Source organism: Pieris brassicae, chromosome 1 (genome assembly GCF_905147105.1).
Source record: "Pieris brassicae chromosome 1, ilPieBrab1.1, whole genome shotgun sequence".
NCBI lineage: Eukaryota > Metazoa > Arthropoda > Insecta > Lepidoptera > Pieridae > Pieris > Pieris brassicae.
In genome coordinates this window covers 5,917,320-5,989,408 of record NC_059665.1, presented here as the reverse complement: position 1 = coordinate 5,989,408, position 72,089 = coordinate 5,917,320, and the positions used below count along the sequence as shown (strand labels likewise).

Below are 72,089 nucleotides of genomic sequence, written 5' to 3'. Positions count from 1 at the left end.
ATTTACTCCGTCATCTGAACTTATTGTTTGCATATTAAAAATTTGCTGTCCAGCCAGTCATAATTCATTTAAAAATCGTTTAAGAAGATTTTAACGATCAGTAAAATATGTTTGAACGTGTTTGTTCCACCGTAACATCATCACCGTTACCAATATTACGACAATATTCATCTAGATACCTAACGCTGTTTTTTCATTTATATAAATTTTAAAATATTGTGAAATGTTTATCTATATAAAATCTATTCCACATATTAAAACAATCGCATTTAACTTCTTTAAAGCCACAAAAACTGCTAACGCCATCTTTGGATCTAACTCCTAAACCAATGCACACTGGCGCCCCCTAACACACACTGAAACAGTTTTTACGCCATACATTTTGTTATACTTTCGATTGCGGAAAAGTTGCCCACGTTCATAGTGCATATAGAAAGCTGTTTTTCCCAACAACGGTACCGGAATAATGAACTTTATTACAACGAGTTAAAGTATGAAATACCGTATTGAAACTATGTTTTATAACGTTCTAAAGTTGTATACAATCCGGTTTAGGGTAGAAAGTCTAAAGGAATAATGTTGTAAGTGCAGAGTTTATTTATATTTTGACAGACCTTTTGGAACTGGAGAAGGCTTCGCTGAGAATACGGTAATACACAGATGTAAGATATTTGAACATTAATCTAAAATTGCTTTTAATGTCATGAGCAAAAGGTAGCTTTTCCTGAAGCTTATTTATAAATTTCTTTAGTGTGCGTAAAACGGGTGTGAAGGAAACTTTCTTAGTAATTTCTTAAGAACGCGAAGAAAGCGAAAAGGGGCCTTCTTGTAGGACTTTTGTTAAAAATAGTCGAAGTGGTTCGTTGTTATATCACAAGAGGGCGTATATAATATTTTTCATGTTAATTTTGTCTTACTTACGTATATTATGCCTAGGAACCAAATACAGAATTATATTACTATCTGAGTTTAAATTTTTTTTTTGAAATATACATATTTTATAATATATCGAGGTTCGATATATTATCTATAAAGTCGTAGACAAAATAAAAATACTTAAAATAATATTTTGTTATTTCAGTTCATCATACTGCGTTCGTAAAATTTGTAAACGATCTAATTAAATAGGCGTAGTTATATAAATCGCGGGAGGTTTTAACCACAACCAATAGTGTAATTTCATTTAGCGTCCACCAAACAAACCGATGACAAATCCTTCGAATAGCAACCCCATTATTATCTTAACGAATAGCGTATCGCGGTTAACCACAAAATTACCAGTCCGCCAATCGGACATCATATTTTCCGCTATATATTTTTCTGTGGGGTGGAAAATCTTAGAAACCACAGAACTAACCGCAAAGGTCAGGTGATCGGCCAATCAGCGGTCGTAAATATAACCACAAGCCACGCCCTCAAAACCACAAACCAACCACAACACGAGACGATCATTTCTACGTATCGATTTAAGTCGGTGACGTTCTTTTTTTGAAAAACGACTTGTGGTTGGCTTGTACCTTGCCGCTACTGTATACTTAGGTATTCTACGTAGCCGGGGATAGTTGTACGAGGTTAGCGATCGTTACGCATAAGCGTGGTTTCATAAAAATACAATTCAGGTCTAAACTGGTCATCGTCCTTCACAAAGATGAAATATTGATTCACCGCGTCGTTGAGAAGGTTACGCACACATATAGACCACGTTCAGACGCACAGACACAGCCGCAACCGCATTATATTCATAATGAATACATCTATCCCACTCGACGGTCGTCTTTGACTTTGTATAAATATATTTCGTCTCTTTCCAACAGCACTTGAGCGGACGATTCCCCCTCGAGGGAGAAGGATGGGTGAGAGTTAGGAGTTTGTCTTCGAGAGGTCGCCAATTTCTATTTCATTAAGTGGCGCGGCTGGAACCGCAGTGGATCGATGAAAGTGGCCACCTGCAAAAAGTTAAGCTACTGTTAGCCTACACCTAAACAGGTTCAGGTGGTTCAGCTACAAATAACAGCTGCTTATAACAGCTTTGCAGAAAATTCTTATACGGTTTAAACACCTTAATAATAAACATTTTCCTTCCTATATGTCATAGGATTACAAACCCATATCTGAGAAGACGTATGGTTTATTTAAATGTATCGTTAACTTCGGTAAACATATATTAACGATTAAGATTACTGACCTAGATATCAATACAATCCTTGCACTTTTTACCAATTCACAAAAGGCCGGCAACGCACTTGCGAGGCTCTGGCATTGAGTGTCCATGGGCGGCGGTATCACTTGACATCAGGTGAGCCTACTGCCCATTTGCCCCCTGTTCTATGAAAAATAAACCAATCAGCTACGCCTTGGATTCCAAGTGATAAATATAGCAAAGTACAACTTGCGTGATAAGAAGCCCACCATAAAAGGCATACATACATACATGCATGTAATTCGTTTTTTTTTATCAGTTTTCTTTTTTATCTGTGTGTGAAACAGTGAAGCTTATTTCTGTGTACTTATTTCAATCAGACGTGTGTAACATTAAATAATAAGATTACAATCCAATATTCCAATCTTAAAGTATCTTATTACCGTCTATCTTCAGAACTCTTGATAGCAAAGCACCCCATAATGAATCCTTAATGTGCACTCAAATCACAATAAGTCTGTGAATACTATTGTATTAAATTTGGGTACCTAGTTATAATACCATATGAAGGAATTTTATATGCCGTAGATAAAGATAAACATATTTTATTACTAATATACTTTATTTTAAATTAATCTAGAAACTCCTAGTTTCTTAATTTAACTGTAATAAATTGCATATCTGAATACAGGTTTTATTTTCAAAAAATTTTTTTTAGATAATTCATGCACGACTAGGTAGTTATGACTTATCATATTCACTTCTACAAAGACTTCAATAATATTAAAATGTATACTATTAATTTATTATTATAATAATGTTGAGACGTCTACTAATTTAGGTTCATACTCAAAAAGCTTTTAACAAATGAATATAAATGTTTTTTATTAACTGATTACAGTAAAGAACGAAAACACTGTACTAAACAAAATAGGCCTTATAGCAGAGTCCGCCGGCGGTGAGAAAAAATTACCACTCCTAAAGCCATATTTTCAACTCATATAATTTATCCTTTATTGTTTTATATCATATGTTAAACACACATTGCTTAGTAGAATACATACTATTTCTTTACATAGATACATTAAATGCAGCCGTCCCTCTTGAATAATGAATGTGGAGGTCACCTGGGACTACTTCAAACGTATGTAAATCGTATTCTCCTGACCAAATGTACGGATTGTCTTGTATTATGTTACAATACACATAAGTGGATAAAAGGAATAACGAATGAGGTCTTTGTATAAATAGTTCTATACGTAATGGAAAAGTCTGACTCATACATAAAACATACAAAAAAGAAAATGAATAACAATTTGTCGAACGTATACCTGTGATATATCGTAATACTTAAGAACACAATAATATAGATTTTTTACTATATAAATATTTACAAGTTAAAAGTACCAATAACCGACGAGCATGCATGGTGAATGTCACGGAGGTGGATAGAGTCTTTAGGACCGCAGCAAGTGTTGAACAGTGGTATCTATATAGGGAAAAATGCGCGAAAATTTAAATAATAATGGAATATTTACAGATTGACGAAATTTTATTACATTTGCCTTTGCAAATAAACGATTTTTTATTATTGACGACGTAGCTTTAAAATTATATAGTTTAAAACTGTGAGCCTTAGTTCTTATAATTATTTTTGTCTGTAAGGAAAACACAATTTGATGGGCGAGAATCAGTTATATGTTACCAGAAATATTGTTCCCCGAAATTCAAACCGTCAAATTCTAAACATAAAATTAATCTGAAAACACACACTCTGAGGTTGTTTCTCAATTGTATTGCGTATTTTATGTGAACTCTTTGAAATGTATTAAAAACCTGAAGTGTATTAAGAGTTTTAAAAAAATCCGTAAGACGTGACAATTTCATAATTTATCATTCATAATATAGGAGTATATGCCAGTCTCCTGTATTATAAAAGAATGTTCCTTTAACAATGTATTAATCCACCGTTTGAATACATTTTGACCTATTTATAGCGAAAGCTTGTTCACTTATTGTAATTTTTAACCGATAAAATTCATATGGAATATGAATTATATTCGTATTCGAGTCTCTCAGAACAGTATCAATCATATAGAAAATCTTTAAAAGTTCGTAAAAGCCGTTATAGTATTGACATTTCGAGAGTTTGAACTAGTACCTACTTGTTATCTTAATATATATAAATTACGCGTCACTTTTTTTTGTCCGTTGTGGACGTTTATGAGTCCAGTACTTAACCCATTTCAATCAAATTTGCACACCGTGGGCAGTTTGGTCTAACTTAAAAGATAGGATAGCTTACATATGTATATATAATATAATTCTACTGTACGTGTGTCACTGAACTCCTCTTAAACGGCTGGACCGATTTGAATGTTTTTTTTTTTTGTTTGCGATTGGATGGAGCCTTGGATGGTTTAGAGTCACAAATCAGCCCGTAAGATGGTGCTGCTTCCATACTTTGTTTAATATCCTAATCATGCAGGACAACCTCTGTCGGGTCTGCTAGTAAAACAATAAATTTCTAAACAACAAAAAATTTCATAGGTCGTTAACGTAATATTAAAAATAAGCCTTTACGGTGTTAACAGAACGCCGTAAATTCCAAAAAGCCCAAACCAGCAAGCCCTTATATTAATTAGCGAGAAAATTTTGGGGGATATTATTTGCGTAATAAAGCCTTATTTAGTGCTCCTCAAATGAAATATGAGCAATTGAGGAAAGTGAGTGTTTAGCACGGGTATTTGTTATAGAAGGGATCTTTGGTTATTGTTTCTCTTCAGAGGGCTAAGTTTAAGGGATAAACATGGTAGTCGTGTTCGCCTAGTGACCCGTATGATTCTTAATCCCAGAATTATGCAACCAGTACCAACATGCATTAATTTGTGTCTGTGTGTAACACTTGGTCAGTGAAGGAAATCGTTGTGGGAAACAGACATGTCTTCAACTCTCGCCTATTACACGGAATCACAGCATGCGATATTTAGGTATATATTCTGGCAATGTGAGTGTCCATGGGCGGTGGTATCACTTAACATCAGCTGAGCCTCCTGCTATATAAAAATTATATATATTTTTAAAATTTGAATTGAGCGAAAAATAATAATTGCATTATTAAATTTGATTAACGTAAGACTTAATCACTTATTATAGTTTATTTTATATGTGATAGAAATTTGGTGTTCTATAAAAAATAGTTTTTATACTACTGGCACTTACCGTATTTACCAATACACGTAACTAAAACGTTCTTAATGGTTTAAAAGATATTCAAATAAAACTCTTAATAAAACAGATTACAAATTTGTATGACATGCTAGAATCTTTCTAGTTAACAAGCTGGTAAATGTTCAATCAAATCGTATTCTATTCAGATACAAAAAGTCGACACATTATTTAAATACAATGGTTGTTCGTTAGGTTGGCGGCAGGCCTCAGGAGTTCGATGCAAGATTTAATTAAATTGCTCCCCCCACCCCCCCACGGCGACCCGCGTCGTCGGCAATTTCCTAGCCTGATTTATTATAGACGCCGCGAGGTAAAGGATTCAGGCCAGTTCTTTTGAGTTTCTTTAGTATATGGTTTATTAGTGGTACCTAGAAAAAAAATCTTAATAAATACCCGCTTGGAGAATGGATTTCTAGAAATTTCGACTATTTTTACAGCTTTCATATTTACATAGAAAAAACACATCCAAAAAGGCATTTCTGTTAGTAACATCTTTTTTTTTAATTCGCAAAAAAAAAGGTTGCGTCGTAGCGTTTGCTACGCATATGCATATATACATTTAATAATCGGTTCAAATTCTATTAATATTAGATTTTTGTCGTATTCATCGAGATCGTTTGATAGAGATAAGCCCGTTGGACCATTTAATTAGTTTCTCAGTTTTTTGTTCAAATCTAATAAAGCTAGTACGCTGAAGACTTCTGTATCTGTTTCATGATCATTTGTTAATCGAATAGGCAAGTAGGTGATCAGCTTTCTGTGCCTGACGCACGCCGTCGACTTTTTGGATTTAAGGCAAGCCGGTTTCCTCACGAAGTTTTCCTTCACCGTTCGAGCTACTGTTCAATACGCACTTAGAAAGAAAATCCATTGGTGATCGAACCTACGACCTCAGGGATGAGAGTCGCACGCTGAAGCCACTAGGCCAACACTGCTGCTAAGATTAATATTATGGATGGATCTTTTCAACATTTTGAGAGTTTCATACAAAATGGTGACAGTTGAAGATATCTATACAAAAACGATTTAAGTTTAAACTTACCCCTTTAAGCATAGAAGAAAAAACCTGTGCTGTTAAAGTGGAAATCCTTGTCCGGGTTACTTTTTGTGAACTATATTAAGATGGGATAAGTTCGTCCCTCGTGGCCGGTCTGGGGCGACTATGATTTATGTTCGCTTCTGAAATACTCATAAATTATTCTTTTTGCAATTCGCCATGTGACTATTGAATGCGATGATAGTATCAATATTATAATATCTACCTATACGTTATCCTAAACATCGTATGTGCTAAACATTAAACAATCCAGTGGCGCTACAACATTTTAGGCCTGTGTAGATTTTTGAATCTGGTTTGATGTTACCTACACCGGTCGAGCGATTGTTAAATACGCACATAGGCATTTTTACATCTGAGCTAGGATCCGAACCTTCGACCTCAGGGATGAGAGTTTCACGCTGAAGCCAGTTGCCAAAACTGCTAAACATAGAGGTAGATATGTACGTATTTATTAGAAGGAAATAACAATGAATGCTACGTACTGTATTTACTATTATTCCTATACTATAATATTATTTATATAGTATACTGTTAGTCCTTTTCGTCTAAATTACTGTAACTTTAAACGTATATATCACGTTATCAAACAGCAAACACACAAAATAAACACATATAGTACGAGTAAAATGAAATTATGTTAGTTATTAATTATTATTACTATAGAAATAAACGTCATGTAATAGTTATTTCGGTATTTTAGATTATGTGTGTTATTAAATCATTATTAGCTAACTATATTTATTATTTCTTAAAAAGACTTGCAGGAAAAACAATAGAAAACCTTTAAAACAACGCCACTTATAAGTAGTGTAAAGAAACTTAACAAAAAACAATTTGTACGTATAAGCGTTTGGCGCATTGTATGACTTAGTGGTAAAAGTAACATTACTAAAAATATGTCCATTTTAACATTTCGTCACTTGTATATAATAAATCAAGCGCTCATCAGACTTTCCAATTTAAATGAACGCGAAGTAAGAGTTGTTTACTAAGAAAATACATTGAAGACTTTTCTAATCCCGGCCCTTCAAAGCCGATTTTCACTCAAAAGACGTAAACTTCTCTTATTAGACAACAAACTCGGGGAAGCTACTTTTCATATCCTACTAATTAATCAGTGAAGAATCGAATAACAAAGTATTAAATTACTTGATGCTATTATAGCTTTAATTAATACGCTGCTCTAAGTATTTTGGCTAAGTGCGTAGATTTAGATTCTAATAAAGTATGCCTTTATAATATGTATAGTAGAGAATGGGGCTTATACGTTCCTATACTTATTTACATACATCGCTAAAACTTTATACTACTACTTGCTTTTGGTGATTCCGATCCTAAGATGCGTTAGGACCTCCGCTGTCTATGAATGGATTAATTCATGAACAACTCTTTCATACGTTGAAGAAGTATTCTATTAATAACCATAATTTTAATAATAATGAAGTCAATGTTGTTGTAGTAAGTTGAAATACAATTTCTGAAATAAAAAAGCAATACTTGTCCAGTGGACAAGCGATGCTTATCTGTTTATGAGTAACAATAAATAAATGTTGAATTATTGTCTCCAAGGACCGGGGTCGTCTCGTCTAAGCCATAAATCTTTGAGTTGGACAAAGAAATGATAAATACTAGAGGGAGTTACATGATTTACTGTGTGGTCACTACACTGTTTGTCATAAGTTCATTAAGTAGAAAATTCTAATGGGATTACGTCCCATGAAGTTTTACCCTCATACATATATTTTTAAATTAAAATCCTATATATTTCCATAGTTATTTTCAGCAACGCTTAGCATTTCAAAATAGTCGTCAACCATCGCTCATAACAAAATATCGTAATGATCTTTGGTCTGTTTAGTGCAACTAGACTTTAAGACTTCAAATATTTTCAAATTGTCTGGGCATTCATTCTCCAACTCCATACAAGTCCACAAACTTGTAGACAACTTAAAAATGAAAATTGGTAGTTTCTCAAGCTTGTTTCTTATTTACGTATAGAGGACACGTAGAATAAGTCTATATGAATGTTCTATTAGCTACCCGATTGCTATTAAAGGATTATGTCGGCACAAAGCGGCGGCATTTTGTTCCTTGCCCCTCGTCCATCCCTTCCCGCCTCCCCCAGACCCTTCCGTCTGGCCCTCAAGACCTTTGTATTTGCATAGCTTGAAAGCTTAGGTTTTTACAGTTCATTCTTAAAGGATAATGGAGGGATTTAGACAGCCTTAGCACTTTTTGCACTTCCGTTTTATCTACGTCTCTATCGGACAGTTGGATTAACGTAGAAATATATATATATATAGAAATTCTTAATCAAATTATCCTTTACCATGGTATTACGAAGAACATTTGATCTTTAGCATGAATTAATTAAATGTCAAAATACTTATTGAAAGAAAACAATTTTTTAAGAATTTCATTTTTGGTCACCGTGACCACGCACGCTGTAAAGCACGCGAAACGTCGGACGAAATTTAAAATTATGTAAAATAATTATAAGTTTATAATAATACAAATAGCTTTAATCCGGTACAAAAATTTCTTTCAATCTGTAAATGCTATGTTAACCAAGGACAATACTAAAGTACTTATTTCCATCACTCAAATATACATTATTCATATCCTACATAGTAATAACAATAATTATAAATGGATAAATAGACAACTAAAACAAATTTTAAGTTTGTTAATTAATTATATTTCTTTCTATATTTGTCCTTATATGATTTTTATAGATGTAAACAATTATAATTTGTGGTTGCATTCATTAGAAACACTATTCGGACTTCACATAGTATATAGAGAAATATTATTTGAAACTAGAAGACTCTAGACGTTGTTTTAAACATACATATTATATACAGAAAAATACACCTCACTGTAAATTTAAACCATATTCGAATCCACTTGATCACCGCAAATCGGAATCGGTCCAATAAAATTCAAACGAAATACCTTGACTTCTATAGTATATACAATATACATATTGGTTATATAATGTAACGTCAAATTCCTAATGGCTGTCAGTAGCTGCATGTCTTAAATAGCCGGCCATCTATCACGTCAGCGGCATGCTCGGAACTCGTCTCTCTGTCAACAATTCATCGGTTCAATATATAATGTATAATGCCTCAATCGCCTGTAAAGTTGCCATGAAAACATAGGCGTCAATTATTTATTTAAATTCCGCGTAAGGTTGATGTTGTTTATAATTGTATGAAAAAACAATAGAAAAAAAGCTTTATTTTGTACCAGACTAACCTATGGATCTTGAGACGTCGTTAAGTAGGACTCCCGTTGTTTATACAGAACTGTACAAACGTTTAGCCGCAATCTCTTCTCTCCTGCCCTGAATATGTCTTAATAACAGCGGTTTAAAATTACCCATGTTTTACTCTTTAGGAAAGATGGTAGGAGGCAAGGAGTTGCTTCGCTGTTTCAAGAATAAAAACGTATTGGATTTGACTTACGGAATTCCATCTAAATCTAGTCTATCCAATCTCTCTTAATATGCGAATTATAAATTGGAATAAAATTTCTTACTATGGCGGCGCATTGGTTGTAAAAGTCCTTTTAAAATTAAAAATATAAACAAATCGGTAGATAATTATTATGTTCAGTAATATTAACGAAATATAACTTGTACAAGGATAGAAAAGAAGTAAATTTTGATACATAATTTAAATTTAGAACGTATAATTAGCAAGTGTATTGACAGGGTGTGTTGTATAAGGGTAAGTTCGACAGTCAATACACGCGGGGGAGCGTTGAATGTGACGCGAACACCGTGACATATTTGCCTAACACCTGTCTGCCGGAGATTGCCGATTGGGGTGCTCATGCCTGTACAATTTATTTACAGTGTCTATATTGCATAAAATATTTAATCCTTGTGAAGCACTCAGTTTTTATCGCTGACCACGACTAAAGGCCACCCACGAAACAAAGAAGATTTAGTTGAATGATAGTTCTCTTAATCATTCCCCATAACAAAATAAGACATGATTTTAATTTAAGTCCCATAGCTAATTATTTATAGAGCAGGTGATTGGCATTGTACGCGTCCGTGCCTACCAATATGAAACAACAACTGTTTCGTGGAGATTCGAACTCACGCTATACATACATATTAACTATTCATAAGCCACTGATTACTATTAAACGGATTATTATAAAAAATCTATTGAATATGAAAGAATGATTATTATCATGTGGTGCTCAATACTGATAAAAACAAAGAAATGTATATAAAGGTTTACATTACGAAACACTTAAAAAATATGATTTTTATTGCAAAACGTGTCGTTATAAGTAGTTCAATTAAGAAACTTAGAATATGTTAAAACAAGTATAAATGAATTCCACAAATTCGATATTCAAATAGGAAGCGTATAGAATGTAACAAGAGGCAAGTTTGAAATCCTGTCTTCTGTTGCAGACGTCCAAGTCCGCCGCTCCACGTGTCAACCCCGTGATCACGCCAATAACGGACCAAACAGCTATCTAATTCCCTGCTCTAGAAATATAAACCTTAATACAAAGACATCAGAAACTATAGGCTGTCATAAGGTTGGTAGTTGCCGAAAAACGTGTCGCTTTTCACAAAATGGTCAAGACATTTCGGCAATTATGATAAAGGTTCCATACGGAATTGATCTTAGAACCGTGTACGAGGTTTTTCGTTAATTATAGATGATAAGAACATTTATTGCCAGTTCTTCTCTTCCGTTCTACGCCCTTGATCGGAGAACTGGCAGTAAATGTAAAATTAGAAGCATTTTATATAAATTTCTGTTTTTGTCGTTAAAACTCACGTACACTAACTACATTGTGTAACCTAAATGAATAAATGATTTTGATTTTTTGAATTAGAGATCTTCATATATATCTCAATAGCTCCGGTAGTCCAAAAGGATTCAACTACTACTACTAAAAAAAATATTCGAGTAGCTTAGTTGTCCTTGGAAACCAAGTTTTGCTTTCACCTTAATATTATACTAAAATAATGTTTAAAGAATATTATTCTTGTTTAAAACTTTTTATATGAGAATTACACGCCGCCATCGGTTATTCTCTTTAGTCTACAAGCCCAAAATGCGTATCTTAATTCCCACTTAGCGTTATCAAATGCGGTAATATTGCGATTTGTTGTCTGTAAAACATTAACAAATATTTACATTATATTATTAATATGTTTGAGAATATCTGCTACGATTGATAAAATATTTTATTATTGATTATGCATCACATATATACATATGTATACATAGCTATCTGTTACGTTAAAGTACTTAAACTAATCACAAAAACAATTCACACAACACAAAGCGCTAGTCGCTTCCCTCTGGTTATAACAAAACTTAGCCCTCTTCGTTACTAGTGATTTGAGAATCTATTCTTGAATTATGGATATGCCAATATAATTCTCCTATATAAAAAAACTACCTGTGACAATTTTATTAGTCTTAACCTCAAATTTTGCGGCACTTTTAATTCCTTCTTCGTCAGGAAATTAAGACCAACAGATTAAAGAGCCATGTGCATCAACCACTAAAGCCACAAAGGTATCTTTCACTCTTTGGTGCAAACAAAATATCCAAGCTTAGTGTACAAGTTAAAAATATTCAACTGAATCTTAGCTGACCGTCATTAAATAACATAGAAAAAAATATTAAATCATCGAGATATATTCTCTCATTTTTAATTGATACACATTTAATATACACATATAATATATAGAAAGTAGATTATTAAACAATTGTATAAAAATATCAACTTAAATTGGAACTGGGAACATCCATTTAGTTTCGCATGTTACTTATTGAATTAAGCGCTTGTCTGGGCAAAGAAGAACAAAGATGAAAGACACAAATTAATATCAGTCAATACAATATGCAGTCACGCAAAATGTGATTCTATTAGTACAAACATGTTTATTGAAAACACTGTTCTTTTCAGTATTACTACGTGTAACCATGAATTTACATAAATGTGTTTTTATTTGGTTATGAGTTGCGTTTTATAATTTAAAAAAAGTAATCATATATTTTCTACATTTCTGACTCTATATATATTTCTCGTAATAAGTAGATTTTGTTTATCCTTAATATGGGAAAACTTTACATCGGTTCATTCTTTAAACTGGAGCAGTTGGTTTAATAGATACATTGAATACTTTATTACATTACATAACTCACAAAAATCCGTTAAGTACACTCTCACTAACATAAAAACATAAGTTTATATAAGCTTTCTTTTTTCGTCCTTTCCAGCCTTCACCACGAGGCATACTGGGTGTATGGTGAAGGATTATGAGTGACTCGCTGCTTTGCATACTTACTAAAACCCCACGGTAGGTACCACAGCGTAGCCTTGTCGGCATCCCGCCAAGCTATCAGCGGATAAAATCGCGGCATCTATGGCCATGAATTATGTGAAACGGACCTTGACACAACAAGGGCCATACTCACATCGGCCACTTCGCCCTGATTTGTAAAGCTGGGGGAAGTTGGGTACAGGGCACGGATGCGTGAGCATCCCTTCTTTTGGACGCATGAACCCTTGTTCCCCTGCTGTAGTGTCTGCGTGCCCAGGATTACGACGCATTCCACGGTGGAACAGCGACATATGAGCCTTATTAATGGCATCAAAATTATTGTTGTTGTCAATTATATGTATATGTGTGATATTTCGAAATTCCATAATATTTCAGCATTAGTAGAATAGTAAATTTAGTAAGTGTGTTATTCCACAAATATCTCAAACCAAAGGTCATATCGAGATAAACCTACCTATTCGTATATCGTCCTACAAATTAAAATCCGTTTATTAGATTTTGAATGATAGGTGAACATTTATTTCCGCAGTCGATATTTATATTGACACGTATTTGAAACCAAAGTTATAGTTATTAATAGTTTTAAGTGAGTTATAATATTAAAAAATGAACTTAAAAACAGGATTTAACACATGAAAATGATTTTATATGTCACAGACCGGCTAGAGGCTCACTTAATTTTAAGTTAGGCGTTGCCGACATTATTGTTAAAAATGAGAAACGTTCATATTTTTAATATTAAATTTTTTATATTCTAATATAAACTTTCTTTTGAGACACCTGCTATTTAGTTTTAGAACTAAAGTTTACCGGTTTAATATTTATAATAGTTAAGTTTCCTATAAGCAATTCAAAGCACGGCGAACTTTGAACTCCTGCCTATGTTCCCATGGGGACCATGTCATTTGTATACAGGAGCGGACTCAAAAATGCAAGGCACTGAACACTGACCCAAATGAAATTTCAAAATATTTTTTAAGTAGGGATAGTAGTAGTATAACTCGTCTTCTTCTGATTAATATAGATAACATAATTATATTATGACAGTTAAATATAAAATATCAAATCTAATTTATTGATATAAATTTAAACTTTAAACCTTACATAATATAAGCTAGACATATAAGTTAATTTAAATACGACTCAAAAAATTATCATTCACCCTAATAAGCACAATAAATTTGTATAAATATAATATTTTCCAAAATAGTGCGTAGTAATTCTTAAAAGGCCGGCAACAAGCTAGGCTTCTGGTTTGCAAGTGCGTCGAGGTTCTATAAAAAAATAGGACACACTAGAATTACAATAGCTATATAATGTTACAAAAGGGAATACTTACATTATCTGCACCAAAGATTTCGATTATAACTCAAAATAGATGTTTCCTGACAAGTACAGCACGTAAGGGTCCACATCTTAAGTGGCTGAGAAAGGGCTAGGGGCGAATAGGATATTTATATTCCCAATATATCCGATGTTAGCAACTTGTCAAGTTACAACTTACTTGAAGGGTGCTAGAATATTAAGTGCTATCTTGATCTCAGGGCATTGCATAACCTGTAAATCTACATTTTGTTGTGGTTTCAATTATATATATAACACTATTCGTGTTCTGTGTTTAATTTGCAATTAAAATCTAATCTTTTACCACAAAAATAATTAAACTAAACAATATCTTTACGTATTCTCGTAAGAAGAGAAAACAATTTAAATATATATCTGGAGATATACACTTACTATCAGGGCGATAGTTAAAAACTCAAAGACGACAAACTTTTTGGTAAATAGACAAAAACTGACGCAGTAAGTGAAATGGGCTGTTATGCTATATCCGATTCTTGACCATTCAATGAGCCGAAAATCGTAAAGCGTTGGGTGCGGACATAAAAATATCTATAAATTTAAACGCTTCCTTTATTGAAAATGTTTTGTACTCAGGATATATGCATTTTAAATATCTAATTTATTAATTACTTTAAATTTTTTGACAAGATTTATAGCAACATACTTTGTTCCCAAAACTGACCCAATTTCGGGAATTCCTCGGTAAAAGTTTTTATGTTTATCACGTTGACAAGGATAATAAAAATATATTATTATTAATGCTGTATTGACAGTGGAGTTTTTCATTAAAAAGCTTACTCAAATGCACACGAAATGTTAAGTGAGTTCTAAATTGAAAACGATGATTATTAATCTAGAATTAGAGATAATGTAATAGACTCTATACTATTGGGTTCGTATATAAATAATAGAATGCTTCATCGATATAATAAGGACAAAATTCAATATCTATTTGAAAAGTTTACGGATGAGAGTAACTAACATGATAACAATCAAGGCACAATAAATCATGATCAATCTTTATCAAAATAACCTAGTCACCGGGAGCTGGTTATGTCAACAATACTTTTAATTTCTTTGCTGACGGGCCAGGGTTGATAGACGGTGATCGAGGTCTCTCTAGGGAATTCTATACACGTATTACAGGAAATGTATAGAAGATGTAGAAATTCATTGAAATTATTGACCCTATTATTATGGCATTTAAGAAAATCATACATCTTTAACATTTTCTTATATCCCCTAGGAGGGACAAAGGGTGTCCACAATGCTTCGCCATCGCGTTTCATTTGAGCCAAGCACTTATCTAAAAATAAACTTAATTAAAGAAAACTGAAGGAAGAATCCAAGGAATCATTGGAAAGCGTTTTGGCGATTTATCTACAAATAATCCATTTTATACGCCATCTTTTTTTTACGATATTATTGCTCCTAATATAAAGTCCTCCAACAGTTAATGTTATTTTTTAATCACTATATATATAGAGCAGTGTTGGCCTAGTGGCTTCAGCGTGCGATTCTCATCCCTGAGGTAGTGGGTTCGATGCCCGGCTGTGCACCAATGGATTTTCTTTCTATGTGCGCATTTAACATTAGCTCGAACGGTGAAGGAAAACATCGTGAGGAAACCGGCTTGCCTTAGACCCAAAAAGTTGACGGTGTGCGTCAGGCACAGAAGGCTGATCACCTACTTGCCTATTAGATTAACAAATGATCATGAAACAGATACATAAATCTGAGGCCAAGACCTGAAAAGGTTATAGCGTCATTGATTTATTTTATTTTTTTAAATATATAAGAGACTATTAAAGCTTTGTAACCCTTTGAATTATTTTCGTTTCTCAAATATTCGTAACCGGCCACTCAAGTAGCCGAGATCCAATGTTTGACCAGGACCCTCTATTTATTCTGTACCTCTCATTACAAAGTAACAAGCTAACAAAGCCACGTCTCATTTGGTTAATACAACGCAAATAGATTTTCAAGAGATCCTTTTTACTATGAATTTTGAATATTCTATATAAGGACTAATTACAACGTATTTATAAAAGCTGGGACATTATTTATAGATAGAATTAAAATTCTTAACTGACGGGAGATTTTTTTTCTTCTGAAATTGCTCAAATGCATTACAAAAATTTCGTCAGGAAACAAGACGCCGTACTTCAAGCTGACGTTGACTAGCAACAGTTAGTAGTATTTATTTCTATTACATATATCGCTACAGAAAACCTGAAAAAGTTTCTTTAATAAACCTACTCAGTGAAAGCTCTTTTAAAAAACAATCAAGTGTTATTGCAATTACAGTGTGTAGATGATACCATTTTCAAAATTGCTTTATTTATAATGCAACCGTTACACCAAATTGGTACCAATCTATATTTTGATTGTATGACGCAGCGCGTCTGTGACAATAAAATTTCACGCTACATAAAGCAAAAACACACCGCCGAACATTACTAGTTACCCCCGACCACACTAAAAGGACCCGCGGATTCATTTCTAATACCCTTATAAGCATTCAGTCACACGTACGGGCAAGTATCAAACTAATCTGGTGAATAAAACACAGTTTGTTAGGCGGAAATCGGCAAAGTTCCACACATTTAAGATAACAGTGAAAACTATCAAAAGTGTCGTTTTAGGTTTGATGCTCCGTGGTAATAACTATGTTTTTGGAATAATATTAATGTAGGGTAATGTGATTGGCCTTTTAAAACGTGAAGTAAAGACCGTATTTGTTACCGTAATTACAATAGTTTTCCTTATAAAAAATTTAAACGTTTGTGTTTTATTCCCGAAAGGTACACATAACATTCGCTACGTATGCTACGAAGTCTACGTCAAAAAGTGCCAGTGATTTGTTACTATGTTTAACCGCGCTAATCTAAGAAACTGTCTAAAATGGTTCGCATAAAAAACATATTTGTATTCCATTTATCGAGCAAGATCTCAAGAGAAAATACTATAGGGCACAGCTAGCGTCTCATAACATTCTTAATATTGCCTTACTATATTATATATATTCCAATATTCAACATAGCGCTGGACATTCTCATTAGACAAGCCAATCACTGTTAGAATTTGTGTCGTCTCCGTTGACCGCTAGAAGCATTACATAACTAGCTAAATACATTCCTAGGTACACAGTGGTTATATAAGTTAGTCAATTGTTATTTACTGTTTAGTGACTGGAATAGATCTAATTGTAAGACTGATTGATACCTACTATTTATCTTATGAATGTTAATATTTGCTGGCGTGTTTGATTATATATATGTTATATGATTTTTTTTATCCCTACACCATTGTATTTATTACAATTTGTATACATTTTTATAAGCTTTATAAGAAACTAAAAACTATTAGACAATGGATATAGAGTTTTCAGTTTCTTTGTCTTAATGAAGTTTAATTCTTAGTTTCTATTTAGTTTGACTTATTATTACTTCTTTAGTTATATTTTTGTGGTTGCTTGTTTATTTTTTTTAATTTTCTTATTTTCTAATATAATTGATGTGTATGTGTGTAAAATTTGTGATGTCATAGTTTCTTGTATAATTTTATGCATACGTGTTGTTTTAGAATTTATAAATAAATCATGCATCTAAGTTTTTTATAACAAACATATACATATCTTTTAAATAATTAAAAAAATAAAACCTCTCAAATTCAGATTTCTGTGTCTGTTTCTAATAGGCAAGTAATCAGTCTTCTGTGTTTGACATACGCTTATTTTGGGTCTAACACATGTCCTGAGTGTTAAATGCGCACATAGACAGTCCATAAGTGCACGGCTAGGCATCGAACCTTCGACCTTAGATATGAGAGGCGCACGCTAAAGTTTCAAATAAAAGATATGTATAATTAAAATATAATTGACAGCGACTACTAAAACCTGCCTTGTTCGTTTTCCATTTCAAAAATCAGCTTCTTTGGTTATACGTAATCTGTGCCCTTGGTTGATGAATCAAGACTTTTATATACGATAAAAATAACATCAGATTTCAAGCTGCCAATTGTAAACTCAACGGCTAAACTATCCAAAATCCATCTTACGAACAAGAAAACAATACTAAAATATATTATCTTTCTTCCTCGTAATTTGAACAAATGAGCGACGCCGGCACCAAATTAGATTCTAGCGTCCGGTCTCACTCAACAGATTACAGTGCTCCACCATGGTGCCTACTGCAATTTGTTATGTCTCTAGGTATGTGTTTGTTGAATTATTTATATGCTATATAACACTACGAACAAGGGCTTTATGTTAGGAATGGATTTTTGAACTATCGAACAATGGATCTTTTTTGTCTGTATATTAGGGTAAATTGTTTGTGGACTAAGCACTGAATATGACAAAAATTATTGCTAACACCTAAGTAAGGGAGTTATGAAGTTTCAAAAGAAATTTTAAGCCCTGTATTCTAGGAGATCAATCAAATTTAAATGTAGTTGAAGAGCTGTTAAACCATTCTGAATGATGTTTGATATATTTTATAGCGCAAGACAAGATACTATATGAAATACCTTAGATTATATATAAGCATAAAACCGTAAGTGTAAACACAGAAAATACATGACTTTTATGTGTCTTAAACACGCAATATACCAATCATAGAAATGCAGATTTTTTAAACAACACAAAAATCCGAAGAAGGAAGTTCTCAGGATAGGTATTTTTTTGTATATAATATAGCTCCACAGCACGTGAAGCGTTTATTTATACTTTTTAGTACATTGATGATGTTGTATTTTTTTGTTAAAAAAGAATTTACTACTATACTTAGAAGCATACATTTAAGAACAAGGGAAAGGATTTTAGGTTTTTTAACAAAATAAGCTACAATTACAGATTACGCCAGTGCGGCTGAAACTGAAATGAAAAATCAAAAAAAGCAATATCACATACAAAACAATACATACACATAGAAAAATACAACACAACATGAAACAGGCAAACAATTTCTTACAACTGTCATGAAGTAGGTCTTTTGTCAGTTCACTCAAAGGACTGCTGTTTTTAATGTCGATGACGCTTCTTAACGTACTAATCAAGCACCCTAAGGCACCCTAGGCACTGGAGCTTTGGCGGATTGTTTACTTTTCCTAGTAAACTTTATAGGATACATCGGTTAGTAAGCGCAAAATTCTCGGGTCACTCTGAGTTCGTAGATAGATTATTCTCCGATGAAAGACAGAATTAAAATTTACCTCCATGCGAATTATTATATAATTAAATTTGTGTTTAATGAAAAATAGAATCACCCAACACAAGAAAAAAAAATCTTTTCATCGTGTAATCATTATTGACCGTATGCAAATATCTGTTATCCGGTGTTTGAACACGGGCGGGTCCCTAATCAAAAAATTGAACTTTCAATAAAGAGAATCATTAATTTTGCTTAGGGAGAGCTCCCGTATAACGAACTCCGCAAAAATCCAAGGATGTTTTCCTCGGATAATTATGTGAAAGACGCTGGGGTCAAACTTTTAAGACTGTTTCGGCTTTTTAATTGTTTAGGCGCACGATAAAAATGTTTATATATATACAACGGTTTTATGATAAAAACATCTTACGATCATTTTTTTTTCACATTTTAATAAATACTATATTGTATATTAGATTCGATTTAAGTACGACTTATGAGTACGCCTCGCATTAACTACCTAATTAGGAAAAGAGCCCCAGAAGGAAGGATAAAAATAGCAAATGAATATATAAGATGATTAAGCCAATCAAGGCAGATAAATATCCGCGACAAAGTAGCATTCTACCGGATATCGATCGGTTATTTTTCTCAGAAGCTATTAGAGTAATGCAGGCAATCCCCCGACATCGCCCGACCGGCGAGAATTAATGATGTCCCTTATTGGAAGCACAATTTTTTGATTCTACCCATCTCCCTTCGCATAGCTCAAAGATTAAACAGATACACTTTCATATAACTAATTTGTTGCGTCTTGAAATGTTCCGGTGTTTGAGAACTTTTTTTATATATATTAATACAGCCGTTTTATGATTTATGATTATATGATTATATGAGCCTTTTTACCCTGTAAATACCATATCTAGACTTAGAATGAGAGCAAGACAAATATTTTATTGAAATGTAGACACACGAAAAGTGTTCTTTAACAATAAAACATTGTCCTCAGTCTGTTCTGGTTTTAAGTTGTAATATTAAAAGAAATCCTCGTAAAATAAGCTTTACAGTTTAAATAGAGAATTTAATATATTTATAACCCTTTTAATAAATAAATAATTTGTATGATAGAGGGCTTATACATTTTTAAACACCCAAAAGCGTTATATATATAGTTATGACAATATTGCCAAATCTTCTTTATATTGTCTTTGTGTAGAGCATCTTAAAAATTTTATTCTTTGGCATCCCGCGGGCGATGGAAACCAACAAAAGCCTTGTTTACACGATCCAAGGTTTACATTTAAAAATGCCCCAATCACCTAAAGGCAATTCTAATTTCTATCGAGGAGATTACATCCCCTTGACAGTTTTAAACGATTATTAAAAACATGAGTGAGGAAATCGAATTTAAACGACATTTAAAAACGGGGTCGACCACGGAATAGGTATTGAAAGGAAGGTCGAATATTGTATTGGAAAAGCTTAAAAATGATTGCTTAAACCAACTTTACTAGCTTAATTGAATTAACGGGTAACTTTTAGAGACGTCTTTCACTGATGAATAATCCAATCACACTGATTGACTTTTCATGTGTTCACTTCATATGTTTCAAATGTCATGTGATTTAGGCATAGATAGGGTATAGGGTATAGGATGGTGGACGCATTTTCCGCACTAAGACTCTTAAGACAGATTTTATTTTTTATATTGTGCGTAAGGACTTTAGCGTTCAAATGCGTGGCCATCCTATATTATGTATACGAACTCTGGGACACTTCCGTCTTTCTTTAGTGAGTAGAAGCAAGTAGAAGTTTCTCCAGATTAACACTATAATATTTCCATTGTTACGATGTTTCTCCTATTCTATACAATCAACTAAGTTAATAAATAAATCTCATTAAAATCTTTGAACACAGTTGTTAAGTATAATATTGTAATATACGGACGCCCCACATCTCAATTAGGGAGGGTGCCGACATTGCACTATCTTCCAAGTAATCGTGTTAATTATACGCGTCGGTAATCGAACTCCGATCCTTCGCCTTCCAAACTAGATTAGCAACTCTCATACATTTTGTTTACGTTGAATTGAGGGTTGGCTCTTTAGCAAACTGATTTTGTATTATACATATTAACTGTAAGTTTATTAAATTCATATTTTTATAATACTATCTTCTATTGTTTATTATGTATGTACAAACATGTTCAATAGTTACCGGTTCTATTATAAAATTTTGAATATTAAGTATATGTCTGACTAATTTTTTTTTCCGTGTGTCTTTACTAGGACATCATGGAATATTACGATCTAGCCTAACTTAAGACAAATAAGTAATTTAAGTCTAGCCTAATTTTTTGAAAAAGATTTTTAACATAAGGAAGTGTCCAATAACACTACTTCCAGTTTCTATTAAAGGGAAGACATCCTGTGTTCTATTTTTTCAGTCACTGTTAGCACTTAATACTAAGGTGCAATATCACTAAATAAAAAAATCTTACTTTTTCTCTAATCTTTTTAACAATGATATAATAATTATCAACATCTTAAATCTACTATGTCATAGTAATAACTGTGATGTCAAAGCCATACAAAGAGCTTATATTCCTTAAAATGTATTTACAGTTCGTCACAAGTGTTCTCGAAAACTTCTTAAAAGAAAAAAAATAAGTTGACGCAGCTCTGGTTTAAATATGATTTGAATTTTTAGAATACCCTAAATGTAACTAACCCGATAACGGTATTGGCGCCAAATCCACAGGTAAAAGAAAAAAAATTAAAATAAACTACAGAATTTTTTTTATAGAGCAGTAATACCGACGAACATGGTCCCTCTTAATTCTTTTTTAAAAGCACAATGAGGAAACACATACAGACATTTACACAGAACATTTAAAGGCAAACACTAAAATGATAAAAAATAAATGACAATAAACTCGATAAAGAAATACAATTGCAATTGTTATTGGTGACGGAACAATGTAAATTTAGGAACCTTTAACTATAGAAAAGATAATTTAAGCGACCAATTATGTATAAAACTGATTGTTTAGTTCAGTAACTTATAGTTATACAAGTTAGGAATCGCATGTCCGTTTCAATCAATCCCGTTTGTCTACAATTAGCGTCACTGCGTCCGACTGTTCAAAGTTGAACATAAAAGTTTTACGGCACTATTCTCAGCAAAATAGAAATAGTTATTTTGGCTTTAAATATAAGTGAAACCTTTTTTTAGGAACCCTTATATCAGGTAGGACTGGATCACTAGGTGCACTGTGTACTATCCACGGCTACATAAATTACAGAGATACACAGAACATTACAATCGAGTCCACTAGACTACTACTAGTAGACTAGATTGTAATGTTCAGGCTAGTAATTTAAAACTAACCTTATTATTAAAAACTTATCATTATTTACATAATTTTAAATTTTTCCGACGTTTCGCGTGCTTTTCAGCGTGCGTGGTCAAGGTGACTGAAGACAAAAGGTGTTGAATGTCAAAAGTATCACAGCTGCAGAGAAAGTTGTGTTATCTATATTTATTGCACCGAAGTTGATATGAACTAAAAGAGTGTCCTCTATTTTCGCGGATTGTTTGCCTTCGGGTTTTAATTTGGATATTAGTGGATCCCAGGTGCTGATAATTTTAGGCCATCTTCTCTATTGAAATTCGGGTGTTTTTTTTTTGTTTCAATGGCTTCGCGTAGCAATCTTGGGAAGAATCTTTTTTCTTTCGCAAGTACTTTCGGTTGGTCAAAGCGTATGTAGTGATTAGGCCTATCGTGTGTGTTCACTCTAGTGTTGTTTTTATGCATATATATACTTTATGATAGTGTGGGTAAGACATATACATCTGTATGTTTCCAGAATAATCCAGTCATTTTCAAACGAATCGCGACGCGTAGTTGAATGTTGATGACCAGTTTTCTGCCCGCGGTTTTCTAATCCCGGACCGAAATTTGTTCACATTTCCACTTGTACAATTTCCGTCAATTCTAGTCTAACAGCAAAAGTTCACTTGTCAATTTATTTAAAAGCCTTTTTTCAACTATAATTTTATGAACCGACATGTTTAAACGCATTCCATTTTTGAAATTTGACGCACCATAGAGCATAATCCCCAAAGCAAAACGAGTAAAATAACTAAATAATGTTTAATATAATAAATAGATATTGTAGCAATATTAAGTTAAAAATAATTTTATAATTACGTCTTGAATCTATATCTAGAAATCAAATAGTTCTAATGGGCATATTTTTTAATACCTGAACAGATTACGGTTGTCATCGGACAACGACAAACATTTATTAGTCTATAGTCATGACATTTGTCAGAGCATAGTAGATTTGTAATCAGTTTGTACATATTTTCGTAACCCAAATTTTATGTAGTTTTTATTAATTTTCTTATGAAATCAATTTTGATTAGGTACCCCTATTATTAATGAATTTTAAGTAGCAGTTGTAGATGGTTTTAAATTAGCTTAATTATGGAGTTATATTCGGGAGATGCGTATTTATCAATCAAAAGTGATCTGCTTAGTTCCGACGAAGAAGAAAAATATAAATCGGAGTCAGGAACGCAAACACAAAAATGTTTAAGTAATAAAGGTACATAATTATTTATTTGCCACCTCTGTAGTTCTGTTGTTTAATGTTTTATTTTTGTGACATTTGAATACACAAACTGAATCAAATTCTATTAGAATTGGTATTTTAAACTTCCGATTGCGTCACCGTCCTTTCAATATCCGTTAGTGATGTAGCCTTGTCGCGCGGTACGAAACTTAACACTGAATTCCGGAGCACAGTCGCTATCGATGTTGGGAATTACAGAGTACCAGTGCAGATCTTGGACTTCCACAATCGTGGTATTGGTTCTAGTACAGACAGACTATGTGCGGTCGTACGGAAATATAGATTGTATCGCGGTTCTGTTAACGATGCAATCAGATGACCAGTTGGAAATGTGCGTCATTTGTTTAACACGATGACCCCGGCTTTTGAAGACGTGGTCTGACTGTGGTCGTGGTGGTGAAAAGCAAAATGCGAAGTTCAGTAGAGGCTCAGAATCACGTGTTGTAGCAGTGGTCCCTTTTGGAAATATCTTGTAACCATGTAAACAAATATGGGTCAACAAAAAATTATAATATATTATTTAGGTAAAAAATACCTTGACAGCATGTTCCACAACTAAACAATACATATTTTTTTATATATTATGTAGCTTTTTAATCATATACAACATTTTTACAGGAAAACTATCTTCCAATAGTATAATGAAAGCGTCTATCAGCAGCGGTATGAAACAAATAATACCTACTAATAAACCGAAAAGAAGACGAGGTATATATGATCTATATATAATCTAAATATGTTATGTTTTGAGCTAGCATACTCGTGAATCGTAGTGTCTGACTGACAATTAACGTACTAGAAACTTTTACGTTTAACGTTTGTTTACGTGTTTACAAGCATTCTACGTCATATGAACTTGTGTGACGCCATCTTACTTTGAGAAAAGTTTTGGCAAAAATTATGAATGTTTAATATGATTTTTCAAGCCAATACTTTAATGAATTATAAATTAAAATTAATCAAGATTATATAGTTATAAATTTTTTTTTCAAAAATGCTGTCAAATAGCGTATTTATTTAAGGGATGAGTTATGATTGCCGGCTGTGTGTGTGCTTTAAATAACGTACATACTAAAGCATTTTTAATTAACTTTCGATTCGTATAAAGCCGCGAAAATCATTACAAAACCAAAACAATTCTAAAACATACAAATTTTGCATGTGAAATTTTAATTACAATTTTGATTATTAATCATATTAATTTTCAGTTAAATTAATGAACTGGAAAAGATATCATAAGTTAAATGTTATTTATTCTTTTTTGGACGAGCTTGAGAGGGACTATCCGGCCATATGTACAGTGTCTGTAATTGGGAAATCGGTTGAAGGAAGAGATATTAAGGTTTATATAAGGTTTAACTTTGTCCAAGAGTAGCGTATTTTTAGTTACCAGACGAATTAAATACACTCACTTTCTATATTCAAAACTTCATAAGTGTTTAATAGGCACAGTCTGTTAAACTTGTAATAACAACTTGGGCGTAGTTTTCGTTGCTCCAACAGACCCAAAAATGTGACCAACAGCGTATGGACACAATGCGAGCTGCAAAAGTATGACGGCAAGTGTCCATTGAATTAGCATTTTATATATGCATTGAAGGAGCCAATCGTGAGGAAACTAGACTTACTGTTTTGTAAATCGCTGTACTCTGTGAGCCACAGAAGAAAAATGCTTTTTCAGATACAGAAATCGGAGACAATGACCAAAATTTTTTGTCATACATGACTTGTCTTTCAGATGTTAAAAATATCGAACAGTGACGCGAGTAACGCTGCAGTCTGGTTAGATGCATCAATACATTCAAGAGAATGGATCAGCACAGCTGTCGTTACCTACTTAGCTGAATTCATCGCTAAGAATTTTCAGAAACACCCCAAATCGATTACTAATAAGGACTGGTGCGTACAAAGAAGACATTCTTAAGATTTTGTTTTACTGCAATTTTAGTTAACGCAATGACTACCAATACCAACCAATAAATTGTATTATATTACAGTGACTTGGTAAATTTTTAAAAAAAATTAAAAAATAATAATAAAGGAAGAAATTGAAAGATTTTTTTTATTAAAGTACACACACACGTATACATAAAGAGGGTCTAAATCAGCTAACAATTGCTGTCACCAGCAACACTGATTTTCAGTGGACCCATACTATCTTTAAGTATAATCTAATAACTGATTTCAATTTCGTGTATCCTCTAGATAACCCAGGCATTACATTTGTCCCTCCATTCTGAAGAACGCATTTTGGCCAAACTTCACCTATATCCAGATTAAGTATTCTTATAAACCAGCTAGGTCTGGATACCCATAGATGATTCACTCACGCTTTCTAATCAATTTTTTTTTAGTTTTTATAATTTATGAATCGGTGTATTCTTTTTATTTTCATTCGTGTTTGTCATATTTGCATATAAGTGATTGTCACATTAAATCTCGTATTTTATTTTTCTTAAGTACCAATGTATCATTGTGCCTTTTGTAAATAAATAACAGATGAATAATCATCTACATAGTTACAATATTATTTTCGTGCATTTGGACTTTTTCGGTTTGTCGTCTTCATTTGTTTAGTTACGGTATAGCGATACTCGCGTCATTTTTCGATTTAAAACCTGAAATTGTAAATACCCGAACAATAGACAACGCATTATAATGTGTAATATATTACAGGCACATTGTACCGGTATTAAATCCAGATGGCTACGTATTCACACATACTAAAGATCGCATGTGGAGAAAGAATAGAGCGCATCACGAGGGAGAGCGCGTTGGAGTTGATCTTAATAGGAATTTCAGGTGACATTTGTATTGTATACCTTTATCAAATATCGTATAATTGCTTAATACACTTAAATATTTAATATTTTTCTAAAATATAACAGCTATGGGTGGGGCAATAATGGCGACCAAGGTTCATCAGGAGAGCCAACTAACGTGTTCTATAGAGGTCCTGCGCCGTTTTCTGAACCGGAGACAGCAGCAGTACGGGTAAGAAATATAAAAATTTTCGTCAATAGTTCAAGACTCAAGATGCCCATGGATCCAACTTCCTCCGATGGCTTTATGACAACAGAGTAAGCTTCATTGTTTTTACCTCGGCCGCACAGCAATGGACTTTCTATGTGCACATTTTACACTAGTTTCGTTTTCAAAAACATCGTAAAGAACAGGCTTGCCTTATGTCCAAAAAAATGGCCGTGTGTGTCAGCCTCAGAAAGCTAATCACCTACTTGCCTATTAGAAAAACCAAATGAACACGAAACAGATACAAAAATCTGAAGCCCATACCTAAAAGATTGTAGCACCACTGCTTTTTTCTTAATTCCTTTAGTGCATGATCTATTATATATTTATAATTAAATATATACGAATGTATGACCCGTCGCTACCTCGACCTGTTTGAATTTTCAGGACACGATCCTCGGATCAGCGTCTCCATTCAAAGTATTCCTGTCGTTCCACAGTTACTTTGAACTGATCATATTCCCTTGGGGATACAAATGTGAGCCGTGTCCTGACTACTTGCACTTATTGGAGGCCGGCACGGTCATGGCAAGGGTATTCGCGTAAGAAAATAGTAGATTAGTTAATATGTCTTGTTTGCATGGGGCTTGTAGTTATAGAAAAACATTTAAAAGGCAAAAGTCTCAATTAGTTCAAGAATTTCTTGAATAAATCAGCTTCATACATTCTATCATCGATCAGTAATTCGTTTCAAAAAGCTTGTAAATTTTCATTCTATTGAACTGTGAGAAACGAGACTTCACGTGAACTATGTCATAGTCCAAAAAAAATTCTGACATGGTTTTAAATATACGCGGTAAGATTCTGAATCTTACCCCTAATGTAAGGTTGGATTATACACATATTTAATAAATGTAATTAATAACTATGCTGTCATCACCAGCTGTTGCTCTAACGGACTTTCGGTCCATGTGCTCATTCAACATTCGCTAAGGAAAAGGAAAACAACGTGAGGAAATCGGTTTGCCTTAGACCCAAAAAGTCGACGGCGTGTCAAGCATAGGACAGTTCACTTACTTGCCTATTAGATTGACAAACAATCGTGAAACAGATACAGAAATACCTATAAAGGTATATAACCTAAAAAGGTATATAAAGGTAACCTATAGTGCATCTGGTGTGTGTGGTGTAAATAATAACTGTACTTACTATAAAATAACTATACTTGACTAACTTATTTGCAGGCAATATATGAAAGTACTGGTATGATCTACAAGGTTGGAAGCACGAAGGACCTTACCTACTTTGCTTGCGGTACAAGCACAGACTGGAGTTATGCTATAGCAAAAATACCATATTCCTTCATGATTGAGCTACGTAGCAAAAAATATAGATTCCGGCTCCCGAAGGACCAAATTAGTGAAACGTGTATAGAAATCTCTAACGCCGTAACCAGTTTAATGGATTTCATAGATAACACCAAATTTAAATTTAAATCAAAAAAATAATAAAATCATTAAAAAATATTGGTAACTTTGTGTAACATATAATAGTTGTGTTGTTTTTATTACGTTAATTATGTTTAGTGTTTTTTATAATAAACGTGGCATAGATAAAATATTTTATTCCAATTATGTAACAAATACTAAATAACGGCTACATGCAGTTTACTCTTTTTTTCTCGAAAACATTGTACAATTTATACACTTTTTCTGGTCCACAAAATTTGCTAAAGCTAACACGCCATTAAGGACTTCTTGGCAACAGTCTTGGATCTCTTCTTTTGGTAGGAGAAATTTAAACTCCTTACTTCGCAGTTCAACGAGATAAGAGAACGGTATGTGTGCGGTGCCATAGCTCCAATCAATACTAGTTCCAGCAGCTAGGTACATGAGATCTTTGAAATTTCCAACTTTATACATACGACCGTTTGTTTCATACATTGCCTACAATAAAAATACGAAATTAGCTATTGGATAATAAACATTGGCACTTAGCGTTGTAAGATGTTAGATCATAATGAATTAGTTTACACTTCGTTGCAGTGATTTCAAAATACAATTAAAGTAATTAAAAAGGAGGGCAACTGGCGGCCTTATCGCTTTCAAACGACCAGGCAACCATCTGCCACCAACCTGTGAGACATGTTAAATTAGATAAGGTGAGCGTAAAAAGTACAAAACTACATAAGATATAATTACATAGACAAAAATTATGGAACAATAAAAGCAATTAAAACATATTATGTAAACAGTGCAAGGGACAATAAAAAAAGAATCATGACATTAACTGTTCATCTCACTTTCAGGTGACATATGTTGATTCATATACCAACATATGCAGTGTTGTTAGTCCTTGGACATAGATGAATGTGCGTGTGGAAGACTTCCCTTCAATGAGGTGGCAATCGGAAAATTTGAATGAAGCATTTTCTACCATACAAATCATACCTTAGCCATGGCCGTGCCTCCCTCCAACAGCCTGACGTAATCGGCACAAGGTTCATTGGTGAAACACCAAGGAAAAGAAATCAACTCGCTGTACGCATGAAATGTGATGAATATCTTGAACGGAATTGTCGAATACAGTATTAGATCCTGAAAATCAAAATAAGTGAGAGAAAAATTAGTACAGGACCTATGTCAACAAATATCAATATAAAATAAATATAAATGCCAGCTATTGCCAGATTAAAGACGATTTTGAATGATCTATTTTCACATTACCTTAACGGCAGCTGCTTCAGGCTCGGAGAATGGCTCGATACCACGGAAATTTTGGTGATACGGATCTCCTGAAGAGCATTCAGATCCACTGCGCCCCCAATTGTATCTAATCATAGGAGTGCATGTTACAGTAATAACTAACAAATTGTATTAATAGAAATCACAAATTATTCAAAATATTTATGCAATTATTTATTTAATTGTGTATTTTTTCGTACCTCGTCTTTCTAGTTTATCCCAAAAATCTATTGTATTAGATATAATTACCCAGTTTTTTAATGATATCAAATCTTACAAAACCAAAAAGTAAGTGCGTTTTAAATTGAAAAAGGTGAAAAAAAATGCAAAATCTGGAAATATGTTTGTCACTTATTATCGAAAAAAACTGTTTCTCACCCAAAATTCCTGTTCAAGTCTACTCCAACAATTGTATTATCCACACGAGCTCTGTTCTTTCGCCACATCCGGTCGTGTAAGTGCGAGTGATAATAGCCGTCTGGGTTCACGACAGGAACGATAAACCTTAAATAACATTCATAATTATTACAGTGCTTTTACTAACTAATTAATAAATAAATTACAAATTTTCAAACAAAGAAAAACCGTTATTTCAAGCGCTCACATTGATACTGCTTACTTCGTAATAATATATATTCGACCTTACCAGTCTTTATTTGTTATACTCTTCGGTAGATTATTAAAGTTTTTTGCTATGTGATCCGCGATATAGGTCACAACAGACGTACTGATCCATTCCCGGGCATGTATCGTACCGTCCAACCACACACCTGTGTTGGCAGCGTCACTGTTTGAAATTTTTAACATCTATAAACAATTTAAAATCTTTTCTTTCATAATTAACTTAACGAATAATTTACATGCAATACTAACTTTTATATCTCTCCCTTCAACAGAACGTCCGATGCTAGTAACGGTGCAGGTAGATGGATATAGAACCTCCAAATTCTCCATAAAATTATAAACAACGTTAAGAGGATAATAATCTTTCCAGTCCAAAGTACGTTCTGAAATAGATTATTAAAAGGCTTGTTTCGGGAATAAATATAATAAGACTTTATTTATATAAATACCAGTTAATTATTTCTAATACATTTTGAGTATGTTAAAAGTAAACTCAATCAAGTTTATTTATTTTTTAGTTAATGCTTTAAATCAAGTCCCAGAGAAAATAGACATCATATGTTCAACGTAAAGCCCATCCACGGACCTAATGATTAATGACATGCCTTAAAATTTCCTAAGTACTACCGTAGCGTACTAAGTACTTCCTACTACCCCTAAACTAATAGGAGTAGTGAAATTTTACTAACTTTGAAAAGGATTTTGAGGTGATTTCGATTGTCTGGATAACGAGATGTTATTTGGACTGTTCGGTCTAACAACTGTATCAGTCGAGGTTACTTCGAATACGATATTTCTATCACGTAATAGTTTTTCCACTTGCATAACCCTATTTCCTTCGACCATGATGTCTAAAGCACTCTTTTTCTGCTTGCAAATAAAAATAGCTGCAAAGATTTCATAGTAAGGACCTTTTATTAAAAACTAAATAAGTTACATGTTTGAACTAAAATAAACGTTCCTATCTGTCAAATTGTCATTATGTCTTGGTGTAAAGAGAGACAACAGTGCTGTGGTTGAAAAGGCTTTTACGGTGCTTCTCAATGTTTTAAAAACATAGCTGAATAAATCTAGAAGTTATGTTGACATGAATATAAATTTCCGAGAAAGTCCCTAATTCTTCTATTTCCTGTTTTTGTAAAAGATCGCTAATAGCTAGGACTATAATTAGTAGACAGGAAGATAGGAGAGTAGATGTTAATGAATTTACGAGAATCTAGAATCTTAGAGAATATATCTTAAACGAATTTATCTAATACAAGTTACAACGAATAGTTTCGTATAACGGATGTTATACTCACAGCCTTTTGTATCTAGGCTCTTTAGGAATGTTCTTTGCCCTTCTTTTACACATTTTACATCCCATGTTTGGTACCGTCCACTTTTAAGTGCCACTTTGGCTGAATTTTACTAAAATTTTTAAATATAACAAAATGTGATTCATCTAAATTTTGACATGATTTGCCGCAATCTTGACAGGTGGAAAATATCAAAATTGTCAAATACATTTTGTCTATGCTATAAGTAGAAACTTCTTCGGTATTAGAACCTCAATCTAAATTGAATTGACCTCAATAAAAATGGCGCTACGACGCTTTTTTTTAAAGGGGAGGCCTTGAACCACTTACTATTTAAAGCTTTTAGTCAGTTAAAAGTCAATACTCTGCAATTCAATATTCAGGTTTAATTTCAGGATAATGCTGGAACGATTCTATTATACAGCTAAGCCCATCACACACTGTTACGCAATAAATTAGTGAAAATAAAGCAATATTCTCTGGCTTCAAGCAGTTGGAATTACTTTCTACATTCATATTCTTTATTCCGAAGTTGAATTAACAAAGGACGTATTAATGAAATCTCACATTCAGAATCGACATGTGAATCGAAAGTAGTTCCAGATTTTTGAGGACAGCACACCCAGCAATGTACTACATTATGAAGTTATTTTACTTAAAGCCTCGCTGATATAAAAAATCAATACAATAAGTAGGTTTGATTTTTTTTTAGTATATGATCTGTACACACCTTTCCAGCTGCCCAAGTTCGCGATGCAGTCGCTTAATGAAATAAATTATCATTGATTCTCGATTCGATTACGACTAGAAATTTTTGTATATTATTATTAATCAGGATTCACTTAGTAGAAATTATATTGAAGTAATTTGCTTAATATTATTATAATTTGCTTAAACACTTGTATATATTGTTAATATTATTATCAACATTATTTAAAGCTATTGTTGTAACTGTTACGCTTTAAAAATAATTTCAACTATCATGACAGACGTTTAATATTTATTTATCATCACTAACACAGGAACGTTTAATTGTTTCGTAACGTTAGCCGCTGAATAATTTCATACATTTATTAACATTTAGATCTAATGTAAAGAGTTTTTTACTAAAGTAAAATTAAATAATATTATCAAAATCAAAACAAATTCAGTAGATTTCTGCATACTGCAACATTTATAGCTCTGAGCAGAGCGTGATGTCCAAATCGATTACAACTATTTATTGGTGTCCAGGCGTGAGTATGATTCATGAGGCCTAATAAGCGGCCAAATAAATTCATATCATAGGATCGAGTAATGTGAGAACTCGTAGTAAGCCGCGGCAGGCCGCTAACCAGACCTGCGACCCCAAACATCACCCGCCACCCAAATGTCGCCTCTACGCTGTCTTACGAGCGTTTATCTTTTTAATTGCGTCTCCCCTTGCGACGCTTGTTACCCGCTTGTTGGATTTATCGGTACCTTTTATATATTTTTACACTGTAAACAGTATGGAATCTATTTTGAGGATTGTCGGCTAACCTAATAGCGCGAATTAAATTATGTTCGTTTTAAAAATGAAAAATGCAGTCGTTACTTTACAGATTTAATGAAGCAGTCATTAGTAAATAAAGGTCATTATTGTGTTTTAAGTACACAAGCTCTTAATATTAACACTTATTATATTTTTAACTAGAATTGTATACAACTCACAAAGAGGTAAGGTACTTAGATAATTAATTAGTATTATGGTTATAAAATACATTTAATCGCTTGGTTAACTTTACAATAACCTATGTATTATGATAGCTATAAGCTTCGTTAAATAGACTAATTTTACTTTAATTCCCTTCATCCAAGTGTAATTATCTTAGGTCTTTACTTAGCACGTTTTGCTTTGAATTTTTTATATAAAAAACAGCAAACACAACATTAACGTTTACTATGCAAATTAATGAAGTACACAAAAGTCTAATTTACGTTCCTAGTAACCTTAGTACAACCATCGAGGTTTTGGTATGCTTGATTAAACGGGTGGCCAGGTATTCACCTCTATTCCTTTGACATAAAGTTCAAATTTAAACGGTGTAGAAAAATAAATTGCTGGGATCGGCAATTAGTCGCTAAATGTAGGTATACCAATGTGGGAGAGGGGGGGTCTCCCTGCTTTGTTTTTCATTAGATGCTGCTTACGGCCCTGTGTCACCCGCTGGCTTAGTATTTAATACGAAAAACTATTTGCTCGCCTATTCTAAGAGATTTATTAATAAAGTTTTCGTTTTATCTCATTGTTCTCAAGTTGGAATACAAAGTTCGCGTCGACTAAAAATTTGAAGATACAATTTCAAAGACGTTTCTTGCCAAGTTCTGCCTTATTAACTAATGAAGTCCCATGAAGGTTTCGCTTTTGTTTGTCTACGTTTTTGACATTACATGACATTTTACGTTTTCTCAGGAGGAGTTTCTCGAAGTAAAACGGTCAGTTGCCACAATAAACACAAAAACAGTTTAATAAAAGATGTAGGAAACAAAAATGGATATCACTTACAATAGTTTATCTTTTATTCGACTCCTAAAATGACAAAACAGTACAACAGTACAACAATATAAACCCTCAAAATGCAGAGCAATTCCGATCTATATTACTTTGATTCACCAACAAAACCGCGCTTTTCAAAACGACAATTCTCAAAATACTATATTCTGAATGATTCTGAATCTGATTTAAACGCAAACGATGTAAGTGAAGAAAGCTTTGATGATACAAAGCCACCAAACAAACCAATTCATAAGGAAGATTTTGCTGAACGATCGATCCATGAAAAGTTGTCAAAACCTGTTTTAAAATCGGATGATATAATTAGGAAACATGGTGAGTATTTTTCTCTTGCTTATTCGGTATATTGTTTGATTTGGTCCTTGAGGTCGTAGGTTCGATCCCCAGATGTGCACCAATGGACTTTCTATGTGAGCATTTATCATTCGATCGAACGGTAAAGGAAAACATCGTGAGGAAACCGGCTTGCCTTAGTCCCAAAAAGTCGACGGCGTGTGTTAGACATAGTTTGACAATAGACAAGAAATTTATCAGATTTTTATAGAGTATATTATAATAGGTAATTAATCAAACAATTATAAAAGTTCATCCCTAGTTCTGTATCATCAAAACCACATCATTCCTATAATCACTACGTTCATACTTTAACACAAACATATATTCTTATCAAGGTCATTAAAAACTTAATGTCTTATTGTTATATATGTTTTTAGAATCAAACGAAAAACCCATACAGCGGATGGACTGGGAGAACTACCATCGTCTAAACGTGATACATAATTTTATGGACGAATTGGAATATAGTAACCCATCTATATGCACAGTGGGTTTAATAGGAACCTCTCTCGAAGGAAGAGATTTAAAGGTATCCTAGTGGTTACACGTGGTACATTCTAAAGTCTTGGGATGAAACCTGTCCCTGCCAATGGATGTGATTCAGATATAAATGTGCACAATTAGCATTTGCTCATAGGTTAAAGAATAAAACAACGTATGCACAGTGGTGGTACAAACCTTTTAGGTCTGGTTAGCAGGCCTCAGATATCTGTATGTGTTTTGTGATCATTTGTTTTTTCTAATAATAAAAGTAAGGCATACATTTTCCACAGAATGATTTCCTTTATCGCATGAGCGAGTGTTAAATGTTCACACAAAAGGTCATTCACCAATGGTTGGCCCTACACAGTACAGTTAGGGATCGATCGCACTAACTAGTAGGAAGCGACTAGGCCAACATTACTGAATATATTGGCTATAGATAGATTTCGTGAAGAAACCAAAAACAAACACACTAGTTATTTATTTTATTATTAGATACTTAAGATCTCGAACAGTGTCGCTAGTAATGCCGCAGTATGGATGGATGCTGGAATACATGCCAGGGAGTGGATAGCCCCTGCAGTAAACACATACATCGCCAATCATATCGCTAAAAACTTTAATACATTGCCAGCATATCTTACCAATAAAGACTGGTTAGTAACATCGTTTTCGTTAAACGATTAATTGTCACTGTTAATTTATTTTTCATTTAAATTTCATAATTAATTTCCATAATTGAATAGAATTCTCGAATTTCTAATTTATTGTTTTTGCTAAATTGTCACGGTCTGAAACCCGATCGTTTTTTTATTATTATTAATAGAGTTAAAAGGTATATTAAATGAACAAAAAGTACCTTAACATAAGTAAGTGAATTTCCTTTTCTTTAAATTAGACTTTAATATTGGAAGTATTCTAAGATATGATTTAGAGCAGTTAATAACCGAAATTTAAAAAATTATATAGACATAATTTGTGTTATAACTTTTAATTTCATAATAATATGTAGATTAATGAAATTGTAAGAATATCGGTTGATTGTTGTATTGTATTGGTTCCTTTTCAGGTACTTTCTTCCAGTGGTCAATCCTGATGGTTATGAATATTCGCACACAGTTAATCGGATGTGGAGAAAAAATAGAGCCTGGCATGGGGGTCAATGCTTGGGTGTCGATTTGAACAGAAACTTTAGGTTTGTATATATATCGGTTTGAGCCTAAAACAAACACATTACATATATACGGCTATATATTATGAATTTCTGTTTAAGTTACGGCTGGGGTGGAAGCGGTTCTTCGGAAAATCCAACACATGCTTTTTATCGCGGACCAGAGCCTTTCTCGGAGCCAGAGTCATCAGCTATGAGGGTATATTATGTTCATAAAAATACCTTATTTAGGGCAAATTAATTTTGACCAATAGTATTAGGTGCCTATAGTTTTGGCTTCGTCGCCTAAAGTACATTTTGTATTTATTCATTCACATGTCAACTTAAAGCCTATATATTTCTTACTATCACTTCTATCTCTTATATATATAAGAGATGTATGTATGTAAATACTTATATATATATATATATATATATATGTATATAGGGCGGATACTTGTGCCGAATGTTGCGACGTTGTTCACTCGTTTAAAATTCGTTACATAAACGCTAAATTGTACATTGTAATAAAGTAGGGTAGGTAAATGTATCATTTGGCTGTAATGTGATGTTGATACCAAAATCGTGTCATCGGTACCGGACGCCGAGATTAAACTGCAAACAGGATTTAGTCGTAAATCAATTTCACTGCATTGGTTTTATATCAGTCTGTTGCATTTAATTAATGTACTAGGTAAGCGTTTAATGTGCGCATTTTATTATTTTTAATCCATTAATTTGGAAAATATACTAAGCTAATTGAGTAATGAGTAATCTTAGTAAATGACCCTTTGGTTTGTTTGAGCCCCGCTCGTATAATGATGAAAAAAACAATCTGGCATTTTTGTTAATTAAAATGCATGGCAAACACCAATAGCTTATCATTGTGGTTATAAAGAATCATGAAACAGATGAATTGAGAGGTATATAATACTCTGGCTTTGTTTGAAATATGCTATACAGATCCAGATTTAAATATCGTATAAATGCCAGAAACAAAACCTTTATTTAAAATTTACGTCGTAATTTTATATTTTCAGGATTTTCTTTCGAATAGTGGTATTTCTTTCAAAGTCTACATAACATTACATAGTTATGGGCAAATTATTCTGTTTCCTTTTGCGTATAGAGATGAGCTGTGCCCGGACTATGTTAGATTACTTGAGGGGGCTGCCGTAATGTCTAAGGTAAAAACAACAACAACATACAACAACAACATACAACAACAAAATACAACATAAAGACAATAATGCTTTTAGACAAGATCATTTTGCTTAGTTTTTTGTTGTCGTGATAAATTTTGATATCGTGGTAATCCCGGTATCTGACTTTTATTAAGTAATTGAGTTTAGTTTGACTTTTTGATTGTTCTTACATATTTGGACTAAATTTACACAGACGATTTACGAAACCAGTGGGAACACCTACAAAGTCGGTATATCAAGGGATGTTATGTACGGTGCGGCTGGTACTAGTAATGATTGGAGCTACGGAGCAGCTGGAATCCCTTACTGCTATCTCATAGAGCTGCGAAGCAAGAAACATAAATTCAAACTACCGAAAGAAGAGATACAGGAGACGGGAAAAGAAATCCTGAATTGTGTGATGGCGTTGATGGAGTTTATTGATGAGAAGGAACGGGTGAAGCATCAAAGAGATGGTCCTTACTTATAATAGGAAATAAATTAAAGTATGTTTCTTTGAAGATAATTTGATGATAATAGCAAAATATAAATACCTAACAAGAAATCTATTAATTATCTTAATTATTTTATTTCACAAAAGCATATGGGCATATGGGAGACATACTAAGCGCAAACTAGATCTTAGATTCCACCCGCTTCAATTATTATTCTTGCCGTGAAAATCATATATTAAGGTTGTAAAGAGTTTTTAATTAATTGAATGACAAAACCGAGCAACGCAACTGACAATACCAACTCGTTTTACAAATAAGGTTTTTATAAGTTATAAAGAATAAACTAAACCTGTCATTGTCAAATTATAGTCCGAACAAACAACAAAACATTTTCAAAATTGCAAGTATACTGAAATCAAATTCCATAAAAAGAGACATAAGCCATAAAACAGTTTTAACAAACATCACAGTGGCACCACTCAACTCCAAGACCCAAGTCTGGGAAATAAGATTTACGAATGAGGGACAAAGATTGTTTATGAAAACATTAGACACAGCAGGAGGTAGGTGTGCAATATATTTCAAAATTCAGACCAGACAAGACCTCCAATGGATCTTTAAAAAATATTTATTAATTATATTATTACAACATTTCTCATAATTCTCGCTCGGACAGGCTTCGCTTATCTCTCAAGTCTCGTCATCTCTGGACATTTTGTTTGAAATAAACATTATTATAATCGGGTAAAAGTAGTGTTGTTATTCGTTAAATAAGTTAAAACTGAAAGTAAATACTATTTTAGCAATTAATATTTGGAAAGAAGAGCATAGCACCATGGATGTGATGGTGGAAGGGCCCCGAGCGTCTCAAGTCGCTGGCATGTTGCATGAAAGGGAGATTCCATATGCAATCGCTGTAGGAGATGTGAATGTACTATTGGAAAGAGAGCAGGGTACAGTTCTGAATAAATTGAGACGCCAGTCTAGTGCAAGTTTGTATAAGTTCTCTTCGTTTTTCATGGTTATCTTTGTTTCATTGAACTTACAAAAAGTATTCATAATATAATTATGTAATATAATTAGAAATGGATAGAAAACTAAAAAATAGAAAAGTTTGGTCTCTGTGTGAGTGAGAGAGCATTACAGGTAATCGCTGTATTGCGAGCTCTGAGTTAAAGAGAACCACGTCGCAAGACTCCACTCCAAATGGAACAATAAAAGTTCAATCGTTCCATAAGCGTAATAATATTTTAGTTCATTTATATTTTGTACGTATCTCTTGTAAGTTAATCTGTTCTAACATTGGTTTTGTACTAATGATTTTTTTACTGTGTGCGCGTTCAATACTTAGTCATATGATAAACACCGTTGCATCCTGTCCTAGCTACGCATCGCATACGCAAGCTAGCATCAGAGGCATTGAATGCAATTTTTTAGCTACTATACTGTTTTTTGTTGTGTGGCCTTGTTGGTGCGGTTTTTAATAAATAAATAAAGAAAAATGCACATGCACACAGATAAACGGTGTGTGTTAGATTCGAAGCAAAAGTGCTAAAGACAAAAATACTTAGTAACTGAAACATTTTCAATATTGTTATTAGTATTATTTTAATAAGGTAAAACTATTTATTGATAATCAGATAAATAAAACTCTTCCTGTGACTGACGCGGAGGGGAAGTTTTTTAGATTACAATTCAGTTTAATTGCATTGAAATTTTACAAAATTATTCTTACAGAAAGTGTGTTTGTTTAAAGTTGTGAAAGTATGTATTTATTTCGGACAATTTATATGGTTGTAAAATTTAAGCATTTAAGAGCTATTCTGACGACTTATATTAATATTGTACCAATTATATATTTCTCAAATTTCAAATAAGAAAAATATTATTAAATTGAAAGTATTATTATCAGTTAAAGAGTCTAGTCTATTACATTGTGTTGTTTAGTTATTTCATAATCATTAAGATTACTACTAAGTACGCCTTTGTATTTTTATTACTTGCATGACTTATTTAATTTTGTTTTATAAATTACTATAATTAAGCATGTATAGTAAAAAACCTTTTTTAATGATACGGGTGTTTAATGATAAATGCTTGAGCTAGTAAGGGTTAATTATTGAGATTTTCACTTGTAAAAAAATACGCATAAAGTAATCAAAACCACGATATATTCTTGGAAATATTATATTTAGTATTACAAATTGCGTATTAAAAAGGGGTGCAGCATATTGATATCGGAAAACTTTTAAAATATGTTATAATTAGCATCTAAATTAAACTATTTATTAATGAACAAGATTTAATTAATTTAAGTGTACAAAATAACCTAATGACGATAGGATTACAATAATTTAAATAGCTATCGAACTAATTAATTATTATACTTAGGTAATATTTTTGTTATTTAACATATAAATATAACGATTAGTGGATGTTTATTTAGTTGCACTGTTTCTCTTGAAGCATAAACATAGTTATAACATTGAGAACATATAACAGGTCGTAATATGGATTGGCATACATTCCACCGATTAGATGTTATCTACGAGTTTATGGAAAATTTGGCCAAGGAATACCCTTATTTGTGTACCGTGATGATCATTGGAAAATCAGTTGAAGGAAGGGATTTAAAGGTAATGTTTTAACATTGGTGTAGTCCCTGTTGATGAACCACAATCGAATAACTTAACGTTCCATTATTGAAATCTACTTTTCAACCTCTTGATTTGCCTTTAAAACAAAAAAATACTCATATGCATACTATAATATTTTAATGATATTTTAACATACATAAGTCTGCTTAACACAATTAAATATTTTATTTTATTGTATTTAATAAGTAAGTAAGTAAGTAAGTAATTTCCAATCTTAATGTTTCTAGTTACTGAAGATATCAAATGGAGACTCCTCAAATCCAGGTGTATGGCTGGATGGTTCCATACATCCTCGTGAATGGATCAGTGCAGCTGTCGTGACATACATCGCTAATCAGCTGGTTCGCAACTTCCAAATTCAGTCTGAGAGCGTTAGGAATAAAGACTGGTAAGATCAAATTAACACTTTCTGTTAAAGGAAAGTATCATAAAGAAGCCTGCTTGTTTCTTTATCCTTACCTTTGCCACTGCTCCTGCCTTTGCCGCATACATTTCCCTAAAGCAGAACTTGCTATAATATCTGCGTTAGCAACCGTTCACACTTCTATTTGAATTTTGCCTACTTCACTGCCCGATAAAGCTCAATGTAAATGTATGACTATGTTGTAAAAGTAAAAGCATTATAAAGGAATAATCATAAAGGTTGTTGGCGATACACAAATTTGAAACTGTATAGAACATTGGGCAACAATTACTTTTACTATCGCCTGTGGTTCCTTCAAGGCGTTTATTTGCAAGAAGAAGTTGTATTATACTTTTTAAATTATTCTACGTAATTTATAAATATTAGAGAATGAGTCTTTCTTTAAGTCGCCTTTCGGAATAATGGTCAAATTCAATCCACACAATCATCCCAACCTAAATCTCCCTGGAAATAAGTTGAAATAATAAGAAAAAAACATTTACATACACTTTACCAAAGAGAGTTTAATATAAAGCAAGTCACACCATGCATATTTATTTTCAGGTATATTCTTCCAGTGATGAATCCAGATGGCTACGAATACACACACACATACGACCGCATGTGGAGAAAAAATAGAGCGCGGTATGGTGAATGTGTTGGTGTCGATCTTAATCGAAACTTTAGGTATGCCTTTTTATTATAAAACAACAGAGAAGTGTTCATCCCGGAGGTCGTAGGTTTGATCCCCGGCTGTGCACCAATGGACTTTCTATTTGCACATTTAACGTTCGCTCCAATGTTGATGTAAAACATCGTGAGGATTATCTTAGACCCAAAAAGTCAACAGCCTGTGTCAGCCACAGAAGGCACCTACTTGCCTATTAGATTGACAAATGATCATTAAACGGATACAGAAATCCGAGGCCAAGACCTAAAAAATATTATATATATATATATATAATACAACAAAAAGCCATATATTTTGTTTAATTTCAATTAAGAAACTAGAAAGAAATTTACTTTAATCTTTGTGTGTCGTATTCTCCAGGGATTATTACACACAGAAATTTCATTATTAAATTCCTATTAAAATACCATTTATATAATTTTCGATAGCCACATTGATTATTGTGCTACGTTATTAAGTCATTTTTTTCCATTAAGTGGCTACGAAATATTACGCGATTTTTAATAAGAATTATATACAAAAATCGGCGCTGAAAATATTTTCTATTAATTAATTGAGGCGTGTCTTTTGTTGAAATATTGAGTAAAAATAGTATGTGTAAATAGTTGTATGTGTGTTTAACAAAACTATGTATCTTTTACAGTTATGGTTGGGGCGAAAAAGGTGAGGAAGGATCTTCAGACGACCCCGGAAATATCTTCTTTCGAGGGTCAAAGGCATTTTCTGAACCGGAAACCAGTGCTGTAAAGGTACCCTTATTATTTGATCATCTAATGAAGACTTGCAATAACATGAAATTTAACTTAAATATTTAAAAAAATATATATTTTCATAGTAACAACTTTATATAAATTTTTCTATGCTAAGTACATATATATGTATTATGTCTTATGTCCAGTAAATGTTTATTTTTCCTTTTAATATTGTAATAGACAAGTTAACTTCCGGAAATGTTGTTTCTTTGGGAACCTGGGAACACCAAATAATTGGTTTATATGTTGGATTTAGAGCTATTTCTTGTCTATAAAGCTAGTCCCAATACTATATAATTGTGTCGTATATTAAAAATATTTGTCATTTCAGCGGCTGATCGTGGAATCTCCGACCACCTTTAAGGTGTTCCTCTCGTTCCATAGCTATGGAGAAGTCATAATTTTCCCCTGGGGCTACATTGGCGATCCTTGTCCAGACTATATTGAGCTTCTCGAAGGAGGTACCGCAATGGCTAAGGTAATGATTAACATAATTAAGTTCGTTTAATTAACTCTGACATGATTGAAAATTACATGATTTTTAATTGAGAGTAGCGTTCATTTGGGTTATACGTGATAAAATATTTTGGTTTGAAGCCTTATTAAGTATAAGTATAGTTATAAAACATGATTGCGCCTGATTACTGATTGATTTACTTTGCTTCATTCAGGCTATTTTCGAAACCAGTGGCCACACTTACAAAGTAGGAAGTACAAAGGACTTAATGTACTATGCAGCTGGTAACAGCATTGACTGGAGCTATGGAGTAGCCAACATACCATACTCATATATGGTGGAGCTAAGAGGGAAACAATACAGATTCTTATTACCGCGAGAAGAAATTATACCAACAGCCCGAGAAGCGATGAGCGGCGTATTACGACTCATGGATTTTGTCGATAAAAGGACTAAAAGTGTACAATCTTGCGTATGTTCTAAATAGTACGTTGCTGTGATATTTAAAAGAATATAAATATAATTAACATAATTTACCTATTAAACTGTACTTGTACTTTTTATAAATAGTCGTTGTATACAAACTCGTGTCCTCCTTTTTACTTAAATAAATTTTTGAACACATATTGTTGTGTAATTATAAAAGCAATGCATTTCGCTGCGGTTACGAATAATATGGATGCAATCCAAAAATGTTTTCCATGCACCATCAAATGTTCCGTGCCCCAATATTTTAGTATTTCACATCACTTGCCAAAAGTATCAATATTATATTTGGCCCGGAATGAAAGTCATGTTAAAAATTTCGATAACTTTATTTACATTCCTTGCATTTACAATCAACAAATAATAAACATCGTAATTTGAAATTCACATTTATCTAACACATACAATAATCACTATACTTGAACGGCCGACACATTCAACCAAATTGTTCTCTCCTAAACTATGAGATCCATTTAAAATATCACCACTTTAGTTAATGTCTATTCAATCAGTGACTTTATAAATCGATGTATGAAATAATTGCATCTAAATAACTCTTTGAACACCTAATACGGCCGCCAAACGTCCACTGGCCGTCTTTCTGAAGACATTAGAGCCTTGCTTCTGGTTCTGACCCCTTGATCTGACCATTCTGGTGAGGCCGGTCGTTTCTTTGAACTCGTGGAAGCTGTGTCTTCCCTATCGGGACTTGAATTTGAATCTTCGTGAGTCTGTGGCGGTCGAAGCCACCAGTCATATCCCCCATAAAGTTGTGAGTATAACCAGGCAGGTGGAGTTGGGAGTAAGGGAGAGTTGAGGAATAGTTGAGCTGCTAGTGCACTGTGGAATATGCTGGACGGTGGAGGTAAGGGTTGTAGAGGCTTCCGTCTAGTGACGGAGGTGAAGGCTCCGGGACGTTCGTCCGGAGGGGGGCTAGTGGAGGCTGTGACAGAGATGTCATCGTCATCCTGTGGGGAACTCGGCCGGGAGTTTGAAGGACTCGTAGTGCTATGCGCGTGCATCGTTGTTGGGTTTTCTGACGTCAGATCTGAAAACAAAATGTTGTAATAATAAAGTTTGCAACATTTATTTTTTAGATAACAAACGATATAACTAGTTTATCTGCTTTATCATGAACTGTTACTGCCTATTATTTCTTGCAATATTGCTTAAGTAACGATACCCTTAGTATGATATCAAGTTTATTAACAGGTATGTAATGCCGTATTTTGTATATAATAAATCAATACGTATAAAATTATACTTTGAATTAATTAAAAAGTTAGTAACGATGATTTGTTTTTCTTTAATACCAAAATATTTCACCAATTGTAAAACTTATCAACGTTTTTATCACTAGATGGTTTATTTATATTCCGAAATATAAATACACATATATAATCAAAGACGATGTAATCGAACACAATAGTTTTTTTAATCGAAATTGTTTCAAAATATAACCAAAATAATATAATAGCCACAAATATACATAAATTACAAACCATTTTCATGTGAAGGTGGAGCAACGTGGGATTGCGTGTGCGCCGGCGGCAGAACGTGGGGCGTAAAGTGGGGATGCGTGGGGATTATTGGAGGGGGATAATGCCTGGCCAATGCCCCCCACTCGTTACCTGGTAGCCCTGCCAGTTGGTGCGCAATCCCTGCAGAAAGGAGTATTAACATTAGTGATTGGCTTTTGGAATTTTTTATAATATTGATCTTCATGTTAATATGTAAATCATCTTCTTAAGATGTGCCATGTGGAAAGTTCACAAGAAAATACACACACAGCATAATTATCTAACAACGACTTTGCTATACTACCTGCGCATCTAAACACTTTGCCAAGTTACGTGCCGGGAACTTCTAAAAGATCGAGAAGTGAAATAAAATGTATATTTACCGTGCATTTGTACTTTTGATAAACTACTAGAAAACTTAATGAGTTAATTACACTTTGATGATGAAACTTTCATATTTGACAAGTGACACAGACGCATGACATTACAGACAAATGTGTCTGCGTTATTCCCCGTAAAATAATCATTGCGCTACATCGTGACTGAGTGTCAAAATAACTCCATCAACAAAACAATAAGACTGAGAGTTATCTGAAACGCTCCACTTACGCTAACGGGCGCTTAACGCACTCATCAGAATATTTAAATAATGAGAAAGACGCTTTTCGACTCCCCCGCAAAGCTTGTTTCAATTCTCGCCTTATCTTACTCGTGGCAGTCCTCAATTGTTACTGTACCCATTGCGTAAATCGATTACGTTCGAATTTTAAATAGAGAATTGTATATGAATTTAAAAATCGTAATTCATTAAATCTTTCGTTTTGTAAGGTTTTATACGTATGTATTGTATAGTATATAAGAACTTTCAATGAAAAACATCTTGACATTGTTATAATTCTGAAAACTTTTAGTAAGAAGTAGAAGTGTGTCGCTATAATAATGTGCCATTCGAATTTTTATCTCAAAGAGGAAAAATGTATTCGAAGTATATTCAACAAAAACCATTTCAACTCTTAAATAAAAAGGGTAAATTTTAATATAAAAGTAAACATATCACTGCCCCGCAATATCACGATATCATGAACGCATTTATGAGTAAGGAAATGTGTTTCGGTGTCATAATTTTCAGTTGACATTTTTAAGCGCATAAATTAACAAAGTTTGCCGGCGGCACTCGGCTTAACCCTTTAGCACCCACCTTGGGTAATTCCCACCCCGGGCCTAACCCTTTCAGCAATAGAATAAATTACATGCCGTTTTATGTCTCTGATACCGTCGCCTACGAAAATGTAAAACACATTACTTTGAATCCGACCGCTTAGCGTTTATAGTGCTTCATGAGCGCGATGCAATTAGACAAGTACACCTTTTGGATTACCCTCCTTAATCACTCCTTAACCGTTCATTGCTCTGTTTTAAAATCTATATTCTATATCTATATAATTCATTCAACACTTTTACTTCATCTCTGAATATTAATTGTCATAGTAAACATTCTTTATCACAAAGAGGTGATGATTTACGTACTAAAACTTCAACGTTTCCAAATCGACTACTGATTACAAAACTTAATAATTCTGAATCAAGAGCAAAGGTCAATTGGAGCATTAGCTAGAAATCAAATGAATCTAAACACGCCCTCAATAAAAAAAAACATTCTAACAATCTTCTTTATGTGTATCGTAATAGAATGTTTCATTTCGTTTTCCATGTTCAGAGAGCAGAAGAAGGGGTAGACGATTTGCATTCGTTAAAAATGTTCGAATTCTTTGTGTTGTTTGTGTGCACTGTGTGTAATCGATGTATACTGCGATGAAACAATAATGATTGTGGTATCCATTGTTTTAATCTTTTTAATACTAGTCCTACTTAGTACAATCATTGATATCGTGACTGTGTGACATGAGTGAAAAGATACATTTTCTTATACAAAAAACAATCGTTCACTTTAAGGAGAATAGTAATTTCTTTAATATTTACATTTTGCAAGCATGATACGTTTTAAAATGGTTGGTAGATCTTACGTAAACCCAATAGATGTATCAAAAATATCAGATTCTTAACCTAAATAAACTCCTTCAAAAGTCATTGAAACAAAGGATCAAAACCGTTTCAGCTCTTATTGAGATTGGCTAAGACGTGGCAGTCCGCTACATTTCCTCCGGTGAAGGGATTTTTTCCAGTTTGAAAAATCGGTCGTCGCCGCGAGAGGGTTGAGTCCAAACATTTTAATGCCATTTGCTAGATTGCGTCTTGCATTCTTCCTGCTTTCTGTGTAGCGTTAATCCGCGAATCGACTAGGATTAAGGGGATAAAAGTATTTGAGTTTTTAGTGTGATTCCGATGTCCTGGGATTAGGGTGGAATTTTTAACGACTGTCTGAGACCGTTCGTGATTAGGGAAAGGGTTAAGAGCACTTTGCTATAATTATTTTACATCTATCGGCCGATTACCCTTTTTTCTCGCTTTCTTAGGAGACTTTTAAATCTATTTGTAGAATACTTGATAAGGATTAAAATTATCCAGTTGTTCCCTTTGTTAATCTGTAAATAAGCCTTTTTCGCATACGTTTTAATTTAAAATCACAATACCTTTATACATAGTATTACATATGTCATGTGCTAAAGGTAGTATAATTGTAAAATTGTCATGGACTAGATTGTGAGCCAGTAATATTATACCATACTTGAGTAGCAGTTTAAAACAAAACTAATTATTAACAGCCGGAAGATGCCATGAAATTAATTATAACAATTTTGCGTACATCACGCGTAAAATTAAATTAGCATTGTGATAATAATGCGAAAGTACATAAAATACTTTTGTGATAAAACTACTAGATTGACTTTAATGTATTTGTTATGCATTTAAATTTTACATTCATACTTAATTAGTATTCCTACTTATTATTATTTAATATACATTATGTATATAACTATATTATTATAGAGCAGTGTTGGCCTAGTGGCTTCAACGCGCGACTCTCAACCCTGAGGTCGTAGGTTCGATTCCCAGCTGCCCACCAATGGGCTGTCTTTCTATGTACGCACTAAACATTCGCTAGAACCTTGAATTATGCCGATGTGTCGTAGACCTAAAAGTTGACGGCGTTTGTCAGGCACAGGAGGCTGATCATCTACTACGACCATACATCTGATAGATAGATAGAGATAAATACAGACATCTATCGCCCAGATCAAAAACGTAGCGCCACTGATTTATTCATTTTATTTTACTTATTATTATTGTTTTGAAGTTTTATATCCCGAAATAGGTTTTGTTAATCGTAATATTACGACAGTTTAAGCGCTTACTTAGCAATAACAGCAAATATCATTGTAGGTTCATAAAGTACTAGAAACGTAATGGATTAAACAGCGACCGCAAGCATTTTACTAAGAAATTACCAATCCATTCTCCGTGTCCAGTACCTATGTTACTGACAAACAGCTGTTAGAATGAGTGATGTGTATCGTACATCATAATGTTAATAAGAGGGTTCGTGAACTAACGACTCCGCTTTGTCAACGACTTAACCCTTCAAGTTCCCTTTGCCGCCATCTTGCGCCATGGGTTTCAATCTGCTTAACACTTAATGAATTTGCCGCTATTGATTTTGTTAAACCCCTTTTTGTTTAGATTAATTAACCTTTTAACCGGCATGAAAGTTTACCTTTAGCGATGTCGAATTACAGATTATATTAGCACACATTTTGTGTACAAGAAAATTACTAAGATAAGAAATATTAGAATCGTCAGAGAAATTGAATTAGAGTTAAGCGACTGATAAAGTATTTTATTGTGAGTATTCTTTGATTGCCTTCGAAGGTTTTAAGCTGTAGTTATTTTAATTAGCTTCTGATGTATTTATTTCTTTTGTAATCCTACAACTATTATATATTACAAACACACTGAAAACATAACCTGAGATGGAATACATATTTAACAACAAATGGTTCAAAAATTTACAAAAGGGGACAAACTATAAAAAATATTCAATACATTTACTAAGTGGTAGCCAATTTTTCTGTGTTATATATATATGCTATGGCAACTATGTAACTAAGCCATTGCATAATTTTCATGTCAAAAAATAACGTATTAGTAACGTGTTCCATAAAAATAAAGATAAATAAGATTAATTTTTAAATTCTCCATTACAACATCCAAATCTTTTAAGAAATCCCGGAATTTTCTGGTATTGTGTAATTCTCATTGGTACCTAATCAATGATGTAATAGTTACATTTTGGTGCAAGATTCATGATTATGAGCTCCTTTAAGGTAGATTTTCTAGTTAATTACCTAATTGAAACTTCATTTATGAAACATGATCGATAATTTTAATGATAACAATGTATTTTTAAAATACAACTCGGCATTCGGCAATTTCCAGTAAATTATTTCCTTTACGTGCATTTCATAGTCAATAGCGAAAATTAAGCAGTGTTAATACGTATATGAAAATGAGTACATATTGTGAGCCTCATTGAGAGTTAATCGTGTTCGCGTCATCATCATACGAATTCATTTGAGAGCATTTAAGCCCGTATAAAAGCGCGAATCACGCCATACAAAAGGCTGTATGGGTGGAACATTTAAAATTTACAAATGCGTAATTATGCACCCGCATTGTCGCGCGGTGGAAGGGTTATGTCGCCCCCCTTTCTTTCCCCCTGCCCAGAATCCGGAGCTTCCGGGCCTAATGCTATATTTAATTTTCTCTAAGGCTCCCTCATTAATAATGCGAAAGCTGCGACTTTAAGTGGCGCTCACACGGCGATGCGAAACATGGATGTTCGAGGATTTGACTTGGCTATTATCTACAATAAAGTTGTTTCTTTTATATAACAAGGGCAAATGAGCAGAAAGCTCACTCTATGTCCGATGAAGACTCCCAGAGCCAGAAGCCTCGCAAGTACGTAGCTAGCCTTTTAAGAATTGGTACGTCTGGTCTTATTGTTTGTATTCTACTGTAAGTTTGGTTAGTTAGTGGTAGTTTGAAACCGTTTTTCAATATTACCATTCATTAATGGTGATAAATTCTATATTATAACTGCAATATTTATTTATATAAATCTCTAAAACTTGAGAATTAAACCTTTTAAAAATTACTTATATTCAATAAAACTCGTTGAAATGTAATATAAGAACAATGGTATGATACTTTAAATAAAAAGGATTTGTTTACCTTCTTATATAAAGTTATATACCATTATAGGAGAGGGAATCTTATTTTTAAATATAATAAAACATAGTATGTTTATAAAATAAAAATTGCCGTTAGAGCAGAGGAATTTGTCAATAAAGTATAATATTCGAAATGAAATAGATTTCATGAATCGTTGTAACGCGAACAACGCGTGAACGTGAGTGTGTATAATTTATCATGATTTTCCAAGGGTTATTGGAGGCAAGAGGGCAGCGAGATCACTTGGATAAGAAATATTAGAATTGTCAGAGGAATTGAATAACTGACTTAAGCAACGGATAAAGTATTTCATTGTGAGTATTCTTTGATTGCCTTCGAAAGTTTTAATCTGTAATGATTTTGTTTAGCTTATTATATTTTAGTTATAGTATCTATGTTGATTAACCATTGCATAAGGTCCAAGCCCAGGAACAAAGTCAGAGGCATGCTAAGCTATTCGAAATGCCTGCAATTTTTTTCTTGTGTTGGCATTTATCTATTGTGTAACTCTTGTTAATATTCTTCTAAAGCAAAAATATTTTTTTAATATCGATCAAAGAAATACATATTGTGTACAATAATGTACCAAAATCATCAGTGAATGCATTATTTGTATTTTATTTTGTTCTTTTAATTATACATTGTATATGCGTAGGTTACGGACCGTTATCACATACAACAATATTATATTAATAGCTTTACCATTTCAAATACATATTATAACCTTTAATTTGATTCAAATATTATTCTCGTTGTATTCTAGTAGTTCTAGCAAGTGAGTGTCAGTAAAATATTAATGCTTCTAAATTAACATTCAATCAAAAAATCTAGGTTGAAAAATGTATGAGAATAATAAACTCTGCGTTAATCTTATTAATAGCAAAGGATTTTTTTTTAAGTTTGTAAGCTGTCTTTATAATAAATGATTTGAGAAATATAGTACTTCTGAAAGCTGAAAATCTGACGCTGAAGCTGTAAAAAGCTTAATTCAAAATATATTACAAAGACTACAATTTTATACATGTATAACTAATATACTAAGCGACGGAAGCGCCGCAATATCTGTATCTTGTACGGGTACAAGAGCGCGAGGTGTGTAATTGAGTTACGGCCCTTTGACACCCGACGTAACGAGGTTTGCCCGCCACTTGCCTAGTTGCTTACGATACACTAAATTCCTGTACAATGGAGATGACAGCGCAGCTATAGATTCTATACAATCAATTTACGGTGTTGGATAATAATCTATGGCTTACATTATTACAAAATTTTACATTTCCCAACCAACCAGGTACAGACACGTTATAGTTACTCTACTTTACTATATTTACTTATGAATATCTGTGCTTGTGACTAATGAGGAATACTTTTAAATTGTGTATTTTCATGACATGACATACCAATTTTAAGCAAAGTCTATAAGGAGTTGATGTATTCAATAAGAAGTACGGGGGGTTTACAATAACTTCAAACTCTAGTCACACTCCTAATAAAATAACAAACCTAAGCTTTAAGATTTCATATATATTGCTTTCTGAATATTTTGCAGGAAAAAACTTTTATTCTTCATTGCCCTTACATGACATAACCAAACGACATTACCAAGGACTTATCCGAAATACTAAAATTTTACAAACCGTTCAAAGACATATTTTGAATAGGCAAGTAAATCCAAAGTGCTAATAACCTCTTCATATTCGTAGGGGCGTTGCCTAGCATCTGATGCTTAGATACCAGTACTAAAATTGTGTTGAGCTATACTTTTATTGATCTTATAAGAAGGCAATTGAGTTGGATTATTTCCTTTAGAACGACTTATAAAACGTAAAAAATTTAATATTCATTAATCAAAAGAAAATATAATCCACTCGATCTATTGCAAGTCAATAATTATTTTGAATTAAAAACTGTAAAGCTTTTTAAAAAGTGGTTGTGTTACAATCGCATCTAATTAGTGTCATATATGTAAATATAATCAAAAAGTTTATCTCAAATTATATAGTATTAATAAATACTGAATAAGTGCCAAAATTTCAATTTCGAATTCCACCTGTAAATTATAAGTGAGGGTCGTTTAATAATAATTAATTGTAACTCGAAACTTCTTAACCAAATTAAAACCCCTTGGAAGGTGTCGAACTATGAGCGCTTCGTATAGATCGAAAATAGTCTAATTTAGTTTTAAACCTAAATGTGCTTACATTAACCCATTTTAAGGTTTAGATATTTTCTTGGAATATTTAATTATAAATAGGAAAATCCAAATCTTACTGACGACTGTAACTAATTTCAGTAAATGTTATATTTAGTCCCCTTCAAGATGTTCTCAGGTGACGAAGGTCCGGTGACAATTTAATATCGGACCCTCGACTATCGGAAATGGACACGTGTGAATTTGACGTGCAACCGGTCAGGATTGGGGAACTTTGTGTTGATATCTTATTGCGTTGATAGTTGATTTATTAATTTACGATACTAAAGTAAGCTTTTGTTAAAAATTCATTAATGCGAAGTATTTTTTTTAATATGGAGTTTGGCTTCCTTTTTTGGTAACATATTTTTATTTTATTTTTATTTAGATGCTGTTTATGTATTTACAAGGCATGAGATAGTACCTACTATCTTCTAGAATAAACCTTATTCTTAAACTAATTTAATATCATTATAGCTGGTGTAGTAATTTACCTGATAATTTGAAAGGCAGCGATCCCATGAGCGGATCTGGGGCAAATCTGGGTCCGAAATGGAATGGATGGAAGCCATGATGTCGTGTCTTTGACCTCGGCTCGCGTGGTCCATCCACTGTTACCTTGATGGCCTTCTGGTAAGTCGCCACTTGTGGTGGAGATGTCGCCAGCATTATGGTTAATGTGAAGGATTTCCCTGTAAACCAATATAACTTCATTATTACAAAGTTTATTGTTGAGGCATGTTCCTTCCTTCTAGTATTTTGAGTGTCTATGGGCAGCGGTATAATTATAAAATGGTATAGAATCAATAAAGTGACAATAGTTAGTTTAGTAACTAAGTGTTAGCGCTTCACTTACATCATAAAAAATATGAACAAAAATTAGCTTTACTAAAATGGATTGCATTAACAAAATTTAAATATATTTAAAATTGTATATAGTTATTATATATTCACCCTAAGTATCAAAGATTTAAGCCGGCATCTTACTATATAAAGTTAATGAATTAATAAAAGACAAAATACTAATGTTTTATTTTCAAACTATTTAACAAAGGGACTTCAGAATCAACATTTTTAAAAGCATTTTAACACTACTGTTCTAAAAATAGCTAATTCCAACTCTCAACCTCCCCAACATTCGTTGAATATTCGGCGCAAGGCACGTCTTAAAACCATCTAGCAAGCAGGAATGCATTGGGGACTGAAAAAATTCAAGACAGTCACAATCGCGTTGATTTGTGGCGTTCGTCGCCAAAATCGCATACCTGCACGTTGAAAACATTCCGTTATTCCAAGCTTAAGATGCCTTAAACACCAATATTGTCTTACCTTTGTACAAAATAGTACTTTGCATTCGTATTCGATATTTAAGTAAGCGGAAGACTATAGAATTTTTTAAATCCTGAAACCTTTGTGGTAGAGAGATATCATTTAAATTACAAATATATTTAGATCTAATATCAACATAACTATAGCCACACTTTTTTATTAACACAGCTGTCAAATGCGCTTCGAACAATTACGATAACGAGTTTTACTGATATTTCACGTACGTATTACTTAAAATAAAAAATATCATAATTTTATAGTCACGCGCTATAATCGCCATTATATTTGCTCAAACTAAAACATTATAATGCAAAGATGAAAACGACTATTTAGCATTCGGTTCAATCTAAAATTCGACCTATGAAATGTGTTCATTGCTGCTTAACTACCAACGTTACTACAGTGACATCGTTCCACAGCCGTTTGAACACGCAGCATTGAGATGTAATCGTAATATTTAAGTAACGATCGTAGGATCAGGAGTGACGCAGTGGAATGCCACAGTAACATATCCACCGCAGAGCAGCCACAAACACGGCGGCAAGCGTTTGAACAATCGCTGCGATATCGACACATACCAAACGGTAATTCTGGCGAAATTCATGGTTACACGCTAGGAGTCATTAGCGGTAGAAACGTACAACCGATGTCACTGAAATTTCATGTAAAAGCTTATTGACTCGCCCCAAACACTGCAATATTTCAATGGCTGGGAATAGCTGATTACGAAACGGTTTTTACCACGATACAAATCAAAGAAATCTTTTGTCACGATGTAACTTTCTCGTATATAACATTGAGTTAATATTGAGTTAAAGACTTTCTTTGTATATTAATAATAATAGCCTATTTACACTTAAACACATTTATATTCCTATCGTCTTATTCTTTTTTGGCAAAGGTCTCCTCCAAATCCTGCTACTCCTATCTGGACTGGCACTGCTGTTTCTTTATTTTGGTCTACCAACTTCTAAATTGTCTTCCTCATTTGCGTTTATCGTACCTTGTATGGATGAAGGCTTAGGAAATACTGTTACGAATTAAAGTTTTTTTTTCTTTGTGTTTGATCATTCTTGGCGATCTGTGAGATGTGTGCTATATCACTGTGGAACTGCTACTTTAATGAATACAATAACTCATAATACTCTAATATATGTATTCATTCAGTCAGACAATGTAGATGGGTCTTTTGATGATGAATTAGCAAGCCAAGAAGTTATCTATAACTCCTATGCTATCATTAAGGTGTTAAATATCCTTATATCAACTAAAACAATAACTGATATTTTTTTTAGATTAGAAGCGAAATAGTATAAATTTTAATGGTCTATTTCGAATGTGTCGTTTGGCACGGCAATTACGCATTATAGAAAACTTAACGTAAATCTTATATAAGCGAAATTAATTTTGTCTTGCGCTTTTACGCCCAAATCATTTATGATTCATTTGGTATTAATCATAAATGATTTGGGACCGTAGATTTATTCTTTAAAAACTTATAAATATTTCATATTAATGATAGTTTTTTAATAATAAACACATAGGCGCTACAACCCTTGCTCTTGTATTGAGATTTCTACATCTGTTTATCGATAATATTTTTCTAAGGTAAGTAAAGGATCTGAATCTTATGTCCGAAACAGGCTCTTGATACGATTTCGGATACAGATTTCTTACGACGTTCATCGTCACCAACAAGTATATGTTACAATGCACACATAGAAACAAATGGTACAGCTGTGATTCGAACGCTTGATTTCAAGGAAAGTGACTCATATAACCACTAGACCGACACTGCATATGAAGTATCTTATAAATATTGGCTTATTTACACAAAAATAAGTTATTTTAATTAAACAATTTCTGCAAATATCTCTAAACAGTTTCAGCATTTCTGTTGAGTATAATTTATTTAATACCTGTAAATATGATCACTTAAAGTACGTACGTGTATTATGAAAAGTGCAACGAACGCAGCCAAATCTCGTATTAAAAATTGTGAATAAAAGAAAAGCTCGGAGTAAGCAGGAAACAAAGATAGACATTTAGGGCTGGCTTGAGGCCAAAAGCCACTCTGGCCATGAAAACGATATAAACACACCCCTCGGGGGCTTGGTCCTCTCACACCACTCCGAGATCCAAAATGAGCGGCCACCCGCGTATTTTCATAAAACGGTCATAAACTCAGACATGAGATTGAGAATTTCTTTACCTAATACGAGCGAAGCAAAATAATATTACGTAATATATTAAAAACGGAACATTTGACATCTAGTTTTATCATATTGCGATTGCTTTTTTAGAATTAATAAAATTATCCCTTCACTTTAAATAGTTACAACAACTGACTGTGAAAGGCAGTTGTTGTCAGCCATAACCACTAGGTGGAACCAGCTATCCACTGAAGTTCTTCCTAACCTATTTGAATTAGGGTCCTCCAAGAAAAGAGCATACCAATTCAAAGGCCGGCAACGCACTCGCCAGCCTTATGGCATAGAGAGTGTGTCCAGACGGCGCTATCTCTTAACATCAGATGAGCCTCCCTGTTTTCTTAAAAAAATGGGCCTGCTAGTTTATAAATTTAGTTTTATTATTATATCATATTAGCTGTTCAATTATAAAAATATTAATTAAAAAGAAGGCCAAAAATACTTTGATGAATTAAATTAGGAACATATAAGTGTATCCTACTTCATTGTATTGTATTGAATTATTGTACTATTAATGCTAATTATTTATATATTTGACATTTGGTTTTTTTACATTGAGAAATTAGTTCCGTTTATGTAAAGCAATTGTAATATAATGTTTTATATTCAAATATAGAAAACTATATGCAGACCAAATCAACGAACAGAATAAATATAGATTTATCGTATTTTCCTGCCTCCAACAGAATATGAAATAGAAAAATCACAACTCCTTAACTCCCCTTCGCCACATTTGTATCAAAGGGCGAACTCATAGAAAAATAAACGCATTCAGCGTTTACTTCATAAATCATTTAAGTTATTCATAAAAAGACGTCTCCCCAAACGCGAACATATTGCAGGCTGCACGTGCGACACACTTCATAAAGTGTGATATTGATCCGCGAGGGGGCGCTTCATAAAAATATGTTTGCACTGGATAACATGGATGTAGATCTAATACTCTCAAAGTGATTTTACGGTACAATTTTAAGTATACGGACCAAAACAATGTTTCGCGTAGCTTGGTTATTTTCGCATATTTTGAAATAGGCATTAAAACTGCCACTTTACATACTTTACATTTATGGTATCATAATATCATGACAGTCATTTGCAACTTTAATTATTCATAGATTAGCCACAGTACTTGGCCACATTATGAAATGACAAATCTCCTATCCTCGATCCTCCCTATATAATGTATATCGTCTTATCTAAATAAACATTCTTCCTCAACAATATTGATTAAAGCCTTAAGCATCAGAATCCGATTTCAATAGAATTTCCCGATTCTTCTAAGCAAGATTAAAAATCTGCTTTATAACATCATAAAGTAAGCGAGGGCGTTAAGATAAGAGTTCTCTCCGATCTAAATAAAAAATGAGCCACAATCGTAATAGCGCTCTTTGATCTCGGTTTCAGGAGGATTTTCAGCTTAGAACGGCAATTTGGGTATAAAATACCCGATACGCATTAGGGGACATTAGCAAATTGACTGCGTATTACCCACGTATGTATGGGGGTATGTAATTGTTGGCTTTTCTGTATGTGAAATTACATTGAAAACTGATTTATAATTGTAAATTTTGAGTAATAAACTATTTTAAAGTAATTGTGTACACGTTGTTTACTTTACTAATTATTAAACTAAGTACGAGTTTAGAACTACGTTTTAGCGATATTAATATACTCGGAACCAGCGTAAAAAATATAAGCAATATTTTGTTTTTGAGCGTACAAACGAGTCCCCTATCACGTCGAGACACCGTAAAATTCAAGTTTATTGAGGCGTCTCAAAGAACAAGAGAAAGTCAAAAGCGGGATACAATTAAAAATCTCCCCTGAGCACCTCAAGGCGAGCGGTCAATATTACCAGGACCCTCAATTTTCACCACTCCCTAGCGTTAATAACAATAATTAGGAATGAGTGGTTCAATAATTAAAAACGGAAAGAACCTGCAAAAGACGGGCGCCTCCCTTCAGAACATTCTACATTATACAATGTATTTCAATTCTTTTTTAATTCAATTTCCACCTTTTAAATATAAATTATATGGATGATATTCTGTGTATTTAAAAATAGTTAAACGTTAAGTCCTATTAAATTAAAAATACTGATATAATGTTTTAGAATTTTTTAAAGAAAATGCCATCATTACCATATGCATATCCAAGTCAAACATTATAAGTATTATCATAGTATAATACATATAATTTATCAAGTCAAACAATGAACACTCACTCGAATCAACATTTCACTACCGGAACCTTTTTATGGAATAATATTCAGCACTGCATGCACATAAAACAAGAATTACGAATACTAATTCATATTCAAATATCCACGTTACACATCCGCTGAGAGGTTTCGAAATAACAGGGCAAATTTATAACCATTAGTTGGTATTAGGGTAACCGTGTACTGCATCAAAGGGGAATCTCTCAAGTTAATAATGAAAGGTGAGGCAGAGATCTTTTTCGCCGCGGCGCTTGTAAAAAATAATTTTCCACCTCCGGACGAGGGCGGGTGGATTGGGGGGCCTTTTGTGTCGTTTCACCAACCTTGTTTGACTAACAAGCTCCTTCTGAGTTCATAGTGAGCATAGTTTTGCGTGCATTGTGTCTTTTAAGTTCTTTTGTTCTCGCAAAAATAACAAAGCTAGCTTTTTATACCGAGATTAGCCTCGGGTCATTTGTGAACAAGAGAAATTGTTGTTGAATTTTTATGTTATTTGTAACATTTCTTTTAGTTACAGCCACTTAAAATAAACATTTAGAATGAAAAGTTTTGAGAGCAATTGAGCATTACATACGAGCCGGGGGATTTTATCGTCCTCCGTAAAGTGGGGTCAATCAATCGATTAGCGATGTCGCGTCTTGACTACTGGTGCGATAAATTGGCTCCTTATTGCGTTACAAATATAATGAGATTGAAGGTAACGAAGCAATTTATATTTTCCGATGTTTCGTGAGCGTGGTTTTATAAATAAGTCATAGTAAATTAGATTAATTTCCAATGAATATAGTCATTAAACCAGTTTCAACGTTATTTAAGATACTTCTACATCGTTTAGTATCTTATTCAGTCTTTAAATGTTTAAATCATATTTGATAAATTACGCGAAGCTCTTATTAGTGTAATCCCCAAAACAGCAAAGTGCACATTACGCATTAAAAGAATTCATACCCAAGAGAGAGCTGTCCCATCCCCCACTGACACAGCTAAGCAAAAACTGTTTGAGGGGTCATTAAATTTTTCGCTTATTAAAAATTCCCCGCGCCGTCCATCAACATCAACTTTTTTTAGCAAAACAAAAGTTATGTACCGATCTCCCCTCGTCCTTAGCGATAATTTGAGTGAGATTTTCTCGCAATTTAAGATAAACAAAGAGAGCGCTTACCCTTAATTGGAAAGCAGAACGTTCAGGAAGGAACGTGACAAATAGACACCTCTTAACTTCTTTTCCACTTCCGCTGGCCTGTATTGGTTTTTACTGAACACACGACTGGCCTTTGTTTGTTTAAGATCTCCTTAATGAATACATCGAAACACTTTTAACTTTTCAGTCGCTATGTTTTATTTAAACAGCGCGAATATTTAATTCACTTTGTTTTGTTTACGTTAAATTTTGAAAGAAAAAGATGTTCGTATGAACCTAATATTGTCATTAAAACTTTTTTAATAAAATATTTTCACATTTTTCGTTTACACGTGTTTAAATTATGTCAAACTTATGTTTTAAAATTTCATAAAAAAATAGTTTTACGTCGAAATCAATGACTAACACACCACGACTAAAGTTAGCCAACACATTTGTGAAGCTACCGGCATTTTAGATGTACGAGCAGACGATAGTACTTTGTAAGAAATTTACTTATTAATATTTATTTAGGTAGCCGAAAGCTTTCCTATTTCCTGCCTCTGATTTCTAGGAGGCCTCTGTTTTATTACTAAATTCGTCCCCTTTGGAAGCCACACAAAAACGGTGGTTCAGCAACACAGTACTAACTATGGAATTTAAAAAGATATGACTTATATTAGTAATAAGTTACACACTCCCCCTACAAGCTTCCGACCGAATGTTCCTCACAAGTTTAACAGTTCAACGGCTGACAGGGTTTCCACATATAGTATTAATAATTTATGTAGTATGCGTGTATGTATACGTACTAAAGCGAAAGACTTTATTATTATCCTGAGAAATAATCATACATCAAAAATCTATGTTCACTAATGTAACATTCGATTCTACAATATATTAAAAATAGGATACAATATTAATAGGACGTAAAACTAAAATGCATAATTCGTACTTTGGTCACAGTATGCGTCCCCCACGTACTAGAGACACTAACCTCCGATGTTTCATCCTTAGGTGTTGCTGAATCACGTTGCGGTCAAAAGGTCTCGTGTACGGTCGCCAATGACTGATCAGTCAAAGACTCGTAATCCTCAAAAGTAAAAAAAGGGCAGGATCGAAATTGGTCTTGAAAAATTATTCGCCAGATCTGACTGTACAGCTAACTACGATACTCAGACATAAGTTACCCATAGAGTGAGAAAACTAAAGTGATCATATAGTAAATTGGCACACGCTGTGTACAATACTATTAATATCTTTCTTTGAACTTTAACACTGACACCATTGCTTAAACAGATGCAGCAACTCTCTGTAACATCCACGTATCAAAATTGGGTACATCAAGCGTGGCACTGATGTTGCGACATCAGAGCATTGAAGTCAGGAACGATTGGGAGCTTTACCGTAGCTTAAATCTATTATATCAATGTTGGGAGCAAATTATTTAATAGACTAGTATTTTATTCACGGTTCACTGGAATTATTTTGACGCTTTTGCACTAAACTATATACGTACTTCATATTTTGTTAACATATGACTTTATGACATATTTTAACATTATTTTACACGAATAATTAAATGAAATAGTAACGCAGAATTGGTGTTGCCACACGCAGCCCGCACTTTCCTCATACTCTGCGTCACAGGCTGTACATTTAGAATGTAATTAAAAGGTTTTCTTATATGTACAATTACAACATTGTTAATTTTTTTTCTTGCAATAATGTAGTTGGGTTGGTTTACTTTTTTAAGAAATAAAGATTTCATTTAATTTGCGACGTGACTCTTCGGTGCGTCTGCCCGTAGATCTTTGAAAATCGAAAACGAATCAACCCAGAAGGAAACAGCGAGGGTAGTTACAAAACAAATTAAATTTAGCAACCCTATCACCGTTGTTCGCTTCGTTAGCCCCCTGCACTATTTGAATATGAGACAAGTTTACAGTTCAGCGATGTTCCGCGACCCTTGAACCTTTAACTTTTGTTTCAATATTGAATAGTTTTGCCTATTGCTACGTATAGTATGATGATTTATAATCGCTTAAGTTATAATATAAAAAGTAGAATGTTTTGTTAACCGGTGGATTGCGTATTAACGATTTTTGGTACTAAACTTAATAAATTCTACATAACACTTACAATTCCTTATTTAACCACTATTGAAAAAGAATACTTTCCGTTTCAAAAGAGGAAACGCTGGGAAGATGTTATAAATGAAATGGTGTTTTGTTTTCACGTTTTTTGTTTTTAATTATTTTAGCGTAGAGATATTAAAAACCTCCAAAAGCTATAATTTTCAAGAGCTTAAGAAAAAGGGTATTGCATCGTTGGCCTAGTGGCTTAATCGTGCCTTTAAATCACCATCAATTAGCTTTCTCATACAGTGAAAGCAAACATAGTAAGGAAGCTGCCATATCTCAATCCCAAAAATAGATGACTATTAAAATAATTATAGAAACGGTTGTAGTCTGAGAACCCATTTGTGGTTGTAGCACCACTTTATTATAATTATTTAAGGAATATTATATTATAGAATATAATATTGTCATTTTTGTATGATAATTTTAAAGTAAAGTCAAGTATTATTATAAGTAGAGTGTTTTTTTCTTTTCTGTTCTACACCCTTGCCCTGATTTGAAAAAATGGCAGTAAATATAAAATCAGAAGCATTTAATATGTATTTTTGACGTTCAAAAGTGTACATTGTGTTACCTATATAAATAAATGATTTTAATTTGATTTGATTATAACATACTCTATAAATTTATCAAATACTACATTTATCATAGCTATTTATCTAGCAAAGTAATCCGCTACTGCATTGTATAAAGTGATTGCATAACGAAACAGATACCCAACTTATGAATTATATAATCGTTCGAATTTAAAAACTCTTAATACTCAAATAAGCTTTTTATTTTCACGTAAAAGTTTTGTTTATAACCAAAGTTCTATAAACCTAAATAGTGACTCATAGCGAAAAGCTAGATATCGAACAACGAAACCATTAACGCAATGAAAGGGTATACAATATCACAAGAAGGCACGCAATTAGGAAGAGCTATAAGTGCATTAAGTGCACTAGACTTAGTGTCAAACTGTTTGGTATCATTAGCAACGGCTAAGACTTTAAGCTTCCAGACGAAAAGGGCATCTCAGTTTTACGTTAATTAATTCGCGCTTGGCTTCAATATCTTTATCGCTTAAAAACTTCTATAAAAACTTGCTTGTGTGCGCTGTATTCATTAAAATCATGAAATCAGATTTATTATAATTTAATTGTTTTTAATATATACATAATATTCTGTTGCAAAGGTTTACGAAAGGAGGCTCTCAGATTATGCGCCTTACAATCACAAATAATGATATTTTTTAAAGAAAACACTCAAAGGACAAACGTCACTCTTTCATTTGTGAGTTTTATTATGTAAGAATCTGAACGAACAGAACGAAACAATTTCGTAAAATAATATCTCTAAAAACTAATCCTTGGCAAATCCCTATATTTTATACGCATAAGCCCCGAAAGCTCTTAGCATTTTCAAGTAAATTCGTAAGAGATCAATTACCTCCAGTGACTTAATATTTAAACAAAGGGAATACTGTTGAAATATTCAGTAGCTACTCGTGAGACGCACAGAGCGTGTTCTTGAATGTTTACGAGAGGGAATCCTTTGCGTCGAATATTGAATTTATTACAGTAAATATATGGGCGTGCAGTATTATTGATATGAAATCTAAATAAATAATTCTTAATCAGTTTGTGGTCTATACACCAGACAGCAGAATAACGTTGGTTTTAAAATGACATAAACAATTCATTCAAAGTATTTCCAATACTCGAACAAAGACAAAAGGTAAAAGTATATTTTGTATATAATTCTCTAATCAATAAAAGTTAATTAGGCAAATAATTGAAGTGCTTATAAATTTCGTACCTCTTCCACTTCGTCCCACAAATCTCAGGTCATTGAACTTAGCTACTTGGTTCTTCATAACTGCCGTGCAGTTTCTAAGTTCCGCTGAACAGTTTTCATCGTTTCCGGCGCGGACCGTGACTAATGTTCCATCACCGACGTCTCCCAATGCAACTACTTTAAATGCTACTGGTAATGTCTTGTTTGACCTCCAGTGTGGCGGTAGCACTGTACATACCTGAGAATAAACAAAAATACATATATAATAACGATAAAGTGGCGCTTAAGTTATCTGCATTAAAAAAAAATTGCATAAGTTATGTAAATAGTAATAGCTATTTCTTATTAATCTTTTCAATATTACTAATTGACTATTACGATTTAACACTAATCTTTTTCTATTTTATTATTAGTAATATTAGCACAAAAATAATTTTTATATTTACAAATAAAATATTAATAAATGTCTAAAGTCTTAAATGTTTTTAGGTTAACTAAGTTAAAAAAGTAGTACCTAATTGTATTACGTCCTTTAATATTATTATTATTAAGACGGTTATTTATATATTATAAACAAATTATTAAAGCATATTTATCATAAAATTAAAAACTAATACATAATTATATAATGACTGAAATAAAACTAAACTAAGGGGATTTTTGGATACTCCTACTAAATCTTTTATGTGGCAATTTTCATCACATTTTTTTTTATTATTGCAATATAGATAGATGCTAAGGGCGTTTCCCAAAGCCCTTACAAAGCACCAAATACACGGCAATGACCAATATTAAAGTTTTTTTTTAATGTAATAGCAGGCAAACGGGCAGGAGGCTCACCTGATGTGAAGCGATACCGCCGCCCATGGACACCCACATTGCCAAAAGGCTCGCAAGTGTGTTGCCGGCCTTTCAAGAATTGGTACGCTCTTTTCTTGAAGGACCCTAAGTCGAATTGGTTCGGAAATACTTCAGTGGGCAGCTGGTTCCACATAGTGGTGGTGCGTGGCAAAAACTGCCTTAGAAAACGCTCAGTTGTGGAACGACGGACGACGAGGTGATACGGGTGGTATTTTGTATTTTGCCTTGACGTCCGAAAGTCAAGTTGAAAGTCTTTATAATTAAAAATTAACGTAAAACTTACAACGTGAGGACATCCAGTCTTCACAAGCTCGCCCGGGTGGTCAGCCAAAAGGCCCTCCAGGGTCCTCTCGGCCAGCAACTCGGCCGTTAACGGCTGACTCGGCAAGCCGTATCCAGATGCTTCATGCCCTAAACCAGTGGTTGAGCTCACTTCACTAGATAGATGCATCGTCCACTGAATATTACTGTCCAAAGTTAATCACTATATACGTCACATAATTCCATACAAATCATCTTTTCTCAGTCCTTGTTCTGGTGGCTTGAATGGTAGTAAAGCCATCTTCATTTGTGTACCTGTAAAAAAATAATTGAATATTCTACTTATTTAATCTTGATATAAGTTGGCACTTGGATCTACCAAAATACCGGTAGCCCCAGAGCTGGTGCTTTCCTCGCTCAACGAAGTATCGTAATACAGCGAGGAAATGCTGCCAGCGGTAAATGTATACTGCCAGAGGGATTTATCAATTTTTATTATTATTATTTATTAACCTACATAAGGTTAAAGATATTTAAAATTTTCTATATTTGTCCGTTATTAGATTAAAAACTTTTCTTTTAGTAGCCTTCCATATAACACAGCCTGAAAGAAAACAATTTTTTAACCGGATTAAATCTATTTGTATTATTATAAACTTATAATTATTTTACATAATTTTAAATTTAATTTTTTCCGACGTTTCGCGCGCTTTACAGCGTGCGTGGTCACGGTGACTGAAGACAAAAGGTGTTGAATGTCAAAAGTATTACAGCTGTAGAGAAAGTTGTGTTATCTGTATTTATTTCCCCGGAGTTGGTATCGACTAGAAGATGAGATGAGTTGACGGGGAAATATGATGATAATTAAAAGTTTATAATAATACAAATAGCTTTAATCCGGTAAAAAAAATGTTTTCTTTCAATGTGTCAAAGCTATGTTAACCAAAGACAATACTATAAGACACATGCTGTTATTGATTCTTCTGTCTATTTGAAAAACACCGATGGAGCGCGGTTGTCCTACTTCTCTTAAAAGAACTTCATGGTGGGTTCAGGTTCAGGCAGCCATGCATACTATTTATCTATACTCAAAAGAAACACATCAAACGATGTCTATTAGGATACAACGCACAATAACTAAACATGTTAGCATATTGACAATCGTTTCTACCTTCAAAGAACACATCGAACACGAACGCGAACACATTGTTGCTTTGAATTATCTCTAAACAACTTCCTTTGCCGAATTTAATTTTTTTATAAAAAAAAAAATATTTAGAGTATGTGACAATTCGGTCTTGCTTGTATTGATTAGTAAACAAAACTTCAATTGATTTTGTATTTATTTCTTTAGTATGCACTTACTACTTATTGATAAGTAAATTAAAATCACATGTTAAATTAATCATATTCCAGGCCTACTGCAATATAAAAGATAACTTGATACTAGTGTTTAAAAAATTTTCTAATATAAATAAACATGATTGGAGAAAAATAAACCCGCGAATTAATTCTAAACAAAATCTGTACTTACATAAAGTTCAGTATTGTCTGACACCAGAACTAAGTTGCACAATACCATACTTCATTGAAAGTACATAATGTTTACCTCGATAACAAAAAACGTACACTTATTTCTTTGTAACATAAATCAATAGATATCTATTGATTTATCTATTTATTTATTTACTGGCATATATATGCCAGTATTGAATTCGTTCCTAAATTAAGGTCAAATCACGAGCGATATTAAAACAGTATAGGTAATGTTTGCTCCAATATCTGAAAGCTCCCCTTTAACATGTTTGCGAACACGATATGTCGATCGTGATGTTAAACTTAATTTCTACAAGGGGTTCACCCCGTCTGTCTTTTTACGGCCTGATGTTTACTTTGATTCCGGCTCGATAAAGGCTTGTGATCCACGACAATACCATTAAGTAATTTTGCCAACTTCTCGGCTTTCTTGTGTTCATCTTTTATGGAAATGATATATTTTTTACACAGAAATGGAAGATTTTCTCGATGATCATTTTCGTGAATTCGTTTATCGTTTTTTTTGAAATTCGATTTATATACACAGAAATAGACGAACATCTGGCTGCAATAACATCTCATGTTAGGCGGCCTATTGGAGGTCCTTATTTAGCCGTTTGGTGCATTCAAATTCATGCTATATTCTAGTCAATATTGAATGGGGAATTGAACTCCCAAGTTCAGAGAATAATTCTTATTATTATTACTGATAATGAAACGAATTTCCTATTTTCCCCCTGATTTCGTATTCAAAGTTTAAAATGACAGGTACTGATGTACCAAGAAATATCTTTCTGTCTACATTAAATACAATAGATTAACTGAAACGATATGTGGATACCGACCTATCTACACTAATTGAGTTAGTCACTCATACTACAGACATAAAATTATAAAAATATGTCAGATCAGTTACGCATTCACAGAAAAAAATCAAGAAAAAAACTTACACATAATAAAAAGGATGTTTAGTTAAAAAATAAAGTGCACTAGACCCCTATACTAGCATTCCCTGCGTCGTGGGTAGCTAGTCTCTTCCATTTGACATATTAATGATTTTGAACGTAATAATTTATTCAAAGCACTTACAACTGTATATTAAAACTATTGTTGCAAAAGACTGTTGACTAGGTAGGTAGACTACTTAAAATAGGTTGATTTTTTTTATGAAAGCAATTAAAGATGAAAGGACCTATGAAGGAGACTTTTTCTTCATTGGGCGAATGAAAGTGTATTTTTTGGGTAGCTATATGTAGGTTTACAGATTATAAAGGTTTTTTATTTAATATGACTACGTAATAAGACCTCCGCCGCGCCTCAAAGTCTTATAAACTTATTAACTACTATAGGTACAAGATTTGTCAATCATTTTACGGATGTAAATATAATACATAAAATGGATATATTAAGAATTGATTTAAGAATAAGCCTGGTACAAGTAGTTTATAAGACACACTTTTTATATTACATCAACAAGGTTTGTTGTACCTTTAAAGCCGCATGATTCTCAGACATTGTGTTCGATATATCTGGGGTCTCGGACAATAAATAATTTACCATTATGTTAAATCAATAGTATTTACTTAATCATAATATAATAATAATAATGAGCAATGTTGACCTAGTGGTTCCAGAGTACGACTCGCATTTCTGAGGTCGTACTTCGCGCCCCGGCTACGATTATTGGTTTTTTGTCTCTGTGCGCATTTAACACTCATGCGCTGAAAGACATCGTGAGAGAACCGGCGAGCCTTAGACCCAAAAAGTGGGTGTGTCAGGCAAAACAGTCTGCTCAACCATTGCCTATCAGACACATAATCACAAAACAGATACAAAAATCTGAGACCCAGACCTAAAATGTTGTAGCGCCACTGCTTCTTTTAAATCATAAACAAAAACAAACACAAGTTTTAAATAAAAATCAACTACACCTATTTGTCTCCCAAATATCGTCGGTCGGCAATAAAATCTTAGCCCAAAACATATAAGGTCATAAATAATAAAGCATGGGGTGTACAAGTGGGTAACGCTCGTTACCAAACCCTACCCCTTATAAAGATGGAAAATGGGGTACAGATATATTACACACACCATCGATACTGAAATTGTAAAAAATAAATTAAAACTAGTTGCTTTGTTCTGTAAATATGTAAATATTACACTTCGTTACGTTGTACAAAATCATATAAGTTATTAGGCAACGGGCGGCCTTATCGCTAACAAGCAATTTCTTCCAGGCAACCCTAGTATTGTCCAATAAAAAAAGAAACACATACAGAGGGTAAAGTACAAAAAGTGCATAAACAATTAACATAAAAGAACATTAAATAACATGTAACACAAACTATAACTAAAAAAAATTACATTATAAAAAAATAAGTCCATTGTGCCCCCATATATTTGCTTTGTAATGAGTAGTTACAATAACAATACCAATCGATGCGGTATATGCGCTATGAATATTGAAAGAACAATTCGAAATTGCAAAAAAACGAGGTTGAGTATCGCTATCGCTGTTGGAAGTATCTAAAGCCTAAAAAAAATATATCAAATGAAGGTAGGTCAGTATTATGTAACTGTGTAATCCACGGGTAGGTTGCCAGCATTTCGGAAAGCGTATCCTCAAAGCGTAGCGGGAACATACATCCAAATCTCTTTAATGCCAGCGATTTTCATCATTGTCCAATCCCCGATAATTGTCACATGTTCCACCTTGGACCCTCAAGTATCACTTCTTGAATAAAGCAATCAATAGCTGACCGAACCGAATTCCTAAGGGTCCTCAGAGGGACAAGGATAATGATCGTCCAACGACGGTTACAAATAGCTTAGCAAATGTAATATCCGACCCGTCCTACCCTATTTAAATGTGCTAAAATGTGGACAATTCGATTTTGAGGAATGCTACTAGCTTAGAACGAAGAAACTGTAATTAAACCGCTAGTGTGTAGAAGGTATCAGATACGAAAGATTTATTTAGCGAATATGGTAAAATATCAGTTCAAATATTCATTATAATGGAACTATAATTCTACGTTTTGTAGTTTTCCTTAATAATAAATAATAATATAAACATTATTCGTGACAAAATTAATATATTGCTAGTGACTTCGCTAGGGAATCCCTATTTTGTGGGTAATTAATATAATTTCTTAGTTTAGTAAAGTTTAGTTATTTGTAACTTAGGGTATCTAGATAGTTTAATTGTAAAATTGCTCTTACAAACCGGGTAATTCATATCGAAATTAAATTTATTGAGAACACCTGTATATAAACCTATATTCAAATTTAATTATATATCTTTCAACCGAAGATTTTTAAAATTTCCCAGGGCCCGTCTTTTAATATTTCGCTTTTTGAATATGGTATTCAAAATAGTTATATTGTTCTCATCCGTTATGTCTATCAGTTCGTAGCCATTATTATTATTATTATAAAACTATATAGCATGACTTTATAATATAACTTTTATTTAATTTACTTCAAAACACAAATATAGGGTATTTACAGCAGGGTTTCCTCGCTGTATTGCGATACTTATTCGTAGAGCGAGGAAAGCAGAAGCTCTGGGGTCACCTTAAATCACACAAAGCAAGCCAATTTAAATCTTTAATTAGCGCTTAAGCGCTTGAAGCCTTGAAGCAAGAGCTTTTACTTCAATGGGAACAAAATCAAAGTTAGAGGAAGTTTAATATAAAATATTATATTTTTCTTTAGATAACAAAATAAATATCAGCATAGCAAAAAAGTACACCTAAATTACATAAAATCCAACAAATCTTTTTACACCTACTCAAAGTTATTCGAGAAGTAATTTCGCATTTGTTACAAAAGGGTCGTCCCTTCGATATTGGTGACAATAAACAACATCAGGCACAATCAAGCAGTTAAATAAAAATCGCGAGGAATGCGACGCCAACCGTGACGTCATTTATTAAAACCCACCCACAGTTTTTATTCTTTTGTTTTCGTTGAAGATGTGAATATTTAGATACAATATTAGTTTTATATTTATCAATTTTTAATTATTATTATTACTATGTAGGTTAATAATATTGGTTATCTCGTTTATACACAAATACTCTAATAATCCATTATTATTAGCAAATGGTTCAAGGTGTCTTATTGTCATACAAAAGATGTCTATAGTGCTTGCTGATGTTATATAATTTACTATTTATTAACCTAGAAAAATAAAATTTTATTCTAGCTACTTATACAGAATTGATACTTTTCCGTGTGTTATCAAAACTCAGATATAATTGTCTCTTTAGTAGTAACTATATATAGTAATATACTAGCTTTACTGGTCAGAGAATACTTACCGAAAAATACCTTGGCTTTGCGCTTTTAGAAGAATGTCTGTTTAATTTTTAAACACACTGACAATTAACTTGCACAAGAGAAAGTTTAGTTTTATACTATATCAATAAGAGGCAGTGGAGGAAGTGGGTTTGCACAGAATACATTGAATCTCAAAGTATATCATAGACATCATAGACAAAAACACAGATATCATTATTTTTACAGTGTATTCGTTGCAATGATATGTTAAGTAAACAAAGCTTTCATGTATTCCTTTGGCCTCCTCGTGAGGTCCCTTTCCTACAAAATATTCATCAAAAATGTAACGCATGGGAATAGCACATATTCCTTTTTAATAATTATTTAGTTATACTTTATAATAATTTCATAGACCTAATATTAATGTTTAACGCATGCTGTCTCATAATAACAAATTATTACTGCCCAATAATTATTATTAAAATATTAATTATAGATGATAACTTTTATTTAAACAAATAAAAAAGTATATTTTTTTATAGTATATCTGTGTGGTTTATCTATGGTATACACTAATGACAATATGAAAAGTAAAAGAAACTATTTGGAGTATTCGATTTCACATAAATATTTTATATTTAAAAATGGAATGTATCATAGACAATTATAAATTCGTCATATAAGGTGTCGATAATTAGAGTCAGATGTAAGTTAAGGGGAGCGTTCACCTTAATGGGAGTTGAACTTAACTTTTTAACAAGTCCCTTACCGAGTTACGGAAATTGGAAATAATGAGTTTGCGCACTTATCGAAGAGATGTTATTTTATCACATATAAATTGTTAGATTTGAATGTTTTGTTTTCGTATATGATTTTGAATAGTAATAAATACTTAAGAAAGAAAAGATAATAACGAAACGAAATATATATATATATATATATACATATAAAATTTTATATGACGATGTATAAATATAATTAGTAATAAAGACATAAAAACCTGAATAATTTAATTAAAGATTCATTCCCTAATGTCTATGGTGTCGAGGCCTCGCGTAGATAATTGTAATTTAAAAAAATAGGTTTATATATGCTTTTGGGTGTAACGAAATAAATCATATACAAAGAGGCCAATTGATAAATATGAAATAAAAGAATATCATGTTCTTTTGTTAGAATTACCAGTTTCTTTGTTAGTTAAAGATATTAAGATATTATATCATTTGAGTTTTCAATAAGATGATTTAAGTTCATATTTGCCGTTTCAACTTGAGAAACAAGGTATGTCAAAATACATTACAAAATCTTAAGTCTCAAATATAACTTTACCTATTCCATGTTTGAATTGTTACGCAAACAGAACTTTAATTAATCCACAAGCGTAAAGGTGCGACGTTATCACAATGTGTGCCCTTATCTTAGAAGTTTAATAGTCGCGGCGTAGTGTGAACGCGGCCTAATGAGCTTGCGGTCTACACGAAAACATCACGCATTCAACTCCAACAAACTTCGTCTTAATTAATTTTACAATGTTACAAATGTTCGCATACTCACAGAGAAAAAACTCTTTGCAAGTTTTTCAAACACTGGCACAAAACACAAAAGTCCGAACAACAAAAAAAAGTTTCATGAGTAACCGCGAAGGCGCGCGTTCGCCACCGAAACGTGGTCGACATTAAAACCTTAGCGGGAAAGAAACCGTCCCCTTATTACGTCTCGAAAGAAATTCACTCGCACACAGGGAGCGCGAAAGAAGTCCACCCACACAACGACAAGCAACGCGACAGGGGGACGACGTAGGTGTGTGCGTACAAAGTATTAAAAGAGATACTTAGGTAGGATATCTGAACATGCACGAAGATTTAACCATAAACACCTCTGTTAAAAAGATTCTCTGTCTACCATTAAACACTTGAGCGTATCAATAAGCTTTTATAAAGAAATAATTAAATATATATATATATATATATGTTTATTCGAAATTATCATTGTAGACCTTCTGTAATAATATGTATAAATTTCTTTATATAAAAAATTATATAAAATGTTTTTAGGAAAAAATAGTCCCGTAGCCTCTACGTAGCAGTGCTACGCTCGTAGCATGACAGTAGCTTGACTGGGTCAGTAGCTGAGAAAAATATTTCTACGGCTTTTGCGCTTTTCGATTAGATATACAAACTTCGGTACAATTCAATGGATATATATATATAATTGACTTTGGGACTGCGGGACATTTTTGTTAAATTCTAGTAAATTTAATAATTACTTAACCTTTACTTTACTTGCATCAATTTATCATGAAATGTCATGCAACGAGG

At 33.1% G+C, this 72,089-nt stretch overlaps 4 protein-coding genes across 5 annotated transcripts; 2 read left to right on the top strand and 2 right to left on the bottom strand.

Annotated features, from left to right (window-relative positions):
- The first annotated feature begins 23,614 nt into the window (after positions 1-23,614).
- LOC123709985 (carboxypeptidase B-like) lies at positions 23,615-28,502 on the top strand. 2 transcript variants are annotated; one of them, XM_045661639.1, is made up of 8 exons: positions 23,615-23,875; positions 24,521-24,610; positions 25,111-25,244; positions 25,641-25,801; positions 26,579-26,704; positions 26,791-26,896; positions 27,320-27,466; positions 28,117-28,502. In XM_045661639.1, the coding sequence occupies exons 1-8, from the start codon at positions 23,755-23,757 to the stop codon at positions 28,378-28,380; spliced, it is 1,149 nt and encodes a 382-aa protein (XP_045517595.1). In that variant the 5' UTR covers positions 23,615-23,754; the 3' UTR covers positions 28,381-28,502. The 2 variants fall into 2 exon arrangements, with proteins under 2 accessions (XP_045517595.1, XP_045517603.1); XM_045661647.1 differs by having other exon boundaries at positions 27,320-27,474; positions 28,117-28,280.
- On the bottom strand, positions 28,482-31,709 carry LOC123710002 (carboxypeptidase B-like). Its single transcript, XM_045661657.1, has 8 exons — positions 31,542-31,709; positions 30,930-31,127; positions 30,490-30,623; positions 30,263-30,423; positions 29,995-30,120; positions 29,599-29,704; positions 29,323-29,469; positions 28,482-28,818 (listed from the first exon to the last, which is right to left on the bottom strand). The coding sequence occupies exons 2-8, from the start codon at positions 31,084-31,086 to the stop codon at positions 28,540-28,542; spliced, it is 1,110 nt and encodes a 369-aa protein (XP_045517613.1). The 5' UTR covers positions 31,087-31,127; positions 31,542-31,709; the 3' UTR covers positions 28,482-28,539.
- Positions 31,710-33,983: 2,274 nt separating this feature from the next.
- LOC123720522 lies at positions 33,984-43,260 on the top strand. Its single transcript, XM_045677170.1, has 15 exons — positions 33,984-34,389; positions 34,788-34,939; positions 35,389-35,549; positions 35,963-36,088; positions 36,167-36,263; positions 37,084-37,230; positions 37,442-37,715; positions 38,012-38,245; positions 38,486-38,674; positions 40,185-40,318; positions 40,567-40,727; positions 41,307-41,429; positions 42,077-42,182; positions 42,517-42,663; positions 42,857-43,260. Exons 1-15 carry the CDS (start codon positions 34,137-34,139, stop codon positions 43,127-43,129), a joined length of 2,577 nt encoding a protein of 858 aa, XP_045533126.1. The 5' UTR covers positions 33,984-34,136; the 3' UTR covers positions 43,130-43,260.
- Positions 43,261-43,494: 234 nt separating this feature from the next.
- Positions 43,495-64,141, bottom strand: LOC123711442 (runt-related transcription factor 2-like). The gene is made up of 5 exons (XM_045664041.1): positions 63,974-64,141; positions 62,851-63,067; positions 52,524-52,721; positions 44,631-44,789; positions 43,495-44,176 (listed from the first exon to the last, which is right to left on the bottom strand). Exons 1-5 carry the CDS (start codon positions 64,139-64,141, stop codon positions 43,695-43,697), a joined length of 1,224 nt encoding a protein of 407 aa, XP_045519997.1. The 3' UTR covers positions 43,495-43,694.
- Between the last annotated feature and the right edge of the window lie 7,948 nt (positions 64,142-72,089).

Excerpts from the sequence above, each read along its gene's own strand:
- LOC123709985 (XM_045661639.1), top strand. The coding sequence starts at position 23,755 with ATGGAGTTATATTCGGGAGATGCGTATTTATCAATCAAAAGTGATCTG. Across the intron at positions 25,245-25,640 it reads TTGAAGGAAGAGATATTAAG|ATGTTAAAAATATCGAACAG; the intron begins GTTTATATAAGG and ends CTTGTCTTTCAG. Across the intron at positions 25,802-26,578 it reads TCGATTACTAATAAGGACTG|GCACATTGTACCGGTATTAA; the intron begins GTGCGTACAAAG and ends AATATATTACAG.
- LOC123710002 (XM_045661657.1), bottom strand. The coding sequence starts at position 31,086 with ATGGTCGAAGGAAATAGGGTTATGCAAGTGGAAAAACTATTACGTGAT. Across the intron at positions 30,624-30,929 it reads ACCTCAAAATCCTTTTCAAA|AACGTACTTTGGACTGGAAA; the intron begins GTTAGTAAAATT and ends AATCTATTTCAG. Across the intron at positions 30,424-30,489 it reads TTGAAGGGAGAGATATAAAA|ATGTTAAAAATTTCAAACAG; the intron begins GTTAGTATTGCA and ends AATTGTTTATAG.
- LOC123720522 (XM_045677170.1), top strand. The coding sequence starts at position 34,137 with ATGCAGAGCAATTCCGATCTATATTACTTTGATTCACCAACAAAACCG. Across the intron at positions 34,390-34,787 it reads TGATATAATTAGGAAACATG|AATCAAACGAAAAACCCATA; the intron begins GTGAGTATTTTT and ends ATATGTTTTTAG. Across the intron at positions 42,664-42,856 it reads GAGGTACCGCAATGGCTAAG|GCTATTTTCGAAACCAGTGG; the intron begins GTAATGATTAAC and ends TGCTTCATTCAG.
- LOC123711442 (XM_045664041.1), bottom strand. The coding sequence starts at position 64,141 with ATGCATCTATCTAGTGAAGTGAGCTCAACCACTGGTTTAGGGCATGAA. Across the intron at positions 52,722-62,850 it reads TGTGGGACGAAGTGGAAGAG|GGAAATCCTTCACATTAACC; the intron begins GTACGAAATTTA and ends ATTGGTTTACAG. Across the intron at positions 44,177-44,630 it reads TCCACCTTCACATGAAAATG|ATCTGACGTCAGAAAACCCA; the intron begins GTTTGTAATTTA and ends TTTTGTTTTCAG.